Here is a 72089-nt window from a genome sequence, read left to right as displayed (position 1 = left end):
CAGTGCGAGAGGTAAGTTAAGGCAAAAGGAATAAACCAAGAAAGATTACATCGAATATTGATATGAGAATGGGCCAACGACTAGTTAGCAGTTGATTTAGGAAGAGCCTAGTTATAGCTAGACAGAAGGTTATAGACGAATCAGCACATCGTGTAAGATAAGCATAGTAAAACCCAATATAGTGAATTTAACCTCGCAGTAATGTCATTGTAATACTTGAGATATATTCAAATAGGAGTGGGAGTAGTTAAAGGTACCGTATGAATGTTATAGGAATAAAAGAGAGTGCCACTAGGAAGACAGTCAAAATACTAGTTTAGAGGCAACCCTACAAGCATAAGTCACGAGGATAAGTAACTAAAAATAATTATAGGCAAGGAAGGACATCAAAAGGTCCATAATAAGCTCACAACTTTACAAGAGCCAGAGGATCTTCCCTAAATACTATAATGAAAGACTAGCTGGGAAAGTAAGGAAGAAAGCTTCAACCTAAGCTCAATGACCTAAGGAGGGAATGGTCTTATAACAACAGTCTCACAACAACATTATATGCGCTCCATAAGAAAATGGTACCTACCATGGATAATGAACGGGAAGTAAAATCAGAAGTGATATCCAAGATCATATGAGTTGTATGAAATTCTAATATTCGTGGGCATTAAGATAAACTAAGTATGCACACGAAAAGGGGAAGAAAGACCAGGAAAAGTAAAAGTGAAAAGGGGAAGAAAGACCAGGAAAAGTAAAAGCTTATGCTTGAAGAAAGCTGAGAAGGAACAAAAGGAATTATTGGATCAATGGTTTGGAGTTAGTTATGTTATGGACGCACTTAAGAGTTTGAAGTTTTATACATGTAGCATATACAGCTGTGGAAGATTCCGGTATAAGTCAAAAGAAAGAATTGAGCCCAGGTCATAAATCGAATTGTTAAAGGATTATATCATGGATATTCCATAGCTCCCATGAAAACCTAAACATAATAACTAATACCATGAACTGCAGATCAGGAAATAGCTTAAGCCTACATAAAGGCTGATCAGAAGAAGGAGGAAACTAAAGAGTTACATCAACGAAGTAAATCAAGAATCTGATTATTGGACCCAAAAAATTATAAAAATTGTGATTGAACACATTACAGGGTCACTCTTAATATTAGAGGTACAAGAGGGATAGTACAACAACCATATTATATAATAGCCCTACGATAAAGTCGGTTAGAAAAGTACCAGCCTCATAACAAGACAGTACGAAGCTCCCACCGGGTTGTGATGCACTAGAGGTGCAAGTATTATAATAGAGCTTCAAGTTATGGACATAAACTACACCTAGGAGGAAGGGAGGTCATGAAAGAGATAGAAGATACAATGCGAGATTTTAAGGTAAGTAAGGTTAAGGTGAACAACGTACGAGATACTCAAATGCAGAAGATCGTGAATAGTCCATACTTCGGATAAAAAGCTAGAAGTGCGGGGATTCAGTATCTAGCAATAATAGTGGCATCGTCAGTAGCATATCTTCCAGCCTATGGTCTATGTATCGAAAAGCCTGAATAAGAGAGTAAAGAAAAGTTAGAGACGATGTGATGTCTCGTTTGATGTTCCAAAATGACATAAGGAAATATATGATGCAAGCAAGTTGAAAGGTTGCAATTAATATAAATAGATATGTGCAGGTCACAAACTATCATATGGTGAAGCGACAAGGTTCTAGAAAATAGGAGTAAGGATATGAACGGGCGAGTGAGAAGGTAATGAAAATGGATAAGTCCTCAGGATTAAGCCCATGAAAACAAGAAGAGCAGATGGTTTCTCTAAGTTATACAAAGCTCACTACAGCCTGAATGAACTCAAAGGAGTCTAAGACTAATAGCATTTAGAAGAGATGGAATACTGCCCTGGTAATAGAATAAGGTTGTAATTTTTATAGATAAAGGATGACGTATGAGCCTTCGATTGAGTAATGATCTGACGAAGAAAAGAAAGGGATCTCATGAATTGGATAGGATTAAAATACCCATGTAAGGTGAATCACATTGGGATGCTGTGATATACGGTTATGAAAGCATGGTATTACCCCAGGTGGATCAGTCTAATCATTTCAAATGTTCCTCGATGAAACATGAACCCTAACGGCAGTGTTACATAAAAGTTTAAGTTATCAGGGGTAGATTATAGATCAATATTGAAGTAAATCAACAATGGATAGATAAAAGTTATAAAGTATAAGATGAGATTAGGCCGTCAGCATGGGTCGATACACACAGCGCCTAGTATCCATCATTTACGGCTAGGACTACTGGGGTATCTAATCCCATTCACTCCCCTAGCTTTCGATGAACAGTAATGTGGAAGCATTAAAGGGCATAGATTTATACATATTGGATAAAGCAATGAAAGTAACCTGGAATTTGGTAGCAGTAAAGTCATACGGATGGATAACCGGTTCTATGAATAAGCTATAGTAATATTCGTAAGTTCAACAAAATATCGAGCAAAGAACTTCACTAATAGCTAAAAATCGGAGGAAACAAAAAAGAGGAAAGAAAAGACGCATAAGCGCACTTACAATTTCAAAGTAGTACAAGCTGCATGATAGAAGATAGCAACAGCTACGACACTGTAAGGATTCCTACCATAAGTCGTGGTGTGAGAAAGAGGCCTAAAGGGGGGAATGCCCTGGCCTTTGGATTTATTCACAGAACAGTTGCCTAGATGGCAAGGAGGATAATAAAGTATTCGGAAGACATAGACTATGAAAATGATAAGTGCACCAGTCAACATTCAAGGACGGATGTTCCAAAGGGGGGAATGATGTTACACCCCATATTTTCATATGTGAAAGTATGCCATAAGTAAATTGATGAAAGCTCGGAAATGAGATATTACATCCCGCATTTTCGTACATTAATGTTTCGTCATAAGTTAATCAACGTAAGTTCGGGAATGAGATTATTTTAAGATTATGGGCATTTTATGCTATTTCAAACAAGTAATGAGTAAATTTTTGAAGGTGAGAGGGTAAGCAAATCGAAGAAAATGAATTTTGTAGAAGATTGACATTTTGGGATAAAATACGGCCCGAGCTAAAATACCCGGTATTTATGGACTAGTAACATACAAGGTACCATATGGCCATGATAGTAAGGGGTATAATGTGTGTTAAAAGTAAGTAGTATTTTAAGTAATTTGAGATAATTCTTAATTGTGGGATAATTGGGTAATCATGTATTTTTAAGTGGGAGATTAAATTGTAAATGGAATTTTTAGATAAAGCTTAAGGGGGACAAACTCCCCCTAACGTGGAAGCCTTCTAAGATCAATCATGTGACTCTTAAAATCACATACAATATGGAAAAATATGGAGTAGTCTTTGGCCAACTAAGCCATAAAGTGGGGACCACACCCAAAGCTTAAGAAAACCAATTCTAAATCATTTTTGATTCTCTCCAATGAGAAAGGAACTTCAGTAACTCATTAGCAATGTGACTTTGCAACCAAAAATTATACGAGACTACATAATTTTATAGCAACGGGATTTTGCGATTCTAAGAGAGCAGGTACAATCTTTCTCAAGAATATCATGTGTATTTTTCCCTACTTTGATCTGCCGTTATGTGATTTACTGCAATTTATGCGTCTTAGAGGGATTGTCAAGAGAATCGGCTCAGGTATGTTAAGGCTATCCCTTCTTTCTTTTGGCATGATGTATATGACACAATGAAAATGAGAAAATGCACAACTTCCATAAATAACTCTATTCATAGAAGTATTAGGAGTGCCTATGTTCTTGGATTCCCTTGTATCTTGTTATATTATCATCTGTTTATAGGTCTCAGAAAAATACGTAAGTTGAAAAAAATGTTTACTTCATGATATTACTTAAAGGCATAATGGTCTTATAACATCTAAGAGATTTTATTGACGTACTTATCATGCACTGCATTCAATTACATGGACCCATGACTAGATGGTGTTATATACACATATATATGTATATTATATGTATATGGGATATGGGAAAAGGTTACGGCGTTATATATGCACCACCACCTGATCAGCTGGTATAAGTTGATGATTTGCCCACAGTGGCTGAAATGATATGATGGGATGCCTTCAAAGGCTTGATAATGTTATGAACGCATATACCTATGCATGGTATGACATTTATACGCATATGCATGACATTATAAAAATGAAATGATTCATAAAGCTATGCAAACGTACATGTCGAGTATTTTACTCCATGTATCTCTCATGTCTATTATTTAATGATTTTCATTCCTTACATACCTGATACATTATTTGTACTGACGTCCCTTTTGCCTGGGGACGCTGCATTTCATGCCCGTAGGTCCCAATAGACAGGTCAAGAGCCCTCCAAGTAGACTATCAGCTCAGTGGAAGATGTTGGTGCGCTCCATTTGATTTGGAGTTGCTTGTTTGGTTAGTATGATTTAGACGTGTATTGTTTGGTATGGTAGGACTCTGTCCCGACCTTTATGAAAATTATGTATTCTTAGAGGCTTGTAGACAGATTCATGTACGTAAAAGATTGTATGGCCTTGTCAGCATATGTTCCGTGTACGAGTGGTTATTTTGGTATTATAGGCCCGTATGTCTTCTGTATAAGTTGGTATCACATGTTGTATTCTACTTATCTCATGGCAGCCTTCCGGCTCAATTATCTATGATAGTATGACATGAAAAGATACGTTATGTTAGTATTCAATTGAGTAAGGTATTGGGTGCCCGTCGCGGCCCATCGGTTTGGGTCGTGGCAAAAATAATCATGAGGGTGGACAATTAAGAGACAATCTTCAATGTATACCGAGCCATTTAATTGCTTTGTCATTACGAGGATCTTGCTATGATTTTTATAGCAGAAGTGGATGAACCATTTCTGGGGCTGAGTTCGTTTAAAAATGATGCATTAGAAAAAACATTGATATTATTCAATAATGTCAAACTTGAAGAAGAGTTTGAGGAGGTAATTCACATTCTGGATGCATCATGTGAAAATATTATATATGAACCCTAGTTTGAGCCTTTATATAAGCGAGTGGTCCAACACCTAAGCCTTCTATTGAAGAGGCTCCGATATTGGAACTTAAACCCTTACCCTCTCATCTTCATTTATGCATTTGAGAAGTTCTAACACTTTACATATGATTGTTTCTTCTCATTTGTCTAACATTCTAGAAATGAAGCCATTGAGAGTGCTGAGAGAGTACATAAGTGTGCCATTGGATGGACAATGTCTGATATAAAGAGGATTAGCACTACATTCTACATGTATAAATACTCATAGAGGAATGACATAAGCCTATCACGGAATATCAATGGCGCCTATATACGATCATGAAAGAGGTGGAAATAAAAGAAGTGATTAAGTGGATCGACGCAAGTGTTGTATTTCCCATCTCCAATAGTAAGTGGGGGAGCTCTGTCTAATGTGTACTTGAAAAAGGAGGTGTAATGGTTGTAGTGAATAAAAAAAAATTAATCCCAACTAGGAAGGTAATTAGTTGGTGAATATCCATAGACTACATGAAGTTGAATAATTCTACACGTAAATATCACTTCCCATTATATTTAGTGATCAAATGCTTGGCATATTAGCTGGGTAGGAATACTACTGTTTTCTCGATGGATCTTTGGGATATAATCAAATTTCTTTGCCCAGTGGATAAAGAGAAGACCACTTGTACGTACCCTTGTGGAACTTATACATTTAAAAGAATTTTATTTATGTGTAATGAACCTGCAACTTTTCAATGGTATATGATGATAATTTTCACCAATAGTGTAGAACGATTTGTTGAGGTCTTTATGGATAATGTTTCTTTGTATGATCCCTCGTTTAATGAATGCTTAACCAATATTAGTAAGGTTTTTGCCAGGCGTGGGAGACTAATCTTGTAGTGAATTCGAAGAAGTGTCATTTTATGGTGCGTGAAGGCATAGTGTTAGGGCACAATGTGTCCAACAACGAGTTGGAAGTTAACCCGACTAAGGTGGAAGCAACTAAAAAGTTGCCACGACCAATTTTTGTGAACGGAGTCAGATGTTTTCTAGGGCATGGAAGTTTCTCTAGCCGATTCATTGAGGATTTCTCAAAAATTTCCTCTCTACTATACAAGTTGTTAGAAAAGGATGTGCTATTCAAGTTTGACGATGCTTATTTAAAGACATTTGAGGAGCTGGAAAAAAAATTAGTGAGGGTAGTGGCTCCGTACTGGAAACATTCAAGCTGATGCATGATGCCAACGATGGTGCAATTTGGCCATTTTGCGCCAAAGGAAGAACAAAGTGTTTCACTCCATTTACTATGCAAGCAAGATCCTTACTCCTGCTCAAATAAATTATACCATGACTAAAAAGGAGTTTCTTGTCATAGTATGGGCATTTGATAAATTCAGGCTTACTTAATTATCACCGAAATAGTTGTCTATGCAGGTCATTTAACCACTAGGTATCTATTTAAAAAGAAACATAACAAAATGAGGCTAATTGTTACTTCCCGTACCTTTCTATAGAGGATTTGTAACCATACGACCCCGTAAGTTCAACAACCTTGATTTCGTTAGATACATTTTGATAGGGTATTTATATTGAGTGGAACGTTTTTGTAAAATGTTTGAAAAGTATAATTTTATATAGTTATTAATATTACTACTTTCTAATTGTAACGACTCGATCAGTCATTTTAAGAATTAATGCCCCGATCCACTATTAACTGCATTCCCCGTATTTGTTTATGCTATTGTGAGTTGCCGGGAGGATTTATTTGGAGTTTCGAAGAGTTTTGGGACACTTAGTCCCTAAATGAGAGTTTAAGTTTTAGAATTTGGACCGTAGTTGGAGCAGTGTGAAGACAGCGTCAGAATTAAATTCCGTTGGATCCGTTAGCTCCGTTGGGTGATTTTGGGCTTAGGGGTGTGTTTGGATTGTGTTTTGGAGGTCCGTAGCTTATTTAGGCTTGAAATGCCGAAAGTTGAAATTTTGAAGTTCCCGGTTCGATAGTGAGGTTTTGATCTAAGAGTCGGAATGAAATTTTGAAAGTTGGAGTAGCTCCGTAGTGTATAATGTGACGTGTGTGCAAAATGTTAGGTCATTCGGACGAGGTTTGATAGACTTTTTGATTGAAAGCGTAAATTGGGAGTTTTTGGAGTTCTTAGGCTTGAATCCGATGTTAAATTGGTGTTTTGGTGTTGTTTTAGAGCGTTCTGAAGGTTGGGACAAGTTTGAATAATGTTTTAGGATTGGTTGGCATGTTTGGCTGAGGTCTCAGGGGCCTCGGGTTAGTTTCGGGTGCTTAACGGAAGTTGAATTAGACTTAAAAAAATTTGATGTTGGATGAACCTATCATAACCGCACCTGTGTGAATGGTGCCGCAGAAACGGCTGGGAGACCGTAGATGTGGCCAGATGAAGAAAGTCTAGAAGCCGTAAGTGCGGAAGTGTCTGAGCACATGCGTGACGGCAGATGCGGTAAATTGGTTGCATGTGCGGAAATGGGAAATTAATGAATTATTGCAGGCGCGGTTGAGTTTCCGCAGAAGCGGGAACGCATGTGCGGTCCCTTGCCAGCAGATTACAAAAGCGGGAGCATTTTGAAGAGGAAATTAGTGGGTAATGATTCCTAATCCCTTGCTAGTTGTATTCCTGTAATTTAATCTTAGTTTTGTCATTTAATTTCGGGTTTGGGATAGAAAAATTGAAGAAAAGTTCTTAGGCCTAATTTTAGGGTTTTGATCTAGATTTTGATGTCGGATTTGAATAATTTTGGTATAAATGAACTCATGAGAGTATGAGGATTCTGAATTTATAAATTTTTCTGATTTCGAGACGTGGGCCCGAGGGGCGTTTTGGTCATTTTTCCTAATTTAAAGTATTAGCTTAAAATTAACTAGTGGAATCAGTTACTTGAAGTTATATTTACATTATGCAATTGAATTGAATAGATTTGGGCTATTTGGAGTCGAGTACTTGTGGCAAGAGTGTGGTTTTGGGTTGATTTTGAGTCGTTTCGAAGTAAGTGACTTGCCTAACCTTGTGGGGGGAAACTCCCCTTAGGATTTGGTATTATTGATATTTAAAATGCCTTGTACGTGAGGTGACGAGTGCGTACTTGTGCTAATTGTTAAAAATCCGGTTTTAATTAAGTAACTATAATCGTGTTTCCTTTCCTGTTTATACTACTTGTGATTTAAGCCTGTTGTTAGTTTAGGGAAGCATGTCTAATTGACTTAATTGCTTTACTTGCTCAAACTACCTTATTTGGATGTTGTGCAACATGCTAGGCTAGAAATACCTGTTTTACCTTGGTATGGAATTTGAATTGAATTGTGTATTCTTCGTGTTGTTTCTATGTGTTTACTTTGGGACTACGGGACGGTATCCCGGGAGATCCCCCTGCCTATTTACTTTGGGACTACGAATCGGTATTCTGGGAGATCCCCGTACAGTTTTATATTGGAACTACGGGACTGCTATCGGTAGATTCCCCAGTACTGAGTATTTACATTAGGGACTACAGATCGATATTCCGGGAGATCCCCGCGCATTATGAGTTGGACTACGGGATGGTATCCTGGGAGATCCACTGGATATTTACATTTGGGACTACAAGACGGTATCCTGGGAGATCCCCGGTTGTTATCTCTGTGTTGAGCTGTATTTCTTCTGTGATTATTTGTCTCTATGGTAGCTGTTGTTGTTCTTCCTCTCCTGTGTTACTTCTTACTATTGCACTTAATTATACTATCTTATTCTATATAGTTATACCTTGTATATTATTTAACCTCAATAGGGCCCTGACTTTCCTCATCACTACCCGACCGAGGTTTGGCTTAGCACTTACTATGTACCATTGTGGTGTACTCATGCCCTTTCTGCTCATGTTTTTCATGTGCAGATCCAGGTACTTCGACTCAGTCCTACCACCCTTGAGGCGAGGCGATTTTCCCAGAGACTTCGAGGTATATCTGCCGCGTCCGCAGACTGAGGAGTCCCTTTCTATTCTCTCTTTAAGTATTAACCCTTCTGTATTTTCTTTTGTTAGACATTATAGAGTTAGATACTTGTAGACATTCAAAAACTTGTATTTTCATGAGATTCCGGGTTTTGGGAAATGCAGTTCTAGTTTGAGAGTTGTATTATATATGCCGAGCGGCATCTTAAATGTTTCATTTTGATATTTTTCTACAGTTTTGGCTAGTTTTATTCTGTTATTTTCTGTTTCCGCAATTTGTTAGGCTTACCTAGTAGTAGAGACTAGGTGCCGTCACGTTATGTGCATTGACCCATGACCAGACGGCGTCATATACACGTATATATGTATATGAGATATGGGAAAATGTTATGGAGTTATATACGCACCACCACCTGATTAGCTGGTATACATTGCTGATTTTGTCCACAGTGGCCGAGATGATATGATAGGATGCCTTCAGAGGCTTGATGATGTTATGAACACATGTACCTATGCATTACATGATATTCATACGCATATGAATGACACTATAAGTATTTTATGATTTATAGAGTTATCCAAACTTACAGGTTGAGTCATTTACTCTATATTTCTTCCATGTTTTTTATGTACTTACTTATGTGCATTACACACTTGGTACATTATTCTTACTGACGTTCTTTGGTTGGGGACACTGCATTCATGCCAACAGGTATAGATAATTAGTTTGACGAGCCCTCATCGTAGACGAGATTTGCATTCAGCAAAGGATCGGTAAGATTCCACATCATTCGGAGTGCAGCAAGTCTATGAGTCATCGTGTCAGAGTTTTGCTACTGACTTAAGGGTAGGCCGGTACCCTATCTCGTTTGATGTCAATTAATCTTAGAGGCTTTGTAGACAGAGGTTCAGTTTTTACAGTATTCCAGAGGCCTTGACGGCCCATATGTATTCATGTTTTAAGAACGACAGTTTACTGATACTGTGTTTCCCACTTACAGTTATACATTACAAGTTTTGGCCAGGTTGATCCATCATAGTTACAAAGAAAGAAAGAGTTGCAGAGTGGTTCGCTCGGGCCAGTGCGGCACCGGGTGCCATCCATGCCTCCTCAGGTTTGGGGCGTGACAAAGTGGTATCAGAGCAGGTCGTGTCCTAGGGAGTCTACAAAGCCGTGCATAGTAGAGTCTCACTTATGGGTGTGTTGCGCGCCATATTTATAATTGAGAAGCTATAGGACATTTAGGAAATGTTACCCTTCTTTTGTTTCTATATCGTGCCATAGAGCTAAATCGTAAGAATTCAGTATAAAGTTTTCACCAAATTTTGTATGCACTAGAGGTGCTATAACAATAAAGCTTTAAGGCCTAGATTTAATTTCTACTTATGTGGAAGGGAAGTTATGGAAGAAATAGAAGATATGATGCATGATTGAAAGGTAAGTACGGTCAAAGTGAATAAAATAGAGATACTCAAGTACAAAAGGTTATGAATAGTCCAGAGCTCAGATAGAGGTTGAGTTTTAGTTTACTATACAGACAAAACCCTAGTGAAAATTTTGAAAATCTCAAAGAGTTAACATTCGAGGACGAATGTTTCTAAAGGGGGGAAGGATGTCACATCCCGTACCTTTCTACAGAGGATTTGTGACCATAAGACCCCGTAAGTTCAACAACCTTGATATCGTTAGATACATTTTGATAGGGTATTTATATTGAGTGGAACGTTTTTGTAAAATGTTTGAAAAATATAATTTTATATAGTTATTAATATTGCTACTTTCAAATATATTTTAAATATACACATAATATGAGGAAGTTTATGAGATTTTCTTTATTGTAAAGATAGAAATTATTCTCACAAAAAATGAAAGTTATGTTTTTACCATTTTAAGAATTAAGCATACGAGAATTTGTACTCTTTGTACGAGATTAACAAAATTAAAAGTTGTAACTAAGTACTAATCTTTGATCCAAATTGGATAATCATATTTTATAGAGTATGTCTTAACTGTTATTATAATGAAGTTGACATTTGATCACAATCTAAAAAAAGGGAAATATTCAATTTAGCATTGATGAAGAGTATTGCTTTTCTTGGTATAGTTATGTAAAGATTCAATTTTGCACTATATCACTTTTTTTGGTGTAGTATGTATTGTTGTTTTGAACAAAAGCCAAATGACATTAGCATTTTAAGTTGTTGGACTGTGAGAGTATTAGAAGCGATCCAAAAGTTTATTGACATTTGATTTTCCTTCTATTTGTTGCTTGTCTTGATTTAAGTTGGCATGCTTTAAGAAGAGAGCTAAATTTGGAGTCTGTTCTTTGATTGTGAATGTAAAGGTAGGCTGTGAGATAACCCAAATTATGAATTATTCGGATGTCAATAAGTTTAAAATTAAATCAAAGTAGAGGAGGAAATTACTAAAAAATGCTTTAATATTGTCTTGAGAAGATGGATCCTTATCAAAAATATTGTGTTGAGAAGATGGATGTTTTAACGAAATAATAGTATATGTATTGATTTTATATGATATCACGATTTATTATTTTAAGATTGTAATAGTAGTACTTTAAGATGAGGACAAGACTACTTTTTGAGGTATTAAGTATTTATGATATTTATAACAAGTGATAAGTAAAGTCGTGAAAGTGAGAGGGTAAACAAGTTGAAGAAAATGAGGTTAGCCAAAATTTATTATTTTGGGATAAAATACGGCCCGAGTTGAAATACTTGATATTGATGGACTAGTACCATACAAAGTACCATATGACCATGATAGTAGGATGTATAAAATATATTAAAAATAAGTAGAATTTTAAGTAATTTGAGATAATTCTTAATTATACGGGTAACTGGTTAATTACCAGGTAATGTGACACTACCTAATTACTTAGTAAGCAGATAAAGATTAAAACATTCCCACCCATCCCCAATGTGGCAGCAAGTCAATTTGGTGATAATGACTCTTAATTCATGTACTAGGTGGCTTATTTAGGGAAATTTTGAGGTAAGTATCACCTAAAAATGGGGCCCACTCAATTTGACAATATAAGTGTATCTTGTTGATCCTCCACCAAATTCTAAAGCAGTATGTCATATGTAGTTTTGAACTAAAAGAATCCAAAGCAGTATTAGGGGGTAGTGGGTCTATTAAGATAAGGCAGCTTTCCTACAAGGGTTTATGTTTGCTGGAAGAGTAACACATGTGTTTAGACCTTTATTGAACCTTTGAAAGATTCATATTCGGGTGTCTTACGGTACTTAGTGGTCAATATTTACATACATTGAGAAACAAATTTGCAGACGCCTTTCAAATTAATGATATAAGGAATCCCTCTGTGGAAAATGTGATTTCGTAGAAGCTTGATACTCCTGTTTGCGCAAAGAGGCCCCGGTTTCTCCTCAAAAAGAAAAGAAAATCAAAAAATTAATAAAATAGATTCAAGTTCAATCTTTCTTAACAGAATCTGCTTAGGTATGTTAAGGCTATCCCTTCGTTCATTTGGCATGATCTATACGACACAAACGAAACGAGCACATGCATAATTTCCATAAATGACTTTATTCATAAAAGTATTAGAGATGCCTATGTTCGTGAATTACCATATATCTTATTGTTCTATTGTCTGTTCATGGGTCTTAGAAAATACGTAAGTTGATAAAGTTTGTTTAATGATATTAACCACATATATAATGGTCTTATGACGCTTCGAGAGATTTTATTGACATACTTTTCATGCATTGCATTCATTTTTACATGTGCATTGACCCATGACCATACGGTATTATATACGCGTATATATGTATATTATATGTATATGAGATATGGGAAAAGGTTATGGCGTTATATACGCACCACCACCTGATCAGCTGGTATACGCTGATGATTTTGCCCACAGTGGCCGAGATGATATGATGGGATGCCCTCAGAGGCTTGATGATGTTATGAACATATGTACCTATGCACGACATAACATTCATACACATATGTATGACGCTATAAGTATTTCATGATTTACAGAGTTATTTAGACATAAAGGTTGAGTCATTTACTCTATATTTCTTCCATGTATTTTATGTACTTATTTAGGTGCCTTACATGCTCGGTACATTAATCGTACTGATATTCTTTTGTTGGGGACGCTGCATTCACGCTTGCAGGTATAGATAATCAGTTTGACAAGCCCTCATAGTAGATGAGATTTGCATTCATCGAAGGATCAGTAAGACTCCACCTCATTCGGAGTGCAAACGAGTCTATGAGTCATTGTGTCAGAGTTTTACTACAGACTTACGGGTAGGCCGGTAGCATATCCCGTTTGATGTAAATTAATCTTAGAGGCTTTGTAGACAGAGGTTCAGTTTGTACAGTATGTCCGAGGCCTTGACGGCCCATATGTATTCATGTTTTAAGAACAACAGTTTATTGATACAGTGTTGCCGACTTACAGTTATACATTACGAGTTGTGGCCATGTTGGTCCATAATAGTTACAAAGAAAGAAAGAGTTGTAGAGTGGTTCGCTCGGGCCAGTGCGACACTGGGTGCCAGCCACGCCTCCCCAAGTTTGAGGCGTGACACTAATCCGTTGGGTTTTACTCTTACAAAAATTTGACTTGGAGATCCGAGACCATAAAGGAATAGATAATCAAGTGGGTGATCACTTATACAAGATGGAAACTCGGAATCATGTGGTTGATGGAGGTGTGATCAAGAAGACCTTTCCTGATGAGTAGTTATTGGCTATTACTAGCGGCAAAATGTCATGGTACACAGATTATATGAATTATGTACTTAGCGAGTGGAGAGCTACCACCTGACCTTGAACCTCATGACAAAAAGAAATTCTTGCGGGATATGAGATCCTATGTGTGAGATGAGCCATTCTTATTCAAGTTTTACACTAATGAGTTGATGAGGAGACGTGCCAAAATCTAAATTGAATGATATCTTACATGAATGCCATGCGTCACCCTATTGTGGCCACCGTGCAGGTGACAAAACTATTGCAAATGTGTTACAATCGGGCTTTTATTGGGTTAGGTTGTTCAAGGATGCCCATGAGTTCGTATGAAAGGGTGAGCAGTGTCAGAGAGATTAAACGATTACAAAAAGGCATGATATGCCATTGCAAGGAAATTTGGAGGCTGAAATTTTCGATGTGCGAGGATTAGACTTCTTGGGTCTATTTCCTTCATCAAACGGGTACAAATACATTTTGGTGGCTGTTGAGTTTGTGTCAAAGTATGTGGAGGCCACTGCTCTTGTTACTAATGATGCCAAGGTTGTGGTAAACATTGTGAAAAAATATATTTTTATAAGGTTCTGCACACCGCGTGTAATGACCTTATTCCACCTTAAGGGTTGTGATCGAACCAGTTGTTTAAAACTAGGTAAGACTATCACCTAACAATATAAAACAAAATTTAACAACTTTAAATTCAACAAAAGCAACATAATATGATAAAATCTGCCATACATAGATACAATCAACAACTTTCCAAAACACGGTAATACTGAATCATAAGCTCTATATAGAGTACATAAGATGTCTCAAAAATACATCTCTATATGGGATATAATAAACAATAGCAAATGAAATAAGATCGTGATTTGAGGCCAACGAGCGGAATAACAGGTATACCTTGAAGTCCCCAACAATTCAGCACCACTCTCTAATGACCAACACGATCTGAGCTACCTGGATCTGCACACAGAATGTGCAGAAACGTAGTACGAGTACACCACAGTCAGTACCTATTATGTATCAAGACTAATATAGAAGGATTAGTGACAAGGCTCAAGTCAAGACACTCACTGTTTAAATAACTTGTGCAAAATATCAACATAAAATTGATAATGGTAAGTAGAACCGAACAATATCAACAACCTCGATGAGCACCAGCTCCTTTTTGTGTTCTGAGACACCCTGTAGCTTTATTTGATGATTTATGTCTTGCGTGCGTAGTTTGTGTCAATTTTCTGATAGTTTATGTTTAAAATTTTAAACAAAATGTGATTTTTAACTTAAAATGAAACTTGTTGACCATGGTCATCATTTTTGGTAAATGACCTCGGATCGGTATTTTGACAATTCCGGTAGGTTTGTATGATGATTTTTGACTTGTACGCATGTTTTGTTGGGGCCCTGGGTGACCTAATGGCATTTCGGCGCATTGTGAAAATATGAAAAGTTATTTCAAGTTGAAAATTTTGAGTTTTGATGGTCGATTCTTAATATTTGATGTTAATTTGATGATATGAGTTAGCGACCGAATTTGTATGATGTTAATACACTTTTGTGGATGTTTGGATTGGAGTCCGAGGGGCTCAGGTGAGTTTCAGATGAGTTTTGGTTGATTTTGGAACTGTTGAAGCCTAGTAGTTGCTGATGTGATGTTGCAGGTCTCGCAATTGCAAAGAACTGATCACAATTGCAAGCTATACATTTGCGATATAAAGCTCACAAATGCGAAATATAGGCTGGGCAGGCATGCTTCACAAAGGCAAAGAAATGGTCACATTTGCGAATGGTTGGGTTTCGCTTTTGCTACCAAAGTGTCGTTTTTGCGACAGGGTGCTGGGTTGGTCAAGTTCGAAAATATGAATCTAGGACCGCATTTGCAATGGAGGAAGCTATTGGAAATGCGAGGGGTTTGTCGCATTTGTTACTTCTGAGGAATTGGCACTATTCACATTTGCGGGCATTACAATTGTGAACAATAGCTCGAAGTTGCGATACCTGCAATTGGTAAAAGTGGAGAATTTTGGAACTTAGCTTATTTTACACCATTTTTCAACGCTAGACTCCAGTAAGGCAATTTGTTGAGAGCTTTTTCTTCTCAAATACATTGGTAAGCAACTCTAATTTATTTTCCACCAATTCCCATCACTTTTCATGAATTTCTTCATCAAATCTATAAATTTCAAGGTAGAAATTAGGGGTTTTAAGTAAAATTTAGGAATTTTATAAAATTAAAATTTAGACCTCGAATTGAGATCTGATTTAATAAAAAATTATATAACTGGGATCGGAGATGAATGAGTAAACGTGATTTGGTCCAAATCTTGAATTTCAACCATGTGTGATCGGGGTTGATTTTTGTTGACCTTTTCAATTTGGTTAAAGATTGAACTATTTTTATTCGTGGGTAATTTATAAATCTTGTTGTGGATTGTTTGAATGATATTTGGATAGATTTGGTTGGTTTGGAGGCTTGTTCTAAAAGGATAAGCCGTGGTTGATTATTTAAGAAAGAGGTAAGTGTTGTAGTTAAGTTTTACTTGAGGGAACTAGGACTTGTTTGGTCTATTTGCTACGTGAATTATGTGTGGGGATGATATATATGCAAGGTGACACATGTATAGGCATTGTCATGAGTTCAAGCATGCGGGGTGAGATATTTATCATTATGTCATTCTTTATTCCGTGCTATATCTAGTTACGTGCTTTGATTGCTACATGGCATTACTTGTTACCGGTCATTTATTTGTTACATGTTTCCATTTATTTATTTCTTGATCATTATTTGCCTTACTTGCTATATAATCTCACATGTAATAAATGAAGACTTTACTGTTTCATGCCTTACTTGCCTTTATTTGCCTTTACCCTACATATTGTACATTATAATGTTATACCTTATTGTTTGATCCCTTGTCTATTCTTGCGTTAATGACTTGTCGAGGTTCGTGTATGATTATGATGCGGGATATTTTATGAGTTTGAGTTGTTCGTTGTGCTATGTTTGTTCTCATAGTTCTTTGGTGATTTGTACGCTTTAGTTCCATTTTATGTTGGAATCGCGGAACTTGTTACATTAGCTTGTTATTAGTAATGGAATGATATAGGGAATGGGTTGTGTGCCGCAACATAATGAAAATGAATTGATATTGGGAAAGGGTTGCGCACCGCAATAGATATTAAAATGATATTGGGATCGGGTTGCTCGCCACAACACATGTTTATTTGGATTTGGGATCGGGTTGCACACTGCAATGGGAAATGATGTGTTTTAACTATTTTTAGTTGTGATGTTCTATTTTTGAATTGATGTTATTATAGGGTTGTATGTTAGTTGACCTTCTGGTCCCGTTGTTATGAGTTTATCCATTTTCTCTATATTCTTTCTATCTTCTATTTATTATTTGTACAAGTTTATAGTGAGTGTTCTATCATAAACTCATCACTACTTCGTCTAGGTTAGACTCGGCACTTACGGAGTACATAGGGTCGGTTGTACGCATACTACACTTCTATACTTCTTGTGCAGATCTTGGTGTTGGTCCTAGCGAGGTAGAGATGCATAGCGTCTGCAGTCCCTGAAATCACCTTTCTACTTTATTTTACTATTTACCTTCATTTTAGATAGTTGTATTATTTCATTTCAGACTATATTTGTAGCCTTCTAGTCACTTATGTACTTATAACTCCAAATTTCTGGGATTAATGTGGACAATGTTATATATGGATTTATTTCATGTATTTTAGAGTATTTCAGTCTTTAATTACCAATATTCTTCTTTTAAATTGTTAAACTGGTTAATTCCTTAGCTAATGTTGGCTTGCCTAGCAAGTGGATGTCAGGCGTCATTATGCCCCTGTGGTTGGGATTTTGGATCGTGACAAGTTTGCATGAAAGCAGTAGGTTTCCTAGGCCTCACGAGTCATGAGAAAGCTTAGTAGAGATTTGAAGATCAGTACAGAGACATTTGTACTTATATTTTATATGCTATAAGGCTTTAGGAAATTTCACTCTCTTTCCTTCTCTATCGTGCGACTTTATTCTATTGCTGAGTTTGAATCATTCTTTTCCTAATCCCTCACAGATGGTGAGGACACATACGATATCCATAGATAATTAAGAGCCAAAGCCCAAGGTTGCAACCACCACTAGGGGTAGGGTCCGTGGTCGAGGTAAATCTAGAGGCGGAGGCAAAACTTAGCCTAAAGCACGCCTAGTTGGACAAGCTTAGGTCCCGGAGAGGTTCATCGCCACCCTAGTGCTTTAGGATGCCCTGCCTGGTTGGCCTACTGGAGAGTGTAGCCCAGGCCGGTATGTTCCCTATGGCACTAGCCGTCTCTTAGTTTGGTGGAGGAGACCAGACTCTCGCTACTTACACTCCAGAGCAAATGTCTCTCGGGTATCAGAACCCAGCACTCCTACCAGTTAGGCAGCTCAACTTGTTGTTGCCACACAGCCCGAGGAGAGGCCCGCATTGTTAGTTGAAGGGCTGCAAAGGTTGGACAAGTTTACATTTTTTTTACTCATCGGTTTAGTGGTTCACCTTTTGAGGACCCTAGGATTTCTTAGACCATTTCCATGAGATATTGCGCAACATGGGTATAGTATAAACCAATAGAGTTGATTTCATAGTGTTTCAGATGACAAGTTCTTCCAATAGGTGGAGGTAGGAGTATGTTTGGGGTAGGCCTGTATGTTCACCTCCTCTCACTTGGCCTAGTTCTCATAGTAATTCTTAAAGAAGTTCATTCCCTTCAATTAGAGAGAGGATTTTCGCAGTTAGTTTAAGCTCCTTCAATAAAGCATGACTGTCACTTAGTATGAGACCGCATTCTTGGATTTATCACGCCATGTAATTATCTTGATCCCTACTGAGAGGGAGAGAGTGCAGAGCTTTATAAATCGCCTTATATATGGTATTAGGATACAAATGGCCAGACAGATCGAGGATGGTATTTCTTTTACTCGGGTTATGGAGATAGCTAGGTGGATCGAAAGGATTGGTGGCTAGGGTAGAGAGGCGACATCTGCGAAAAGGCCTTATCATTTTAGTGGTTTCAATGGTTCCTCGTCTGGAGGAAAGGGCTTATTTGGTAGAGGCCATCCTATCAGGATGGTTCAGTCAACACTTCAGGTTCCCATGGTCTTTCAGGTGGTCACGATGCGTATGGGTCTCATTCCGAGCAGCTAGTATTCAATGCACCTTCAGCTCCAATCAGTGCTCCACCACTACAGAGCTACTATAGTGGTTATTCGTGTTATCCGAAATAGTCTCGGACTCAGCAGTCACGCTCGCCGAGGGGTTACTTTGAGTGAGGAGATGTAGGTCATATCAGGAGGCACTGTCCTAGATTGAGGAGCAGTAGGCCACGACAGGGTACTCATGCCATGATACCTACACTGGTTGCTCTACCACTTGCTCAGCCAGCTAGAGACGGGGGTCAGGTAGCTCGAGTTGAAGGTCAGACAGCAAGAGATAGAGGCCAATTAGTGAGAGGTCGTCCGAGATGTGGATGTCAGATTGGTGGGGCTCAACCCCATTGTTATGCATTTCCAACTACACTTGAGGCAAAGACGTCTGATGCGTTCATCACACGTATTGTTCTGGTTTGTCATAGAGATGCATCAATTTTATTTGACCCGGGTTCTACTTATTCATATGTGTCATCCTATTTTGTTTCATATTTGGATGTCCCATGATTCTTTGAGTACTATTGTTTTTGTATCTACGCCTGTTAGGGATTCTATTATGATGGACCGGGTCTATCATTCTTGTTTAGTCACTAGTGGGAGCTATGAGACTAGGGTTGACCTTCTGTTACATAATATGATAGATTTTGATGTGATTTTGGGCATGGATTAGTTGTCACCATATCACGTTATCCTGGATTATCACGCCAAGGCTATGACTTTAGCCATGCCGAGGTTGCCTAGGCTGCAATGAAAAGAGACTTTTGGGTGCTCCGCTAATAGGGTAGTCACACATTTGAAGGCTCGGCATATGGTCGAGAAGGGGTGTTTGGCGTATTTGGCTTATATCTATGTTTCTAGTATGGAATTTCCTTCCATGGATTCAATTCCGATGGTGAGAGAGTTTCCCGAGGTGCCCTACTAACTTGCCGAGTATGCCACCCGATAGAGGTATCGACTTTTACATCAACTTGGTTCCAGGCACTTAGCTTTTCTCTATTTCACCATATCATATGGCTCTAATCCAGATGAAAGAATTGATGTAGTAGTTGCAATATTTGATTGGCAAGGGATTTATTAGACCTAGTGTCTCTCCTCGAGGTGCACTAGGTTGTTTGTGAAGAACAAGGACGGATAGATGAGGATGTGCATAGATTATTGGCAGTTGAACATGGCCACTATCAAAACAAGTATCTGTTGCTGATGATTGCTGACCTATTTGACCAGCTTCAGGGTGCAAAGGTATTTTCAAAGATTGATTTGAGGTTGAGCTACCATGAGGAGAAGATTAGGGCATCGGATGTCCCAAATATAGCTTTTCGAACTCGTTATGGTCATTATGAGTTTTTTGGTGATGTCATTTGGCTTGACTAATTCCCCAACAACCTTTATGGATTTGATGAACCAGGTGTTCATGCCTTATCTGGATTCCTCCATGATTGTCTTCATTGATGATATTTTCGTTTTCTCCCGCAGTCGAGAGGAGCATGAACAACACCTACGGATCATACTTCAGACTCTAAAGGATCATCAACTATATGGCAAGTTTTCGAAATATGAGTTCTGGTTAGACTAGGTTGCCTTTTTGGGCCATGTTGTATCTTCTAAGGGCATCAAAGTGGATCCTAAGAAGAATGAGTTATTTCAAAACTCGCCTAGACCTATTTCATTAAAGAGATTCATAGCTTTTTGGGTTTGGCAATTTATTATTGCCAGTTCGAGGGAGATTTTCATCAATCTCAGCCCCATTGACCAAGTTGGCACTGAAGGGTTTTCTTTTCAGATGGTCCGATGAGTATGAGGTGAGCTTTCAGAGGCTCGGGGCTACCTTGACTACAACCCCAGTGGTTGTATTTCCTACAGGTTCAGGATCTTACATTGTGTATTGTGATACATCAGATATTGGGCTTGGTGCGGTATTGATGCAGGACGGTAGGGTAATTTTCTACGCATCTCGGTACTTGAATTTTCATGAGAATAATTACCCCGCATATGATTAAAGTTGGCAACCAATGTTCACGGGCTAAAGATTTTGAGGCACTATCTATACGACATTCCATGTGAGGTCTATACCGACCATCAAAGTCCTAGGCACCTATTCAAGAAAAAGGACCTTAATTCGTGGTAACAGAGATGGATAGAGTTATTGAAAGACTATGATATCACCTTATTATATCATCTCGAGAAGGCCAATGCATTGAGTAGGAAGGCTGAGAACATGGGAAGTTTGGCATAATTACCGGCAGTGGAGTGGCCACTAGCCATGTATGTTTAGTCATTTGCCAATCGGATCATGCGGTTGGATGTTTCGGAGCCTAGTCTGGTTCTTGCTTATGGTGTGGTAAAGTCATCATTGTTGGAGCGCATCAAGGCTCGCCAGTTTGATGATCCTCACTTGTTGGTGTTGAAAGACATGTGCAGTGGGGTGGTGCTATGGAGGTTGTGATTGGAGATGATGGTGTTATGCGGCTTCCGGGACAGATTTGTGTTCCAAATGTTGATGGATTACGAGATCCGATACTTAAAGAGGCTCACAATTCGCGCTATTCCATCCACCTAGGTATCACGAAGATATACCGTGTTTTAAAATAACATTGTTGGTGGCAGGGAATGAAGAAATATATTATTGATTATGTCTCTCGGTGCTTGAATTATAAATAGGTGAAGTATAAGCATCAGAAACCAGGTGGGTTGACTAAGAGATTGGAGATACCGAAGAGGAAGTGGGAGCGTATCATTATGGATTTTGTGGTAGGCTTACCATAGATCTTGAGGAAATATGATGCAGTTTTGGTTATTGTGGACCAGTTGACTAAGTCCGTGCACTTCATTCCAGTAATGACATCCTATTCTTTAGAATGGTTGACTCAAATTTACATCTAGGAGATTTCTACCTGCATGGCGTGCCCACCATTATTTCTGGTCGGGGAATGTAGTTCACATCGCATTTCTGAAGAGCCATGTAGCGTGACTTAGGCATGCCGGTAGAGCTGAGTAATGCATTTCATCTACAAACAAACGGACAGTCCAAGCATACTATTCAGATTTTGGAGGACGTTTTGCAAGCATGCTCTATAGATTTGGGGGTTAGTAGGACCAATTTTTACCCCTAGTAGAGTTTGCGTCCATTAATAGCTATCAGTCAAGCATCCAGATAGCTCCATACGAGGCCTTATATGAGAGGCAATGTCGTTTGCCGGTTTGTTAGTTTGAGTCCAATGAGGATAGATTATTGGTATGAGTGGCAAACATGCGGGTCGTATTGGATATGGTTCGGGTTGAAAATGGGTAATGAGAAAAAGGATAAATTATCTGATCCGAGCCATATTTAACATGGATAAAAAACTGGTTAACCAGTGGATAATATAGGTAACCATATTATCCATGACTTCTTACATATGATCACTTTTGGGAGAATTCTTAGTCTCACTAACTTGAGGAACCCTCAATTTGAGGCTTTACAAATGTAAAAGTTAGACCCATTGGTTATCCATTGGTTACCCATTGATTATTAATTTTCTAAATGGATAATATAGTTCTTATCCATATTTGACCCATATTTAAAAAATTTATTATCTGAAATTTTTTCGTGGATAATATGGGTGGTTAGCTATTTTTTTTAACCATTTTGCGAATTCTAATTGTTGGGCACTAATTTGGTTCATGATGCTTAAAAAAAGGTTAAGGTGATTTAGAAGCGACTTCGTACAGCTCATTTAGGCAAAAGAGTTATGCAGACAAGAAAATTCGAGATGTATCTTACATGACGGTTGAGAAGGTTCTTCTTCGAGTGTCACCTATGAAGGGCGTGATGCAGGTTTGGGAAGAAGGGCAAGTTGAGCCCATGGCTTATAGACCCATTTGAGATTTTGGAGAGGGTTGGGGAGGTCGCATCCAGGCTTGCATTGCCATCTATCCTGGCAGGGGTACATCCGATATTTCACATTTCCATGCTTCAAAAGCACCATGAAGATAGGTCACATGTTTTAGACTTCAGCACACTGCAGCTTGATGAGAATTTGACCTATAAGGAGGAGTCGATCGCGTTTCTTGATCAGCAGGTTCGTAAGATAAGGTCAAAAAGTTTCCTTCTACGAAAGTGAAATGGAGAGGTTAGCCATCGAGGAGCCTACATAGGATTCCGATTCCGATATGAGGAGTAGATACATGCACCTTTTTTCCAGTCCAAGTACATTTCTATGTTCATTCGAGGAGGAATCTTTCTCTTAGAGGTGGAGAATATGACGACCCGATAGGTTATTTTGAGTATTAGCTCTTTTTTGTGTTCTGAGACCTCCAATAGCTTTATTTGATGATTGATGACTTACGTGTATAGTCTATATTGATTTTCGGATATGTTATGTGTATAATTTTGAAGAACATGTGATTTTTAACTTAAATTCAGCCTTGAGTTGACCATAGTCAACTTTTTTAATAAATGACCTCGTATTGATATTTTAATAATTCCGGTAGGTTTGTATGATTTTTTTGGACTTATATATATGTTTGTTTGGGATCCTGGGTGACATGATTGCGTTTCAGCGTATTATGTGGAATTTTGCAAATGTTAAGTTTCAAGTTGAAAATTTTGAATTTTGGTGGCCGATTCTTGATATTTAATAATAGTTTGATGATTTGAGTTAGTGAGCGAGTTTGTGTGATGCTAATACACTTGTGTAAATGTTCAGATAGGAGCCTGAGGGGTTCAAGTGAGTTTCAGCTGAGTTTTGATTGATTTTGGAACTATTAAAGCCTAGCAGTATTAGGTGAAGTGTTGCAGATCTTGCAATCGCGAAGACCTGATCGCAATTGTGAGCCTCACATTTGCAATGTAAGGCTCGCAAATGCGAAATATGGGTTGGGCAGGCATGCTTCGTAAATGCGAAGAAATTGTCACATTTGTGAATGACTGGGATTGTCTTTGCGACAACAGTGTCCTTTTTGCGACATGGTGCTGGGTTGTTCAAGTTTGCAAATGTGAATCTATGACCGCATTTGCGATCGAGGGAGTTGTCGCAAAATGTGAGGGGTTTGTCACATTTGTGACATCTAATGAACTGGGCCACAATTCGCATTTGTAGTTCGCATTTGCGGGCATCGCAATTGCGAATAAGAGTTTGCAATTGTGATACCTACAGGTAGATAAAAGAAAGGAGTTTCAGGACTTCGCTCATTTTACATCATTTTCAACCCTAAACTCCATTGAGGCGATTTCTTGAGAGCTTTTTATTCCCAAATTCATTGGTAAGCAACTCTAATTTATTTTCCACCAATTTCCATTACTTTTTCATAAATTTCATTATCAAATCTACGAAATTTCAAGGTGGAAATTAGGGATTTTGGATAGAATTTAGAAATTCTTTAAAATTGATATTTAGACCTCGAAGTCGGATTTCAAATAATTCATATAACCGAGCTTAGGGTAAATGAATAAACGGGATTTGGTCTGAATCTTGAATTTTGACCATATGGGCCCCGGGTTGACTTGTCACGACCTAGAATTTCTATTGTCGGAACAATGATGGCACCTAATATTTTCACTTGCTAGGCAAGCCTACGTTAAAACAGTCTATCTATTTTTAAAAGTTTAGATTAAATAAAGAGAAAGAACTGGAATAACTGCAGAAATCCAAAGTAAAATGTGAAAGCTAAAACAACTAAACGTCTTCTAAAATCCTTGGACCTGGTGTCACAAGTGCATGAGCTACAAAAATAGTACATACAATGGTCTAAAATAAATATAAATCTGTCTGAAGTAAAATACATAGCTAAATAAAAGGGAGGGGAACTCCAGGAGCTACTGGCGATGAGCAGTTGTACCTCATGTCTCCGCAAAACTGATCAATCCAAGCACGCTAATAGTTGCTGTTGGGATCGACTCCAAAATCTGCACGAGAAGTGCAGAGTGTAGTATGAGTACAATTGACCCCATGTACTCTATAAGTGTCGAGCCTAACCTCGCCGAAGTAGTGACGAGGCTAAGGCAGGTCACCTATACTACAACCTGTATGCAGTATATAATAAAGGCAGAAAAGGAAGTATGAAACAAAATAAGACAATCAACTGAAGATAATAGCTACAGTCTCAAGAAATAAGCTAGTGACGATCAGAATTACCAATCCTTATAGTTTCAAGTAAAAATACCAAAAACCAACATAGCTTAAGGAAATAGAAACACATAGATTGTTGCGGCACGCAAACCGATCCCACCGTACAACATAAAGTCCTCCCTTATTTCACCGTAATAACATAAAAATAGTAAATAATATATATATATATATATATTGCGGCGCACAACCCGATCCCACCATATAACAATATCAATATCACAATTCACCCTTATTTCACCGTATCAATCCATCGCTATTCCACCTGTTGTAGTGTATAAACCAATCCTACCGTATCAGTACAGATTCACCCTTATTCCACCATATCAATCCATCCTTATTTCGCCTGTTGCGGCGTGCAACCCGATCGTACCATATTAGTACCAAATACTCAATGTGCACAGTCAAATCAATAATTCAAATCACGAGAACCTTTACGATCAATAAATGCCAAACTGAACCAAAAAGGAAACCTTGTACAACACGGGAATTCATATAGGTAATACTACAGAGTAAGTCAAGTCCAGTAAATGACAATTAGAAGGTGCACGTAAGTCAGCTAAAGCAAGTAGCAGCAAATCATGAAAATATGAAAGGATCTAACATTATTAACAGAGGAAAATATTGATTAACAGGTAGCAAATAAGCATGGAAGGCATTTAGAGCATGTAATATTTAGGACAAGCAAGGAGATAATTAAATAAAAGCGGAAAATCGGGGAAAACAAGTAATTCGGTAGCGTATCAACGCTCATCACCTTGCATATATGCTGCAACACATGAAATTCACATAGCACATAGTCCGAGAGTTCCTAATTCCCTCAAGTCAAGGTTAAACTAAACACTTACCTCACTCCAAAGATCAACTCAAAGATCAAGCACAGTTTTGCCTTCCAAACAAGCCTCCGAACCAAAAAAATCTAGCAAATTACAACCAAACGATTCAAAATAAGCCTTCGAAACCACCTACGATTGCAAAAGATTCAATTTAGGTCATTAGTGAAAAATTCAAATAAAGTCAACTCCCAGTTTCGTTTGGTCCAAACCAGAAATTTGGACCAAAACCAGATTACTCATTCACCCCGAGCCCGATTATGTAATTTGTTTTTTAAATCCGACCTTAATTTGAGGTCGAAATCTCAATTTTTATAAAAATCCCTAATTCTACCCAAACCCCCAATTTCCATCATGAAAGCACTAGATTTTAGGTTGAACTCTCATGAAATGTAATGAAAGATTGAAAGAAAATAGGTAAGAATCACTTACCAATGGATTGGGGAAAAAGGGCTCTTGGGAAAATCGCCTCTAGGGTTTCTAGTTTTGAAAATTTGAAAAATGAACAAAAATCCCATCTAACTCATATATGTTCTGTTGCAGATGTTGCAATTGCGAAAAATACCTCGCAATTGTGAAATCTTCGCACCTTCGCTTTCATCGCATTTGCGATGAAATGTTCGCAAATGCGTACTCTGGTCTCCCCGCCAATGCAACCTCCTGATCGCAATTGCGATCCTTGCTGACTCAGGCATTGTTGGAGAATGCGAAGAAGTGGTTCGCGAATACGAACCTGACAGGACTTTGGGTTGTTCGCAAATGCAAACACTAACCTCGCATTTGCGAAATCAGAGACCAGCACCAGAACCAGATGCATCAACTATGTTTTCTAAGTCTAAATTCACTCCGTAGCCTATCCGAAACTCACCCAAGCCCTCGAGGATCTAAACCAAATATGCGCCCAAGTCTAAAAACATCATACAAACTTGCTCGCGCGATCAAATCGCCAAAATAACACTTAGAACAACAAATTGGACACCAAATCAAATGAAATATTCAAGAAAACTCATGAACTTCTATTTTAACAACCGGATGTCCGAATCACGTCAAACCAACTCCGTTTCTCACCAAATTTGACAAACAAGTCATAAATATAGTAATGGACCACCGGGTTCCGAAACTAAAATACGGACCCGATATCAACAAAGTCAAACATTGGTCAAACTTTTAGATTCATTAAGCCTTTAAACCTCATTGTTTTAACAAAATATGATAACTCGAGCTAGGGACCTCTGAATTCGATTCCGGACATACTCCTAAGTCCCAAATCACGAAACAAACCCCCCAAAACCGTCAAAATGCGGATATGGGTCCATTTGCTCAAGACATTGACCGAAGTCAAATCAAATAGATTCTAAGGCAAAATTTTCATATTTATGAATTTTTAACATAAAAGCTTTCCGAAAAAATACCCAGACTATGCATGCAAATCGAGGAAGGCTAAAATGAGATATTTGAGGCTTCGAAACACAAAATTAGGTTCTAAAACTCTAGATGACCTATCGGGTCATCACATTCTCCACCTCTAAAACAACTGTTCGTCCTCGAACGGACATAGAAAAGTACCTGAACTGGTGAAATAGTGTAGATATCTACTCTGTATGTCCGACTCAGACTCCCAAGTAGTTGTCTCGATGGGCTGACCTCTCCACTGCACTCGAACTGAAGGATAACTCTTTGACCTCAACTGATGAACCGGCCGATCTAGAATAGCCACTGGCTCCTCCTCATAAGTCAAATTCTTGTCCAACTAGATAGAGCTGAAATCTAACACATGGGATGGATCACCATGATACTTTCGGAGCATAGACACATGGAACACCAGATGGACTGTTAATAAACTAGGTGGAAATGCGAGCTTGTAAGCCACCTCACCCACTCTCTGAAGAATCTCAAAAGGTTCGATATACCTAGGGCTCAACTTGCCCTTATTTCTGAACCTCATCACACCCTTCATGAGTGAAACCCGAAGCAATACCCTCTCTACAACCATGAATGCAACATCACGAACTCTACGGTCAGCATAACTCTTCTGCCTGGACTGAGCTGTGCGAAGTCGATCCTGAATAATCTTAACCTTATCCAAGGCATCATGTACCAAATCTATACCCAACCGAGCCTCCCCTAGCTCAAACTATCCAACTGGCAATCGACATCGTCTACCCTATAATGCCTCATAGGGAGCCATCTGAATGCTCGACTGGTAGCTGTTGTTGTAGGCAAACTCCGCCAGTGGCAAGAACTGATCCCAAGAACCTCCGAAGTCTATAACACAAGCGCGGAGAATATCCTCTAATATTTGAATAGTATGCTCGGACTATCCGTCCGTCTGAGGATGAAATGTTATGCTCAGCCCAACCTGCGTGCCCAACTTACGATGTAATACCCTCTAGAAATGCAAGGTGAACTGCGTACCTCAATTAGAAATGATAGAAACGGGCATACCGTGAAGACAAACGATGTCGTGGATGTAAATCTCAGCCAACCGCTCTGAAGAATAGGTAAATGCCACAGGAATGAGATGCGCTAACTTGGTTAGTCTGTCCACAGTGACCCAAACTGCATCAAACTTCCTCTGAGTTCATGGGAGTCTAACAACGAAATCCATAGTAATATGCTCCCACTTCCACTCAGGAATCTCTAACTTTTGAAGCAAACCACCAGGTCTCTAATGCTCATACTTTACCTATTGACAATTTAGATACCAAGATACATATGTAACTATGTCTTTCTTCACCCTCCTCCACCAATAATGCTGCCGCAAGTCCTGATACAACTTGACGGCACCCGGATGAATAAAATACCAGGAACTATGGGCCTACTTAAGAATTAATTCTCAAAGTCCATCTATATTAGGCATACAAACACGACCCTGCATCCTTAAAACTCCATCAACTCCAGCAGTAACCTGCTTGGAACCACCTTGTCGCATTATGTCTCTAAGGACAAGCAAATGAGGGTTGTGATAATGCCACTCCCTGATGCACTCAAGCAAGGAAGACTAAGAAACTGTACAAGCTAGAACACGACTGGGCTTTGAAACATCCAACCTCACGAACTGATTGGCCAAAGCCTGAATATTTAAAGCAAGTAGCCTCTCATCGGCTGGAACGTACACAAGGATGCCCATACTCATTGCCTTTCTACTCAAGGCATCAACCACCACATTGGCATTTCCGTGATGATACAACATGGTGATATCATAGTTTTTCAATAGCTCCAACCGCCTCCTCTGCCTCAAATTGAGCTCCTTTTGTTGGAACAAATACTGCAACCTCAGATGATCAATGAATACCTCACACGACACGCCGTAAAGATAGTGCCTCAAAATCTTCAGTCCATGAATAATGGCTGCCAACTCTAAGTCATGAACAGGGTACTCTTCTCGTGAACCTTCAACTACAGCGACGCATATGCAATCACCCTACCTGCATCAATACTGCACCAAGTCCAATACGAGATGCATCACAATATACTGTATAAGATCCTGAACCTATAGGCAATACCAAAACTAGCGCCATAGTCAAAGCAGTCTTGAACTTCTGAAAGCTCACCTCACACTCGCATGACCATATGAACGGGGCACCCTTCTGGGTCAAGTTGGTCAATGGGGATGCTATAGATGAAAACCCATCCATGAACCGACGGTAATGTCCCGCCAAACCTAAGAAACTCAGGATTTCCGTAGGTGATATGGGTCTAGGCCAGTTTTGAATTGCCTCAGTCTTCTTAGGATCCACCTAAATGCCCTCCACCGATATTACGTGCCCAAAGAAAGCGACCGAGTCCAACAAAAACTCGCATTTTGAAAACTTAGCATATAACTGGTTGTCTCTTAGAGTCTGAACTATGATTTAAAGATGCTGCTCATGCTCCTCTCGGCTACGAGAGTAAATCAAGATATCATCAATAAACACAATCCCAAAGGAATCCAAATAAGGCTTGAATACTCGGTTCATCAAATCCATGAATGTTGTTAGGGCATTTGTCAGCCCAAATGACATCAGTAGAAACTCATAATGCCCATACCGAGTCTGAAAAGCTATTTTAGGGACATCAGATGCCCTAATCCTCAACTGATGGTAGCCAGACCTCAAATCAATCTTTGAAAATAACTTCACACCCTGAAGCTGATCAAATAAGTCATCAATTCTCGGCAATGGATACTTGTTCTTGATGGAGACTTTGTTCAATTGTTGTAATCTATTCATATCCTTATCGATCCATCCTTCTTCTTCACAAACAACACAAGCGCACCCCAGGGCGAGACACTAGGTCTAATGAAGCCCTTATCAAGAAAATCCTGCAACTACTCCTTCAATTATTTCAACTCTGGCGGGTCCATACGGTGTGGCAGAATAGAAATGCGTTGAGCGTCCGGAGCCAAGTCAATAAAGAAGTCAACATCGTTGTCGGGTGGCATCCCCGATAGGTCTAAAGGAAATACCTTTGGGAACTCACGAACAACTGGTACTGAATCCATAGAAGGAACCTCTGCACTAGAATCGCGGACAGAAGCCAAATAGGCTAGACACCCCTTCTCAACCATATGTCGAGCCTTCATATAAGAGATAATCCTACTGGTAGAATGGCCAGGAGTCTGTCTCCACTCTAATCGAGAAAACCCCAGCAAGGCTAAGGTCATCGTCCTGGAGTGATAATCCTATATAGCATGATAAGGTGACAGCCAATCCATACGTAAAATGACATCAAAGTTAACCATATCGAAAAGTAGAAGATCTACGCTAGTCTCAAGACCCCCAATAGTAACCACATATGAACGATGGACATAATCTACAACAATAGAATCTTCTACAGGTGTGAACACGTACACATAAGCACTCAAAGAATCACGAGGAACAACCATATATGAAGAAAAATTGAATGACACATAGGAATAAGTAGAGCCTGGATCAAATAGAACTGAAGCATCTCTATGGCAAACTGCAATAATACCTATGATAACCGCGTTTGATGACTCAACCTCAGACCAGGTTGTGAAAGCACAACATCCGAGCTGTGCCCCACCACTCTGAACCACATCCCTAGGGAAACCTATAGATGGATGGCCTCCACCTCTAGTATTCTAACCTCCATCTCTAGCGGCCTTCTGTCACAACCCAAACCGAAGGGCCGCGGCGGGCACTTGATGCCTAACTCAACCGAATACCAACGTACCATATCCTTCTGATCATACTATCATGGGTATATGGGAAAAAAGGGCCATCATGAGATAAATAGAATAAAATATAATGGTATACTAGACATAGGACTACCCTAGTACTTCTAAAAATAGAATTATTTGTGAATGTTGCGTACTTTCTCATTTTGTTGTATCATATGGATCATACCAAAAGGAAAGAAGGAATAGCCTTAACATACCTCAAGTCCATTAAGTCCTTAATACCTTCCAAGGAATTCTTCTAACAACTTAACTAAATCTAGCATAGCATAAGGAGATTCAAAATCAATGTTGAGTAACGGCTACGTCCGCAACTTAAACTAGTAGCTCATTTATTTAAATTTGGGCAGCATCTCCCCTGTAACAAGAGCCTCCTCCAGTACCATATACAAACAATAATGACCAGAGAAATCTAGCAATACATAATTATCAATAACAAGACACCATAAAACAACAACAAGTCATAACTACATTGCGACGAACAACAAGCTCCAATTGGAATTCGTATACCCCATATCACCCCTTATAAACTTCTTACTTTAACTTAATAGTAACTCTCTCTAAGTGTGATAGGAAGGAATTTCTCAAAAAATAGGTGAGAGAATTGGTCCCAAGTAAGAGTAGGCGACCCTGCTGGTCTGGTAGATACATAATCCTTCCACTATCTCTTGGCGAAACTCGTAATATGAAACAGAGCAAAATAGACCTCATTGGTCTCAACTATACCCATGTTCCGCAGCACCTCATAGCAGCGGTCAAGATAATCATATGGGTCTTCAGAAGGTGCTCCACTGAAGTGATCTGTTAAGAGCTTGGTAAACCTGTCCAATCTTAATAACCCCTCAGAAGACATGGCATGTCCATCATCGACCTGTGCCACAACAACTGGATGAACTACCCCAACTAACAGGGTTGCTGGAGTCTAATACTAAGGAACCATCTGATCTAGAGTTTGAGTAGCGGGAGTCTGTGCTCCTCCAGCCTGTGAGACGGCTGGTGCCATAGGAAATGTACTGGCCTAGGCCACACTTTCCATAAGGACCCCCAAATGGACCAAAGCGTCCTGAAACACTGGGGTGGCGATGAGCCCCTTCGAAACATGAGCTGCTCCAACAGGTGCAGTCTGAGCTGGAACCTCCTCATCAAAATCTACTTAAGGCTTCACTGCTGGTGCTGCTGCTTGAGCTCTAGGCTGAGCTCTGCCTCTTCCTAGAGCCTCTGGCGCGAGATCAGCTTTGACCTCTGCCCCTCGTAGGAGCTGCTGCTAGGGGCTCCGGTTGCTGTCCAACTGGAAATGCAGTGCGTGTACTCGCTATCAGCGAGAGATCAAGAATAGAAGAGTTCAATCATTAATGGTAGAATAAACTCGCACGCCAGAGAAGAATAGAAGTGAAATTGTTCCTAACTCCATAGCCTATGGAAGATAAGTACAGAAGTCTCCTTACCGATCCTCCAGACTCTACTAAGTTTGCTCGTGACACGGGAGACCTATGCAACCTAGTTATCTAATACCAACTTGTTGCGGCACACAACCTGATCCCACAATATAACAAAATCAGTATCATATTTCACCCTTATTTCATCGTATCAATCCACCCTTATTCCACCTATTGCGGCGTGCAACACGATCCCACCATATTAGTACAAATTCACCCTTATTCAACCATATCAATCCACCCTTATTTCACATGCTGCAGCGTGCAACCCGATCCCACCATATCAGTACCAAAAACTCAATGTGCATAGTCAAGTCAATAATTCAAATCACGAGAACCTTTACGATTAATAAATGCCAAACTGAACAAAAAAGGAAACCTTGTACAACACGGAAATTCATATAGGTAATACTACACAGTAAGTCAAGTCCGGTAAATGACAATTAGAAGGTGCAAGTAAGACAGCTAAAGTAAGTAGCAGCGAATAAAATATGAAAGGATCTAACATTATTAAAAGAAGAAAATATTGATTAACAAGTAGCAAATAAGCATGGAAGGAATTTAGAGCATGTAACATTTAAGATAGGGAATGAGATAATTAATGAAAAGCGGAAAAGAAGGGAAAACAGGTAATTCAGCGGCATATAAGCACTCGTCACCTCGCATATTCGCTGCAACACATGAAATTCACATAGCACATAGTCCGAGGGTTCCTAATTTCCTCAAGTCAAGATTAAACTCAACACTTACCTCGCTCTAAAGATCAACTCAAAGCTCAATCATGGCTTTGCCTTTCAAACAAGCCTCCAAACCAATAAAATCAAGAAAATTATCAAACCAAACAATTCAAAATAAGTCTTAGAAACCACCCACGATTGCGAAAGATTCAGTTTAGGTCATTATTGAAAAAGTCAACTCCCGAGCCCACTTGGTCCAAACCCGAAATTCAGACCAAAACCCGATTATCCATTCACCCCCGAGCCCGTTAATGTAATTTGTTTTGAAATTCGACCTCAATTTGAGGTCTAAATCCCAATTTTTACAAAAATCCCTAATTCTATAGAAACACCCAATTTCCACCATGAAAACTTTAGATTTTAGGTTGAAATCTCATGAAATATAATGAAAGATTGAAAGAAAATAGGTTAGAATCACTTACCAATGGATTGGGGAAGAAGGGCTCTTGGAAAAATTGACTCTATGGTTTTCTAGTTTTGAAATTTTGAAGAATGAATGAAAATTCCGTCTAACTCATATATGTTCAATGCAGATATCGCAATTGCAACCAGGGGTTCGCAATTGTGAACCCGCAAATGCGAAAAATATCTCGCAATTGCGAAGTCTTCGCACCTTTGGTTTCATCGCATTTGCGATGAAATGTTCGCAAATGCAAACTCTGATTTCCCCGCAAATGCGACCTCCTGATCACAATTGCAATTCCTGCTGACTCAGGCCTTCTTCGCAAATGCGAAGAAGTGGTTTGCAAATGCGAACCTAACAGGACTTTGGGTTGTTCACAAATGCGAATACTGACCTCGCATTTGCGAGATCAGAGACCAGCACCAGAACCAGATGCACCAGCTATGTTTTCTAAGTCCAAATTCACTTCGTAGCCTATTCGAAACTCACCCGAGCCCTCGGAGCTCTAAACAAAATATGCACCCAAGTCGAAAAACATCATACGAACTTGCTCGGGCAATCAAAACGCCAAAATAATACCTAAAACTACAAATTGGACATCAAATAAAATTAAATTTTCAAGACAACTCATGAACTTCTATTTTAACAATCGGACGTCCGAATTATGTCAAACCAACTCCGTTTCTCACCAAATTTGACATACAAGTGATAAATATAGAAATGGACCTATATCGGGTCCGAAACAAAAATACGGACCCGATATTAATAAAGTCAAATATTGGTGAAACTTTTAGATTCATTAAGCCTTTAAACCTGAATTTTTCAACAAAATATGATAACCCAAGCTAGGGACCTCCGAATTTGATTCCGGGCATACGCCCAAATTCCAAATCACGATACGTACCCACTAGGATAGTCAAAATATGGATTTAGGTCTGTCTGTTCAAAACGTTGACTGAAGTCAACTCAAATAGATTTTAAGGCTAAAATTTCATATTTCATCAGATTTTAACATAAAAGCTTTGTGAGAAAACACCCAGACTGTGCACGCAAATCGAGAAAGGCTAAAATAAGATATTTAAGGCTTCGAAACACCAGAATTAGGTTCAAAAACTCTAGATGACCCGTCAGGTCATCACATGACTTTTGTTAACTTTTTCAATTTGTTTAAAGATTGAACCTTTTCATTCGTGGGTAATTTCTAAAACTTGTTTTGGATTGTTTGAATGATATTTGTCTAGATTTGGTTGGTTTTGAGGCATTTTCTAAAGGAAAAACCGTAGTTGGTTGTTGATTTGATTTCGGAAAGAGGTAAGTGGCGTGGTTAAGTTTTACTTGAGGGAACAAGGACTTGGTTGGTCTATTTGGTATGTGAATTAAGTTTGGGGATGACGTATATGCATGGTGAAAATTGTATAGGTGTTATCATGAGTTTAAGCATGCGGAGTGGGCTATTTATCATCATGTCGTTCTTTATTCTATGCTATATTTTGTTATATTCTTTGATTGCTACATGCCATTACTTGTTACCTGTCATTTATTTATTATAGTTTCCATTTATTCATTTCTTGATTATTATTTTCCTTACTTGCTATATGCTCTCACTTGTATTAAATGAACGGCTTTACTATTTCATGCCTTACTTTCCTTTAACCTACCTGTTGTACATTATTATGTTATACCTGATTGTGTGAGCTCTTGACTATTCTTGTGTTAATTACTTGTTGAGGTTCGTATTGGATTACAATGTGAGAATATTTTGTGATTTTAAGTTGTTGGTTGTACTACGTTTGTTCTTGTAGGTCCTTGGTGATATGCACGCTTTACTTCCTTTTTTTGTTGGAATCTAGAACTTGTTGCATTAGGTTGTTATGGCTAATGGAATGATATTTGGAATGGGTTGTGCCGTAATAGATATTGAAATGATATTGAGACCGGGTTTCATGCTGCAATAAATGTTGATTTGGATTTGGGATTAGGTTGCGTAGCCCGACGAGAAATGATGTGTTGTAACTGTTTGTGACTGGGGTGTTCTTTTTTTTATTGATGTTATCTTGGGGCCCTATGTTAGTTGACCTTCTGGTCTCGTTGTTATGAGTTTATCTGTTTTCTCTTTATTCATGTTGTCTTCTATTTATTATTCGTACAGGTTTATAGTGAGTGTCCTGTCATAGTCTTATCACTACTTCGTCTCTAAGTTAGGCTCAGTACTTACGAGTACATGAGGTCGGTTGTACTCATACAATAATTATGTACTTCTAATGCAGATCTCGGTGTTGGTCTTAGTGATGCATAGAGGAGATTGCTTGGGCCAGATCTAACTAGGAAACTTGAGGTAGAGCTGCACAACGTTCGCAGTCCCTGAAGTCCCCTTTCTACCTTGTTTTACTCTTTACTTTGTTTCGGAAAGTTGTATTTCATTTTAGATTATAATTATAGCATTATAGTTGATCAGGTACTTGTGACTCCAAATTTCTTTAATTAATATGGACATCGTTTCTTATGGATTTATTTCATGTATTTTAAAGTATTTCATTCTTTAATTACCAATATTCTTTTTTAAAATTGTTACGACCCAAAATCCCTACCGCTGGGTCGTAATGACACCTAACATCTACTTGCTAGGCAAGCCAACATTAGTACACAGTTACTTATTTTAAAACCAACTTGAAAGGAGTTTAATAAGAAAATAAAGCTGTAGAAATTTAAAATAGATATAATAACTCCAAACGCTGAATAATCAAATCCCGAAATCTAGTGTCACAAGTACATGAGCATACTATAAGAGCTACAACTAAATGTCTGAATGAAAATACAACTGTTTGAAATGAAACGAATAGTAGAACAAGATAAGGAAAGGGACTTCAGGGGCTGTGACCGTTGTACAACTATACCTCAAGTGTCTGTGAAAAGTTAATCTGAGCAAGCCTCTACTAACTGTTGTTGGGTCCAACACCAGAATCTGCACAAGAAATGCAGAACTGTAGCATAAGTACAACTGACCCCATATACTTTGTAAGTACCTACCCTAATATTGACGAAGTAGTGACGAGCCTATAACAAGGTACTCACTATAAACATGTGTGAATATAAATAAAATAATAGCATAAATAGAGGAAAAACAAGAATTTAACATAAAACTGGTACTAAAAACACGTAGCAAAGGGCCCCAGAATAACACATATGCTCAACTCCTCAATTTCAACAAGGATACAATAACAATCAACAATAATAAATATCTTTTCCATTGCGGTGCGCAACCCGATCCACAATTGTATATAAATAGCAAGTCTTCTCCGTTTGACATGCAACCCGATCCCACAGAATAATAATATAGATGAACTATAGCCAACTATGGCGTTTTTCAAATAAAATATAATAAGAGAATTACCTAATTAAAGACATAAAACAGAAAAAAGTGGCTATCTAACAACACACAAAGTTTGATAGCAAATAAAGGCAATAAATAAATAAAGACACATATACATGGAAGTAATTAGCAATTACGGCATATAACGAATAAAGACATGAATTTAACAATTAAAAGCAAGTAACAGTTAAAGTATTTAACAAGTAATAACATGGATTAAATGAAGTCATAAAATAATTGAAAACAATAAATAAATATCCTAACCCGAATGCTTTAACCCGTGAAAGCATATATACACTCGTTACCTTATATATACACTATTTTCCCATATAATTCAAATAACAAATAGACCAACGAGTCCTAAATCCCTCAAGTCAAATTTAGACACGATACTTACCTCTTTGCGCAACCAACTCAACAATCAACCACGTCTTTTCCTTTCGAAGAGGCCTCCAAACCAATCAAATCTAGCCAAATATCATTCAAACAATTCAAAATAAGATTCAGTAACTACCCACGAATGAAAATATCTTTGATGAAAATGAAAAAGTCAACAAAAGTCAACCCAAGCCCACTTGGTCAAAATCTGAGATCCGGACCAAAATTTGATTACCCATTCATCCCCGAGCCCGGTTATGAAATTTATTTCGAAATTCGACCTCAATTTGAGGTGTAACTCTCAATTTTATAAATTCCTATATTCTACCCAAATTCCTAATTTCTACCATAAAAATCAAAGGTTTGATGTTAAAAACTCGTGTAAAGTAATGGGAAATATAAGAAATGAATTAGAATACCTTATCAATGAATTTGGGAAGAAAAGGTTCTTCAAAAATCACCTCTAGAGTATTTGGAGTTGAGAAATAGTGTAAAATGAGCTATGTTCTGATTTTTTCCTCTTTTACCCAGCTGTAGGTATCGCCATTGTGCACTCTTGTTCGTAAATGTGATGCCTGCAAATGTGACACACTGATCGCAAATGCGATTAGTGCATTAGATGCCCAGAAGTTACAAATGCGACATTTTGTTAGCAAATGCAAAAGGTCCCCCATCTCAAATGCGCCCAAATGCTTCGCAAATGTGAAGCTGACAATTGTTACTAGTGGTCGCAAATGCGACCAAGACGTTCGCAAAAGTGACTGCCCACAATGTGCAAAAGAAGATATTTTTCTCGCAAAATACGAGGTCACCCAACCCAGGCCCATGCTCGCAAATGCGAGATCTGCAGTAATGCACCAACAGTTGCAAAATATCCCAAACTCATCTGATATTCCCCCGAAACTCATCTGAGCCTCTCGGTCTCCAAATCAAACATTCACACAAGTGTAATAATATCATACAAACTTGCTCGCTACCTCAAATCTTCAAAATAACATCAAATAACAAGTATCGATCACCCCGGATCCCAACCAAACGTGCGTACAAGTCCAAAACATTATATGAACCTACCGAAATCGTCAAAATACCGATCCGATGTTGTTTACCAAGAATATTGACTGTGGTCAACTCAAGCCACATTTCAAATCTAAAATCACTTTTTGTTCAAATTTTTATGCAAAAACTTTCCAAAAAACGAGACGGACCACGCACACAAATAAAGAAAAACCTAATGGAGCTAATCGAGGTCTCGGAACACGAAAATAATGTCTAGTACTTAAAATGACCTATCAGATCATTACAATGTCGTATATGCTAATGCAAATTGGTGCTCGCATTTGTGATAACTCCAGCACAACAAACTAGCAACTATGAACAAAGTCCAAAACATTCTCCGAAACTCACCCAAGCCTCTCCATACTAAACATCCATATAAGTCTAGAAACATTAAACGAACTCGCTCGCGAGTTCAAAACACCAAAATAACATTCGGAACCATGAATCGAACACCAAAACACATAGAGTTCACAATGAAACTCAATTATCACTAAAACCACAACCAATCATCTAGTTCCTACCAAACCAACTCGTAATGACACCAAACTTTGCGCACAAGTTTCAAATGACAAAACGGACATATTCCAAGTCCCGAAACCAAAATCCGAACTCGATATCCAAAAAGTCAACTCATGGTCAAACTTAGAAAATTTCTAAACCTCTAAATTGCCAACTTCCTGTGAAAAGAGCCAAATCAACCTAGGAACTTCCGAATTCAATTTCAAGTATACACCTAAGTCCAAAATCACCATACGAATATATTTAGACCACTAAAATACCGTTCCGGGATTTTTTCCACATAAGTCAAACCTCGGACAACACTTCCAACCTAAGCTTCCAAACTAAGAACCAAGCATTCCAAATCAATAGAAAACCTCTCTGAAACCCAATCAATCATCGCCTCAAGTCGCACAACCACAAATACACATACAGAGAGCTTCGAATGGGGAAACGAGACACAAATACATAAAACGACCGATCATGTTGTTACACCGCATATATTAATAAGTGATGAAGGCACACATTTTTTTAACAGGTTGTTGGATAATCTCTTAGAAAAATATAGGGTCAAATACAAGGTTGCAACCGTCTATTATTCTCAAACTAGTGGTCAAGTTGAGGTGTCAAATAGACAGGTAAAGCAGATTCTCAAGAAGATGGTTAGTGTGAATAGAAAGGACTTAGCTGCAAAGTTTTATGATGCTCTATGGACGTATCGGACCACTTACAAAACTCCAATCAGGGCCTCTGCATACAAGCTGATTTATGCAAAGCCGTGTCACTTGTTGGTGGAACTCGATCCGTGGCTACAACAGATGTATATACATACAGTCCTTTCTTGTTTTGTAGAATGGAATAATGAATCTAATTTTCTTATTAATTCTGCAAGTTGATGTTTTTGTATTCATGCACTAGACATTAGAATTCTGTGTTCCGCTAAAGCAGACAAAACAATCCTGATAGACAATTGCTTCAAATGACAGTAATTAAACAAGTATGATAAATGGACAGCCTAACCATTTTGGAATAGGCCCAAAAGAAGAAAAAAAAATGGGGATCCTGTTAAGACTAGAAAAAAAAATAAAGGACCACTCTACCATGATATTCTTGATCTTTATTGTTGACGATTATATTCCAAGCACCAGCGTGAGGAAAAGATACATCAAGCAACCAGGAACCACTGTATATATTATCTCATGGTTCTCTCCCAATATATATTGCTCCCTTCGTTTCACTTTATTTGTCATACTTTGGCTTAACACAATATTTAAGAAAGAAAAAAGATCCTTGAAATTTGGTGTCTTTAATATGCCATAATATTTATATAGCTATAAAACTTTTAAAATTTGTGATTTTAAACATATTATAGTATTTTGTGTGAGTATAAAAACTTCTCTCGAAAGAAATATTAAAATGTCACTACAAGAATAATGCGAATTACCTGGGGATTTTCTGGGAGAATTTTTCTCGGATTTTCATGCAGAAATCTAAAATTCTTAATTTCTAGAATATTTTACCTTCGAAAAATATTTTCCCAGGAAAATTCGCATGTAAATTTGGCGCCACTTTGCACCAAAATATTATTCGGGGAATTATTTGCAGAAATTATTTGCAAGTACTAAGGAATGGAATTATTTACTTGGAGAATTACCTAAAGGTTGTCGGTGATTTTCTTGCTTCTTGGAGAATCACTTGGGGATTTTATTGTTCCATATTTAGATGCAATTCTTTCTGGAGATTTTCTTGGGGATTTGCATACTTGGGTGTACCTATGGATTTCGTTGTTATAATTTTTGCTGAATTCTTTTCTTGAGGATTGACCTGGAATTTTCTTACTTGAAAAGTTACTTGGGGATGTTTGCTATGCAGATTCCTCCTTCGATTCAAATAAACCATTATGCAATAATCTCACACTAATATGTTCTTGAAAAGAAAAGGTTTAAAGTAATAAACTTGACACAATTATTAATGAAATCATCATATTTAGTTAATCTATTTATTGATGATAATGTCATGTCATATTTATCAACATTTAAAGCTAAATGTACTTATATAATTTATATGATATAAAAGTTAATAATGTGATACTTTTCTGAATTGAATATTACAAACTATTAAGAATGATATGGCCAGTTAGGCAGTTACTAATCCAATAATAAAATAGTTGTTATAAATATATTGAAAGTCAACAAAAGAATTAAATATGAAGAAATTAAATAAAAAACAAAATTTTTTAAAATAACTAATCTTTCTACCCAATTTATTAGGAATTGAGGCATAATAATTAATATTATTTAAATCTAATTAGTGTTTAGCTAATATCATTAGAATATAAACTAAATTCTGTATTGTTGATTAACGTAAGTATAGTTTTTAAGTAGAAAAAATATTGAGCTACCTATTATTAACGTGATTAAATTATAAGTGATACTTAAATATTGAGTGATCTTCTCATTTAGGTATAATAAATATTGGTAATAGGCTATATTCATGTAGTTTAGTGACTATTTACGCCCCAACTTAGCTATACTTTATTGCTATATGAAGGTTAAATGACAACAAATGACTCTAACAATGAATTTTGTGCTTTGCAGGAGCAAGTCCTGATGATGAGGACATTAAACAGTGTTTGGAGTTAATTTGGAGCAGGGAAGGCCAATCGGAGGTGAGTGCGCGTGAAAGAAGAAGGAAAAAATGGAAGACAGTTGAGTTCCATGAGCGCGGGCCAACCGCGGCTGCTCCCAGGTCACGCTCGTCAGGCAGAAAGGAATGCAATATGCGTGGTCTGACTGCAGTCCGAGCGCGATCGCGCTCGTCACTCCGAGGAAATTTATTTCAGGGGTAAATTCATAAGTTCGAGGCAACTCTCCTTAACCTATAAGAAGCACAGCTCGCCCAAAAAGAAAGTATCAAGGTTTTCGAAGGGTTATTGAAGGCAAGAAGAGGCAAGAGGCAAGGCAGAAGATTCGGCATAGAGTTTTACCTTTCTTCCTCTTGTTTTGATTCTACTGTTATGATTGTAAAAATAATTATGCGTAGCTAAACTCTTAATCTGGGGTTTTGATGGAACCTCTTGGAGGATGAATTTCTTGATATGTTAATATAGATTTGCTTTAATATTTTTTTATGTTTGTTCAGCTATATTGTGATTGATATTGATTGAAGGGCCATCAATCGGCTATACCTATTTAGTATGCATTACCCAGGGGAGAGTGCATATTTAGGTAGTTGTTGAACAGCACCACTCCTAACATATATATGGATCAATACGAAGAGTTTAAAGGTGGGATTAGGAATAATAAAACCTTGGGTGTGATCAAAGTGAGCTGTAACTAAGTCCAGCAAGCGTAATTCAGGAGAATATATCTAGTATATTGTTGTAATTACTCGGGAGAGAGTTACGAAGTCAGAGTGCTCATGATTGATAGAGAAGACTTAGGCAAATTTATAGTAAATATAGCGAAAAGGATTTCGACAAGAGGGGAAATCAGAACCTTAGACAATTCTCATTCTTGCTTACAAACAGTTTATAGCTAGTTCTTAATTAATGCATTTTTATTACGTAATATTTAGTTAATAAACACCCAATTTGTTACTCAAAAATCTCTGAAGATTGAATACGTGAATTTCTGTGAGTCCAATAGTTGTGATCGATAGGTTAATTCCTTGTGGGATTCGACTCTGGACTTGTTAACTGGAATATATTTGCAGCGACCGCTTTGTCCTTTTTATAAGGCATAGTTGGGCGTGATAAAATTTTAGCGCTGTTACCGGGGACTTAACGGTGTTATTGGTTGCAGTTAAAAAGAAGTGCAAGAATTCTTAGTGTAGTCAATTTTCTTCAATTTAAACTAACCATTGAAATACTAATGTTTGTAGTCGTGGTTGTTGCAGGTGCATGCCTAGAAACTCCTCAAGAACTGGTGAATTATTCGAAGCATTATTAGATCCTGAAAAGGTGTTCCAGGCATTGAACCGTGCAAACAGAAAAGGCAAACAACAACAGAACTCAACCGAAAAAATTGAACTAGACATGGAAGACGATAATCTAAACAACAGAGACAACACGAATGACCCAAACAATAGAGACAACGCAAATGACCCAAATGATAAGGGTGTGGCACCTCTTGTGCCAAAAACAACACTATATGATTGGGCACAACCCATCGTTGACAACTTAGCAAATGCCATTATAGTCCTTCAGATACAAGCAGATTCATTCCAGATCACAAATAACATGCTACATTTGTTGCAGAACAATGGACTATTCTCTAGGTCATACGTTGAAGATCCTCAGTAGCATCTAAAGAATATACTGTCAATCTGTGCCACGCAGAGGCAGCACAACGTGACACCGAAAGCAATACGTTTGTTGTTGTTTCCATTCTCAGTGACAGGAGCAGCTCAGACTTGGATTAATTCACTCCCTATCAACTCCATCACTACTTGGGAGAAATTAGTCAAGCAATATTTGAGCAAATTTCATCCACCCAATAAGACTGCTCAGCAAATTGATGAGATATTGAGCTTCAAACAGAAACCAACTGAGATACTACATGAAACGTGTGAGAGATTCAAGGGTCTGCTGGTTACGTCCACATCATGGTATTCTTGAGCAGATGTTGGGGCAGATATTTTACTTGGGTTTGGCAGATAGTTTGAAAGCCAATGTTGATGCTTCAGCAGGTGGAGCATTTTTGAGCAAAACATTCAGAGAGAGCAACATCCTACTTGATAAGATGGCACAAACATGGATAACAAGGAACTCTCCAATCACTCATGTGGTTCACTCAGTAGCTCTAGACCCAGCTAACTCTATAGCTGAAAATATGGCCACTCTAATGATACAAATGAGCATCCTCACCAAGAAGGTTGAAGAATCAGGCCAGAAGCAGCAGGTACACATAGTTGATGCAACCAATAGGGGTCTATGTACATCATGCATTAATCAACCATATGTCTGCTCATGGAGTGCTGAAGGTGATAATCAACAATATCAGGAGAACATGAATTATGTGGCCAACTATGGGGGACCGAGATCAGGTGTTCAGAATTGGGGTCAGCAGAATCAACAATATAGACCAGCTCAGCAGCAGTACAATAACAACAATATCATGGGGCTATGCAACCATAGGGGCAAATGGTGCCTTACCAAAGGCAACAAGGGTACAACCAGTAAAATCAGCATCAGGCTTACCAACAACCTCCACAACAACAGCTTGTGAGGCATGAAGATGGGTTTGCTAAACTTGAGGGGATGATGCAACAAGTGATTGGGTCCATTAGAAAACTAGCTGACAGAGTAGACTCACATGAGTCAGCAATTAAGAATATTGAGATCTAGTTAGGATAGATTTCCATGGCCTTAAATAATCGTCCTCATGTGACGTTGCCTGCAGGCACCCAAATCAATCTAAAAGAGCAGGGCCCGAAGCAACTGAAGGCAGTGAGTCTCCAAAATGGTAGAGACTTAGATATGGAGCAAGAAATTGCTCGCAAAAGCAGACCGACTGAGATACTGGTGCTAGTACCCATTGGGATAGATGATTCAACAGGTTTAACTGAGGTGACGGTTCAAAATGCGCAAGAGAACGCCAACAAAGAAGAAGAGGTTATGAAAGAGACTGAGGCTACACCGGAACTGACAGTAGAAGCAGTGGCTAAACAAGATAAAAACCAAATCAAAGGGAAGAAGCGACCTCCAGCACCATTCCCACAGAGATTGGCCAAGTATTAGAATATGAGTATTACAAGAAATTTTTGGAGATGTTGAAGCAAATTCAGGTAAACATTCCATTAATTGATGTTTTAAAGGAGATGCCTAGTTATGCAAAGATGATGAAGGACCTGATGTCCCACAATTTTGACTTTCAAGACTTGGCCATGGTTACGCTAACTCGGACTTGCAGTGGTGTTGTGACGAGACCCATAGCTGAGAAGTTGTCTGACACACGGAGTTTCACAATCCCTTGCACAATAGGCAACTTTACTTTTGCTAAGGCACTGTGTGATCTGGGAGCAAACATAAACCTTATGCCCCTAGATATCTGCAAAACGCTAGGCATTGGAAGAGCTAAACCCACGTCTATGCTGCTACAGCTGGCTGACCGAACAATGAAGAGGCCCTCTGGGATTCTAGATGATTTATTGGTGCAGGTTGGGAAGTTTGTGTTCCTAGCAGATTTTGTCATCCTTAACTGTCGGGTTGACGAGGAAATTCCCATAATTTTGGGAAGACCATTCTTGGCCACTGGGAGAGCTTTAATTGATTGTGAAACTGGAGAGCTCAAGATGAGATTAAATGATGAAGAGATAACATTCAATGTGCAGAAATCTATGCGGAGACCAAGTGAATTTGTTAATTGCTCTCTGATAGATGCGGTGAATATAGTGTTGGAGGAGGACGATGAAGCATTGAACATTAAAGATCCTCTAGCAGCTTGTTGCATGAACTTAGACGAAGCTAATGGTGAATACTTGGCAGAGTGGGTACTGGCTCTTGAAGGCCAAGGTTTTTGGAAAAGGGAGCTTGAATTTGAGCCTTTGCACTTGAAGGGAAGAAAAACTCCTCTAGCTAAGTCGTCAATAGAAGAGCCACCAAAGATGGAACTGAAGTCACTGCCATCCCATCTCGGGTATGCATTCTTAGGACCTGACTCAACTTTACCTATTATTATCTCAGCTAATTTGTTAGATGTGTAGGCACAACAACTGTTGCAGGTACAAACTGAGTGCAAGACTGCAATTGGGTGGACCATTGTAGACATTAAGGGGATTAGCCTGGCCTTTTGTATGCATAAGATTCTACTAGAAGATGGCACAAACCTTCCAGAGAACAACAAAGAAGGCTGAACCCCAACATGAAAGAAATGGTGAAAAAGGAAGTGATTAAATGGTTAGATACAGGAATCATATTCCCTATCTCTGATAGTAACAGGGTTAGTGCAGTGCAGTGTGTACCAAAAAAGGGTGGTATGACGGTAGTAAAAAATGAGAAGAATGAGTTGATCTCTACATGAACAGTCACAGGTTGGCGAATCTGTATGGATTATAGGAAGTTGAACTTGGCTACCAGGAAGGACCATTTCCCACTGTCATTCATCGATCAGATGCTAGATAGTATGGTAGGGAGGTCTCACTTTTTTCTTCCTGGATGGTACTCGGGGTATAATCAGATTTCCATTGCCCTAGAGGATAGAGAGAAAACATTGTTCACCTGCCCTTATGGTATCTATGCTTTTCGGCGAATGCCCTTGGGCCTATGCAACCCACCCGTCACATTCCAAAGGTGCATGATGGACATCTTCACAGATATGGTAGAGGAGATAATTAAGGTTTTCATGGATGACTTCTCAGTGATGGGGAATTCATTCGATGATTGCCTTGTGAACTTGAGACGAGTTTTCAAAAGGGGTATCCAGACTAATCTGGTACTCAACTGGGAAAAGTCCCATTTCATGGTACAAGAAGGTATAGTCTTGGGAACCTAGTGTCAAGTAAAGGTAGTGAGGTGGATCGTGCAAAGGTTGATGTGATAAAAAAGCTTCCACCACCCACCTCTGTCAAAGCAATCAAAAGTTTTCTAGGGCACGCCGATTTCTATAGGAGATTTATAAAAGATTTTTCCAAAATTGCTAACCCCTTGTGTAAATTGCTTGAAAAAGATCACCCTTTTGTGTTTTCAGATGACTATAGGGTGCCTTTTGAGGAATTAAAGAAGAGATTGGTAACAATACCTATCATAGTTGCCCCCAACTGGGAGCAACCGTTTGAGCTGATGTGTGTTGCTAGTGACTATGCTGGGGGAGCGGTTCTTGGGCAGCGAAAAGATAAAATCATGTATCCAATATTACTACGCAAGTAGAACATTGAGTGGAGCCCATCTAAATTATACTATGACCAAGAAAGAGATGCTAGCTATGATGTTCACATTTGACAAGTTCAGGTCTTACCTGATAGGCTCAAAGGTAATTATTTATACTGACCATGCTGCTCTCAGGTACTTAATTAAAAAGAAGGAGTCAAAACCGTGCCTGATTCGATGGGTGCTACTGCTGCAAGAGTTTGATTTGGAGATCCGTGACCGAAAGGGAAAGGAAAACCAAGTAGCTGACCATTTAACCAGACTGGAAGGAGCTGCAAAGAAGGTTGAGGTAGAAGAGATTCTGGAAACTTTTCCAGATGAAAACTACTAACCATGAGTCTCGAGGAAGCGCCATAGTATGCAGACATTGCAAACTACCTGGCGAGCGGTATTGTTCCTTATGACTTTTTCTCTGTTCAAAATAAAAAGTTCTTTAGTGATTGTTGTAGACATGTGATTTTTGATCCTCTACAAGATTTTTAGATTTTAGCATGTAAATATTTAATTTTGGCCTAATATCGTTATTTCAACTAATTTTGACTCTTTTACTTTATTTTCATACAAAAAACAAAAATTACAAAAAAATAGTTTCATTATGGTTTTGTAGTCATTTTTAATCTTGAAAAATACCAAAAATATAGTTTTATTTTAACGGTCAGTCTTATTTTAATAATTATTTTTAGTCAAGTAGGGTTAATTAATATTTTTGGTAATATTTGTATATGGGTAGATTTTTAGTTAATTAAGCTAATTTTTAAGTAAAGCTAGTCATAAAGGCCCAAGTTTCTAGCCCATTCCCTGAGCCCAATACCCTAAAACCTTTCTTAAAACCTAGGGATCTAATACACAAAAAGATATAGGACTAATCAGCAAAAAGACAAAAATATAAGCCAAAGGCCGAAGATCTAAAAAGGGCGAACCAGGAGATACACAAAAGATGAGCGCCGCAATACACAAAACTCCCAACCCCCCCCCCCAACCTTATCGATCGTCTTCTTCATGAAGACTTAAGGGAAGCAGCCATTTTCAAACATAAAAACACACCATAATCAGCTCCTTGTTCAAGCTAACACACAAAAGAGAAGGAACCATCTCCCCCTCAACCCAGAGCCATCACACACGCGAACCCCATATCCAGCCTACCCTACACCACCTTCCTCTATGTCTGCCATCTCTGGCGAGCTCCATCGATGCACGCAAAAGGAAAACGTGGACGGGAACAACGCGAAAATAGATAGGAAAGGAACAGGTTTGTAACACCTTAAACTCGGCGCAAAAATGACTGAAGACAACCCCCTAAACAATCCAAAACATTCAAATACAGTCAATGTTAAGTGAGGTCTCCGTTTAAACTTCGGCGAGGTTTTTCCGGTGAGGTTTTTGTCTCAGACTATAGCTATTGCCATTTTCATTTTCTCCCAGTTTGCTGCATGAGTTTAGTAGGTTTGAGTCTCTTAAGGAGCTCGTTTGTTGAATCTGTCCAAAGCTCCGTTCGTTTGTCGCTAGTTCCGAGGTTGGAGATTTCTGGCGAGGCTTTCCTTTTGAGGACAAGTTGCCGGTCCTATTCGAATTTTCTTTTCCGGTGTGGTTGTGGCTATTGAAGTTACGGGAGGCCTTGATATCCCATTTCACCCAGGGAGACAAGTCAGTAACTTTGATTATGTTTTCTTACTTTGCCAGGAAGTTTGGCTATATAATAAAAGTGTGTTAAAATATCAGTCAATCTCTTGCTTGGTAGCTAATTTGAGAATGCAATGCATGGTTCCATCTTTCTTCTTGAGTTGGTAGCTTACTATTAATTAAGTTATTTTTATATTAGTGTAAATGGAATGTGATCATATATCCATTTGTCTGTAGACCATGCAACTGTGCCATTTTTCGTAGACTATTTTTAGTTTGTTGCCATTTATTTGAGAAAACGATGCCTCAGATTCGTTTGGCTAGTAATCACTTCTTTGGATTAAAGTTATTTCTCTCTTTAAATGATTCACTGTCTTCTCAATATATAGACATGAAAATTGTCTTTGAGGGTTGCGTGTGCAATCTTCAATCATGCCAAGAAATGGTTTATTAAATTATCATAACTACGGGTACAGTTCCCGTGACGTAGTTGTGATTTGTAATTTCTAAAATCCGGGTGTGCATTTCATATGACCCGACTTCAATTTCCAACAAGGTTAAATAGAATGTGTCATGAACCACGGGTGCATTTCATGTAGCATGGCTTACGATGTGTTTTAAATAACCTTGAAATTTTCCTGAAATATTAAAAGCGACTAAAAAGTTAAAAATGCACAATAGGTTTAAAAGTTGTAAAAAATCAGATAACTAGACCAATAATAATAGTTGAGCAATCGTGCTAAATCCACGGAATCCGGGAATGCCTAACACCTTCTCCCGAGTTAACAGAATTCCTTACCCGGATTTCTGTGTTCGCGGACTATAAAATAGAGTCGATCTTTCCTCAATTCGGGATTTAAACCGGTGACTTGGGACACCATAATTATCCCAAGTGGCGACTCTGAATTTTAAATAAATAATCACGTTTCGATTGTCACTTAAATTGGAAAATACTCCCTTATACCCTTTCGAGGTAAGAAAAAAGAGGTGTGACAGCTCTGGCAACTCTGCTGGGGAAAAGAACCCAGAATCTCTGGTTCAAGGTTCAGAATTCGAGCTTAGAATAATTGTTATAATTGGATTTGTTTATTACTTGCTTTATTACATGTTTGGGCCTAATGTGCTAAATGTTGCTTTTTACCGCTTTGATACTATTTGGATTATATATAAATTGCTACGAAACCCTCCTCTCTCTAAGTCTTCTAAATCATCTGGGAAGTTTGCACTTCGTGTGACTTCTCTTCTGTTAGAGTCATATCCCAATTTTAGAATGAGGTTCAGACAAGTTGCAAAGCCGGTGAAGCTTCTGTATTCTCGGTACGCTGCCCCCCTCCCAGCTCGAGCTGTCCGCTCGGGTAAGCCAGGTCTAGAACAAATAAACCCAGGTTTTTAAACCTAGAATAACATTGCCTCATGCCTGATCCCTAGTAGGAATTCTTGTTTGCGTCACGTGCATCTGACTTTGGGGACTCAACACAGGGGTTGGGTCCGTCTAGGACAAGTATACCCCAAAACATTAAAAGACCATCCTGATGCATCCTAATGTGCTACATGTTGCAATCTTCAAGGGTAAAAGGGTCACTTGGCGGACCAATGATAATTGAGGGCGAATGAAAAACGAAAAAAAAGAGGGTGAAGTGTGAGGATAAAGCGAGTAGGGCCCAATTATGTTTTCTACCACATTTTTGTTAAGAAAAAAAGAGCTTGAAAATTCAAAAAAAAAAAAAAAGATTTTGCACTTTTTCATCATTTTCTGAAAATCAGAAAATCAAAAAGAAAAGGAAAAGAAAAAAAATCCAAAAAGAGTTTACACGTTTCATCATTTTTTTCCAAAAAAGAAGACAAAAGAAAAAATATTTTCTCTAAATTAGTTGTTTTTTTATTATTTATTTCTCGCCCGTATTCATTCTACCCAAACTACGCATACCTGATTCTCGTCTTTGGAGGCGTGATACGTAGGCAACCCATATAGGGTCCGGTCTTTCTAGAAAATCTTAGGTTCTTGTCTTCGCGGGGTCTTAGCCAAATATTGCATTTTTAGCCACTCTAGCCACATAGGTTAAGTTTAGAAGAATAGTCACAATCATGTCTTGCATGTATCTAGTAGGGAATGTTATTGTCTCACGTAGTGTTGGTTTTAGTTTTTTCATACAGGTGTGGATCTACTTACCGGAGTTTGAGCATGACAGAAAACTCAGGATCGCTTATTTTTAATTTTTATGCTTTGAGTCTGTTTTTCTTTTTGTGTCGTCTTTTACCTACTAGTTTTGTACAGTAATGTCGAGTTTTTTGTTATTGTACTTTCTACTTTATATTTGAAAATGTGTGATGTAACTCAAAAATCCAAAAAAAAGGGTTTCACGTTTTATATTTTTGTTAGAAGTTTTCCTTAGAATACTAATTCTTTTAAGGTGGTTTTCCTTTAGGAAATTAATATCTAGAAATAAATAAAAATTCCTTTTATATTTCCCTTAGTATATTAAGACTAAAAATTCAAAAAAAAAGAAGGAATTTTCTTTTAGATATTGATTCCAAAAATTAAAAAAAAAATTCTTTTGAGGTTCTTGTTTGGGAAATTGATGAAAAATGAATAGAAAAAAACTCTTTTTATTTTACTAGAACTTTAGGACATTGTACATAGAAAAAAAAACAACATACTTCATTTTGTGTTTATCTTCAGAGTTTATTCCTTAGGTAGTCAAAAACTGAAATCCTGAAATATTTTCTTTTTATCTTGTTCATTTCTCGTTTCGCAATCTTTCTTCAGGGATATCAAATGAAAATTTAAAATATTTTTCTTTGGTTTATTCTTTAGATTTACTTCTTAAACAAAAAACAAAAATCAAAAAATATTTTTCTCTTCTAGGATTTTTCATTAATAGAGTATTTGTTTCCAAAAGAAAAAAGGAAAAACAAATCCGTTAAGCTTGAGTTTAGAATAGGTTATAGAACATTAAGTCTAGAAAATTAAAAAAAAAAGGATTTGCTTCTTTTATTTCTCTTTTCTCATCTGAGTAGTCATTAAGGTAGTAAGAAAAGAAAAAAATAAAAAGAAAAAGAGAACGTTAGTTTGTTTACTTTATTTCCTATCTTCCCGAACTACGCAAAGATCTGATTCACGCGGCGTCATGATACATAGGCAACCTACATCGGATTCGATCGAATTATTTTTTTATTTTTTAAAAAAAAAAGGAAAAAAGAGAAAAGAAAGAAAAAAGGGGGTGAAATTATGGGATGTGAGAAATGAGAGGAAAGAAAAGAGTGATGATTAGAAAAGAGTGATAAGAGGAAAGCCTGGATTAGTAGGCATCCTCCACCATCAGTTCCTATTAACCACACTGAAATCCTTGTCACCAATCTGCCACTGTCACGAGTCCAGGATATCTCCCCACAACCTTTTCACACTCCACCCCCCAAAACCACCTCATATCCCGCTCCTTTGACCACTCATGCTTTTGTAGCTCACCCACCTGATATATTTCCTCGATCCTCTAGCAAGACTGTGTTCAAAATCCCCGATGCCCAACACTATGCTCTAAAACCAATTTTCAAGATCTCTGGTCCATACTTTTACGCTCCTCATTTTGAGCCTCCTGGTGAGACTGCAAATCCTGTTAAGATAGTGGAGCAAGATGAGATATCCAGAAAGCTTAAAGGGTTTAAGATGCACAAGTTTAATTTGTATGATGGGCGTGGAGATCTAGTAGCCCATCTGAGGGGTTATTGCAGTGAAATGAAAAGTGCTGGTGGGAAAGATGATCTGTTGATGACATATTTCAGTGAGAGCCTGACTGAGATAGCTTTGGAATGGCATACTCGTCAAGATGTCAGTAAGTGGCATACATGAGATGACATGGCTCAAGATTTTGTGCGACACTTTTAAGTACAATATAGACATTGTCCCAGACCGCTCTTCCCTATCTCAGATGGAAAAGAAACCCTAGGAAAGTTTTAGGGAATTTTGGTTCAGATGGAACGAACAAGTTGCTCGAGATAGTCCTCCCATTGATAGAAAAGATGTTGTTACACCCCGCCAACAACAAGATCCAGTGAGCATTGCTGCTAAACACTTTCAGCCTCAAACCGACCCCATGAACATCCCCAAACTCCACATAATCCACCCCAATATTATCCTTCGAACAACATTCGGCCATCTGTCCAATCACTGGGTCACTCCAAAAGGCGAGCACGAGCACCGCAGAATCCTCACTAGCCTCCACCAAAATTTCCAAGTGCCATATAACCCACATTCAAGCCAATGGTGTATAAGGGAACAAAGGCTGAAAGATAATTTTACACCAATATGAGGGTCCTATGCAAGTTTGTTTGAGAGATTAAAGCATTGCGACATGATTGCACCTATTCCTATAAATTATATAGACCCACATGAAAGAAGCTTTGACCCTACTAAAAGGTGTAAATACCATTCCAATGCCCAGGGACACAATGTTGAAGATTGTCGTGCTTTGAAAAGGGAAATAGAAAGAATGATTCAAGAAGGAATAATTGTGGTTCAAGGCAGTAATATCGCAAGTGTCACACATAATCCTCTACAGGTGCATGACAATACACAAATTGTTGGGATGGTTTGCAATGACGAAGGGTTGCTCAAAGGAGTCAATGAGCCACTTGGTGAAGGCATTGTGATTGAAGTTGGTGAAGGTCCTAGTGATATTGATGTGGAACTCAGTGGCTAAGATGCCGAGCTTGGTAATTGGAAAGACGCTCCTCTCTTGGCTAGCCAGGGAGGAGTCTTGGTGGTTTATTTTGTTGTCATTTCTTTTGTCCGGGTTATTTCAGTGTTGTAATCCGGATATTGTCTTGTGACTCAAACCCTTCTATCCTTTTATTTTGCCTAGTTTCTTTAGTCGTAGTAACTCATTCAGTGTTATCTAGGTTTGTTCTAGGGTTGTAACCCCAATGTGTTTTGTTTGTTTTGTTGTTCAAACCCTTTTGCCGTCTATCTAATGCAATTTTATGTTTTCTGTTATTTCTAGTCATTTTTGTTTAGTTCTCTTTTCCTTTTATAGTTCTTTTCCTGCTGACTCTAGTGACATGGCATGTACGCATAATTCTTAGCCTGGTCTTAAAAGTTAGTCTAATCATGAAGCAATGAAACAAGTTTTGAAGATGAACATCTGAGGGAAGTAAGTAAAGGGAGTTTGAGATCATTTGAAGCCTGAACCATGTGAAACTGGGGCAGATAGTTTGGAAAGTTAATAGGGTGACAAGAATTCATTAAGGGAGAGTGCATCCCGGACGATCTTAAGCGAGTAACTTTGAGTTCAAGTGTATCTCAAGTTACAAGATAAAGTGAAGGAAGTTTTCTCCGAATTGACGGAGGATATCCATTGTGCAGAGGGAATCACCCAACGAGGGTTTTGTACTTGACAAGGCGCTAAAGAAAAGTGGAAGGCATATTAGTGATATCAATGCCGAAGCTGCAAAAGAAATATTATGCACGATCATCAATTTTCATTTCAAGTTGCATGTGTTGTACTTGGCATTTTTATGGATTGGGAGGCCCTCTTTCAGCTAACCAAACACTTATACCATTCGATACCCTTTTGAGCCTGTACTGATTTCTTTGACTTCCCCTCTTTTGGAATCAAGTTATAGTCATACGAAAAAAGAAGAAAAAAAAAGAGAAGAGTTCATATCCCCATAGGTTTATTTTAGAAAGTTCACTTCAAAAGGAAAATTCAAAAAAAAAGAAGGAAAAAATAGAGATAAAGAAAAAAAGGGTAAAAAAGAGAAAGAGAAAAAGAAGGAAACAGAAAAAAAGAAAAAGGCAAATAGTAACAAAAGTAGTCTTGTGAACTACGTTTGACCTGATTCTTGTCACCACAAGATACGTAGGCAGCCTTACGGTTCGGTCATACCAAATAAAATATTTCATAATCCCACGAAGTCGAGAGCGGGGCAGTCTTTCTTAGAAATTCCATCTCACAAAGAAAATGAAAAAAAAAAGAATCAAATTCCCTTGTTGTAGAAATTGGGGCAAAATTGTTAGAATGGATTCCAAAAGTTGTAAATAAATTAACCGTGTTGTCTTTGTTATTTTGAGCCTTTATGATATCCTTTCTTTCTAACCCTGTCCAAAAGCCATATTACAGACCAAAAAAGACCTCCCAGATAATCTATCAGAGTGCTGAGTTTAGACATGCCAAGAGTACATGATGTTTTTACCATGGTTAATGCCTTGTCATCTGCAGAATTAGAGGAAATGAGAAGAAAAGAACAAAATAAGAGAGTCTTATCGGTGAAAACCTTCACAGGCACCATAAGGCGATGGTGAGTTGAGAGAAAGAACAAAATGAGATAGGCTTGATGGTGAAAACTCTTCGGACACTACAAGTCGAATGAGGATCGTGAATCAGATTAGATAATCGGAACATTAAAGCCCAATTTCACGGTTTAGGGGTATAACAAGAGTTAGCATTAGACTTGCTTGACAGATTAGGCCATTTAATCCAAAAGTGCATGTCATGGTCATTAGAGTTGGTATCCACATCTGATAAGTTTCTTCTTTGTAGTTTTCTTGTTAGGAATCATCTCTTTCCATTGTCCTTTACTCTGTTCCTTTTGTCCTGTATACTTCCTTTTCCTGAGTCGGTTTGGGCAAAACAAGTGAGAAATGACTTTAAAATTTGCCACCAACTTTCCAATTGCACAAAATGGGATATGTTTATCACATCAAAGTTGCATAAGTCAGGAAAGAACAGCATGCACACTGAGTTGGTAACAATCAACGTGCTTTGGGATTCATGTAAAATACAAAGGTTTGGTATGTGTCAATTCATGAACAATGCAACATATCAAGGATGTTGGGTGAACGAATCAAAGGTATTTTTTGTGATAAGGTTGACAGACAAAGTGGTTAACCAATGACAAGCAAGGTCTTCCAAAGGGAAACCAATGTTATCATGGCGAGTGAAGGAGCAATAGACCTCAAGGCCAAGGCTAGTGGCATACGTAGGAAAGAATAGTACACGCACTGAGCTGGTAACAATTAACATGCTTTGGGATTCATGTGGAATACAAAGGTTCGGTAAACGTCAATTCATGAGCAAAATGCAACAGATAGAGGATGTTGGGTTTGAACGGATCAGAGGTATTTTCTGTGAAAAGGGTGGTAGAGAAAGTGGTTAGTCAATAAATAAGCAAGGTCTTTCGAGTTGAAATCAAAGTCATCATGGGAAGTGAAGGAGCAATTGCCCTCAAATTCAAGGCCACAAACCAACCACATATTTACAAACTCAAAAGTTTTCTTTGTTTGAAACAGGGACGAAAATTGTGTCCAAATCAAACCTTAGAAGTTTGAATTTTTTTCAAGTGTCGTGCCCAAATTTTGTCAGCATAAAGGCGGTTTGAGAAGGGGAAAGAAAAATTTGTTCGATCTACAGGAACCCTCCATGAGGAAAAGCATGGTTCATGGGCAAGAAATTTTGTTCGTTCTGCAGAGATCCTCCAGGAAGAAAGCATGGCCAAGGTAAGTTTATTCTCGCTTTTCAAGACTCTCCTGGTTAATGGGATTTAATTTAAAATTTACAGGACCCTCCTGGATAATGGGATTTAATCTTAAAAGTTCTCAATACCCTCCTAGACAATGGGACTTAGTTAGAAATTCAAAACATTCATGAGTAGCAAGATCTTGCATAGGCTCTACCTTGAGGATATATAAGTTGGCTTTGAAGTTTTCTTGCTTAGGATGATATTCAATTTGAAATTTTCAGGAGCTTCCTGAATAATGGGACTTAGTTTAAGACCTCCATTAGATGATGAGATTTAGCATAGTTTCACCGTTAGGAAGTTGAATTTAGCTCTGAAGTTTTCACCCTTAGGATGAGATTCGATTTTAATTTTTAGGACCCTTCTGGATAATGGGATTTAGTTTTTAGTGTTCAGGACCCTCCTGGATAATGAGATTTAATTTAAAGTTCTTAGGACCCTCCTGGATAATGGTCTTTAGTTAAATTTTAAGACCTTCATAGTTAACAAGATTTAGTGTAAGTTCTACCTTTAGGAAACATAGTTTAACATTAAAGTTTTCACTCTTAAGATGAGATTTAATTGGAAATTTTCAGGGCCCTCCTGGATAATGGTATTTAATTTCTTTAAAGAAGAAAAAAGGGGGTTCTCAGGACCCTCCAAGATAATGGAATCTAGTTAAATTTCAAGACCTTCACAGATAACAAGATTTAGCGTAAGTTTTACTTTGGAAAGTATAATTCAGCATTTAATGTTTTTCATTTTTGATATGAGATTTTGTTTGAAATTTTTAGGATAAGGGAATTTAGTTAGAATTTATTTTGATAACAAGAATCGGTTAACACTCACAGATGTTCCCAATACCAAACTGGGGCAAGAAAATTTCTTTTGTTTTATCTGTTTTGTTGAAATCAGGTGCCCACCTGAAGAGCAAGGAAGAACAACACGAGTTTCAAGAATAGAAAGTAGTTCAAGTTCAAGCAATCAGGAAACTACCCGGAGAAACAAGGGAAGCCAGTTCAAATAAAAACAGTTCAAGTGTTGGAAATCAGGAGCACACCTGGAGAACAAAGGGAAATCAGTTCAAGTGTTGGAAATGAGGAGCCCACTTGGAGAACAAAGGGAAAGCAGTTCAAGTGTTGGAAATCAGGAGCCCACCTGGAGAACAAAGGGAAACCAATCCAAGTGTTGGAAATCAGGAGCCCACCTAGAGAACAAAGGGAACCAATTCAAGTGTTGGAAATCAGGAACCCACCTGGAGAACAAAGGGAAAGCAGTTCAAGTGTTGGAAATCAGGAGCCCACCTGGAGAACAAAGGGAAAGCAGTTCAAGTGTTGGAAATCAGGAGCCCACCTGGAGAACAAAGGCAAAGCAATTCAAGTGTTGGAAATCAGGAGCACACCTGGAGAACAAAGGGAAAGCAGTTCAAGTGTTGGAAATTAGGAGCCCACCTGGAGAACAAAGGTAAAGCAGTTAAAGTGTTGGAAATCAGGATCCCACTTGGAGAACAAAGGGAAAGCAGTTCAAGTGTTGGAAATCAGGAGCCCACCTGCAGAACGAAGGGAAAAGCATTTCAAGTGTTATAAGTCAGTAGCCCACCTGGAGAACAAAAGGAAAGCAGTTGAAGTGTTGGTAATCAGGAGCACACCTGGAGAACAAAGGGAATGTAATTCAAGTTTTGGTAATCAGGAGCCCACCCGGAGAACAAAGGGAAAAACAATTTAAGTGTTGGTAGTCAGGAGCCCACCTGGAGAACATAGGGAAAGCAATTCAAGTGTTGGTAATCAGGAGCCCACCTGGAGAGCAAAGGGAAACAGTTCAAGTCTCGAGGAAAAACTGTGCAAGTGTTGGAAATCAGGAGCCCAGGTGGAGAACAAAGGGAAAGCAATTCAAGTATTGGTAATCAGGAGCTCACCTGGAGAACAAAGGGAAAGCAATTCAAGTATTGGCAACCAAGAGCCCACCTAGAGAACAAAGGGAAACAGTTCAAGTCTCAAGGAAAAACAATGCAAATGTTGGTAATCAGGCACCCACATGGAGAACAAAGGGAAAGCAACAATGTTCAATGGAAGACAGCAATCAGGAGCCCACCTGGAGAACAAAGGGAAATAGTTCAAGTCTCAAGGAAAAACAGTGCAAATATTGGTAATCAGGCACCCACCTAGAGAACAAAGGGAAAGCAGCAATGTTCAAAAGAAGACGGTTCAAGTTCAGCAATCAGGCGCCACCTGGAGAATAAGTGAATTCACTTCAGAATGTAATTCAAGTCAGCAACAAAAGAAGCTCGTGGTAAGAATACGAGTCAACAGTCCGAGATGATCAACAAAAGTTAGTCACAATCCAGAATTAAAAAAAAAGAAGGAAAAGAAAGAAAGAAGTAAATCCAAATGTAGAAGTAGAGAAAGATGTGAGCTGCTCAAGACATGACTGAAGTCACAAGCATGGTGTGTCCGGTTTTGATCCGATAAGCTGAAGAAGAGTGAACTAGCACCTGCAGCTAACAAGCATCAAGGTTCAAATCTAAAGTCTGCATGAAGAACCATTCAAGACTCAAGATCAAGCTTCAGAAGACTTATAGATAGGTATATTGTAACTCATAGTTGACAGGCCTAGTTAGTCTTTTTCATTTTTTGATTTTGATGTAATAACAGGATCGCGGACCGGAACCTCGACGGAACGGCACCTCGATCGGCTCTCCACCTCGGTATACTCCATCACTGTTCTTACTTCTGAACTACACATGGCCTGATTCCTTTATAGCCAAGGTTATGTAGGCAGATCAGATACCAGGGCTCGGTCACATTCCCCTTTCTCTTAGTTTTGGTCTCCCTAAATAAGAGTCGAGTCAAAAAACCTGTCCAGTCATTCTTTGTCTGGAAATACATTGTATTTCCAGTCAAAGAGGGGCAGCTGTAGACATGTGATTTTTGACCCTCCCTAAGAGTTTTTAGATTTTAGCATGTAAATATTTAATTTAGGCCTAATATCGTTATTTCAACTAATTTTGACTTTTTTACATTATTTTATTACAAAAAAAATGAAAATTACAAAAAAATAGTTTCGTTATGGTTTTGTAGCCATTTTTAATCTTGAAAAATACCAAAATAATAGTTTTATTTTAATGGTAAGTCTTATTTTAATAATTATTTTTACTTAAGTAGGGCTAATTAATATACTTGGTAATATTTCTATATGGCTAGATTTTTAGTTAATTAAGCTAATTTTTAAGCAAAGCCAGTCATAAAGGCCCAAGTTTCTAGCCTATTCCCTGAACCCAATACCCTAAAACCTTTTTTAAAAACCTAGGGACCTATTACACAAAAAGACCTAGGACTAATCAGCAAAAAGATAAAAATATAAACCTAAGGCCGAAGATCTAAAAAGGGCGAACCTAGAGATACACAAAAGATGAGCGTCGCAATACACAAAACCCCTAACTACCCCGAACCTTATCGATCGTTTTCTTCATGAAGACTTAAGGGAAGTAGCCATTTCAAACATAAAAACACGCCATAATGATCCCCTTCTTCAAGCTAACACAGAAAAGAGAAGGAACCATCTCCCCCTCAACCCAGAGCCATCACACACGCGCACCCCATATCCAGCCGACCCTACACCACCTTCCTCCACGTCTGCCATCTCCGGTGAGCTCCATCGACGCACATAAAATTAAAACGGGGACGAGAACAAAGTGGAAACAGAGGGGAAAGGAACGGGTTTGTAACACCTTAAACTCGGCGCAAAAATGACTGAAGGCCACCCCCTAAACAGTCCAAAACATTCAAATACAGTCAATGTTAAGTGAGGTCTCCGTTCAAACTTCGGCGAGGTTTTTCCGGCGAGGTTTTTGTCTCAGACTACAGCTATTGCCATTTTCATTTTCCCCCAGTTCGCCGCGTGAGTTTAGTAAGTTTGAGTCTCTTAAGGAGCTCATTTGTTAAATCTGTCCAAAGCTCTGTTCGTTTGTCGCTCGTTCCGAGGTTGGATATTTCTGGAAAGGCTTTCCGTTTGAGGACAAGTCGTCGGTCCTATTCGAATTTTCTTTTTCGGTGTGGTTGTGTCTATTGAAGTTACGGGAATCCTTGATATCCCATTTCACCCAGGGAGACAGGTCAGTAACTTTGATTCTGTTTTCTTACTTTGCCAGGAAGTTTGGCTATATAATAAAAGTGTGTTAAAATATCAGTCAATCTCTTGCTTGGTAGCCAATTTGAGAATGCAATGCATGGTTCCATCTTTCTCCTTGAGTTTGTAGCTTACTATTAATTAAGTTATTTTTTATATTAGTGTAAATGGAATGTGACCATATATCTATTTGTTTGTAGACCATGCAAATGTGCCATTTTTCGTAGACTATTTTTAGTTTGTTCCCATTTATTTGAGAAAATGATGCCTCAGATTCGTTTGGCTAGTAATCACTTCTTTGGATTAAAGTTATTTTTCTCTTTAAATTATTCATTGTCTTCTCAATATATAGACGTGAAAATCATCTTTGAGGGTTGCGTGTGTAATCTTCAATCATGCCAATAAATGATTTACTAAATTATCATAGCTACGGGTATGGTCCCGTGACCAACTTGTGATTTGTAATTTCTAAAATCCGAGTATGCATTTCATGTGACCCGACTTCAATTTCCAACAAGGTTAAATAGAACTTGTCGTGAACCACGGGTGCATTTCATGTAGCGTGGCTTATGATATGTTTTATATAACCTTGAATTTTTCCCGAAATATTAAAAGCGGCTAAAAAGTTAAAAATGCACAATAGGTTTAAAACATGTAAAAAATCAGATAATTAGACCAATAATAATAGTTGAGCGACCGTGCTAAAACCACGGAACCCGGGAATTCCTAACACCTTCTCCCGAGTTAACAGAACTCCTTACCCGAATTTCTGTGTTCGCGGACTATAAAACAGAGTCAATTGTTCCTCGATTCGGGATTTAAACTGGTGACTTGGGACACCATAAATTATCCCAAGTGGTGACTCTAAATTTTAAATAAATAATCCCGTTTCGATTGTCACTTAAATTGGAAAAAACTCCCTTATACCCTTTCGGGGTAGAAAAAAGGAGGTGTGACAATTGTCGCATGTATTATTGCGATGAGCCTTATCTGTTCAGGATTTAACATGATCCGGAGATGTATCTCTGAGATAGACCAATCTTCTATTTTGCAGGCTTGTCATGCGTCACTATATGGTGGGCACTTCGTGGGAGTGAGGACAGCTGCGAAAGTCTTGGAGTCAGGGTCTTATTGGACAACACTGTTCAAAGATGCACATCTATGGATAAAAGGATGTGATGAATGCCAACAAACCGGGAACATTTCCCGCAAACATGAGATGTCCATGAACCTAGTTCAGGAGGTAGAAGTGTTTGATTTATGGGGAATCGACTTCATAGGGCCGTTCGTCAGCTCATATGGCAACAAGTACATACTCGTCGTTGTGGACTGTATGTCCAAATGGGTAGAAGCTGCAGCACTCCCTACAAATGATGTAAAGGGGGTAATTGGTTTTCTCAGAATGAACATTTTCACCTGATTTGGCACCCCAAGGGCAATAATCAGTGACAGAGGCACTCACTTTTGTAGTCAAGCCTTTACAAAGTTGTTGGAAAAGTATGATGTACGCCACAAGGTGGCCACCCCATATCATCCACAAACAAGCGGGAAAGTGGAAGTCTCGAAGAGAGAAATAAAGAGTTTGCTGGCTAAAATTGTGAATGCAACTAGAACAAATTGGGCAAGGAAGTTAGATGATGCACATTGGGCGTATCGAACTGCTTTCAAAACTCCAATTAGCATGTCGCCATACAAGTTGGTGTTTGGAAAGTTGTGTCATTTACCCGTAGAGTTGGAGCATCGAGCTTGGTGGGCATTAAGGCAGTTGAATCTTGATAGTGAAGTGGCAGGAACAAGTAGATTAAAGGAATTACACGAGCTTGAGGAGTTTATATATCACGCTTTTGAGAGCACAAGATTATACAGGGAGAGAATGAAGATAATACATTATAAGAATATTATTGAGTGGAATTTTAAACCTGGAGATATGGTATTGCTATACAACTCCTGCCTGATGTTGTTCCCGAGCAAATTGAAATCACGATGGTCAGGGCCTTTTGGTGTGGTTGAAATTCACCCCACAAGTGTTGTAGAGATTGCTTGGAGTAATGACTCTCGCACATTTAAAGTCAATGGGCAGAGGTTGAAACATTATATGGGCATGGAGGAAGCAAAGAAAGTGCCAGTGACCTATTTAATCGATCCTCAAAAGTTGAGCGTACTTTAAATGTGCTTATCTGTGTCATGCCGCGACGTTAAATCAGGCACTTCATGGGAGGCAACCCATTGATTTGTTTTATTTGTCATGCCACGACATAAACTAAGGCGTTATTTGGGAGGTAACCCAATGTGTAGTGATTTTTAGTGTAGTTAGAATTTGTTATTTTGATTTTTGTAAGTACTAACAAGTGCAGGTGAGCTTGGGCGAGTGATAAGTCCATCAGGCGCTGAAGGGATAGGAAAAAATTGAGAAATCTCGAAGCCCAGGTGCGCGGCCGTGCAAAACGCCAACTATTCTGCCTCAAGTTTGCCTCCTCATGCGCGGCCGCGCTCAGACCGCACAAAATGCCAAACATTCTTCCTCACGTGCGTGGCCGCGCTCGAACCACGCAAAATGCCAAACATTTTGCCTCACGTGCGTGGCCGCACTCGGACCGCGGTAAGACCGTGCACGTAGCTCCACCTGCCACTTTAGTTAAAGTTATTTTTTTATTTTATTTATTTGTTTTGTTCTTTTAATTCTAATATTTTAACATCCCCCCCCCTCCCAACCTGATATCCCTACCTCTTTCTCTCTTTATCTATTCACGCCTAACACCTAATCCCTCCCTTACAAATCAAAACTCATAACCCTTCCCCTTCTTCCCAACGAACCCCAACCCTCATACTCCCCATTCACGATCAAATCACACCCACTCCACCCTTTTTTCTCTTCTAACAGTCCCCTCACCTACCCTAACTACAACTTTACCAGGTAAGGTCACTTGTTTCAATTATTGTTAGGATATTTGAGTTCTTGGTTATGTACCAGTTTTCTTTTTTTTTCTTTAGTAGATTTCTTTTGTAGTGTGCTCTTGTCTTGTAGTGGGTTTGTTGAGGTTGATGTAGATATGTCTCTTGACATGTGTGGTTTATATTGGGGCAATTATGGTTGAGTTTGGCTTATAACTTTGTTAATTGGGGACTCCGGTGAATGGTGCATATAAAGTGTTTGTTAAAATTCCACAGTGAGTTGTTAAAGTAAATCGTGACCAATTGTGCGGATGAAGTCTGAGTAACCACCTTTGGTTCACATCTCTTGTGTTTCGCTGCTGATGTTCTTTATTTCAGGTAGTATGGCTCCCTCTAAGAAACACCAGACCACCGGTGCTTTATCCAGCGGCCAAGCTGGATCCTCCAGAGCACGCGCTTCAATTCCTGCTCGTCCGTATGATAGTTACAGGTTCGTATCCAGCGCAGCTCAGGACCGTTTTGGTGTCAAAGCATCCAAGAATCCCATACCGGAGAGGGGTATTGATATAGGGCTATCCCAACTTGTACAATGAGTTGGTCCAGCGTAGGCTGGATATTTTCTTTAAAGAACCGGATGAAGCAAATTTGATGGTTGTGCGCGGATTTTACACCAACATTAAAGAACATGTGAACGGTGTGTGTACAGTTCACAAGAAGAATGTGGACGCCTCTGTTGAGGCCATTCGGAGAGCATATCAGCTACCCGCACCTGTGGTAGAGGTGGAGGGCTACTATGAAGCCCTTGGAACACGATACACCACGTGGGATTTGTTCTTTGAAACAATATGTGTGCCTGGAAAGGAAATTGTGTGGATGATACGTGGGTATAAGTTCCATTCGGTGGAACTAACCTTTGAAGGGAAGTGTTGGATGTATGTCATCAATAATCGTTTTCTCCCATCCTCCAACACCACTGAAATGAATGGTCCTCGAGCTGCATTGATTTGGTGTTTCATGAATAGCCACAATTTTGACGTGGCCAAGATTATTCATGAGGAGATGTTTACTCATTGTCGGGTAAAGCTGTATGGTTTCTTCTTCACTTCCCTAGTCACTAGGCTATGCAAGGCAGCACGGGTGCCGGAGAACTTGAGCGTGGATGGAAAAGTGCAAAAAGAGGCTAAGTTTCAAGTGGATAAGGTGACTATTGGGAAGGACCCTGTGGCACCTGGAGGTGCTAATAAAGATTACTCGGATGCACCTGAGGAGGGAGATGATGAGCAGGAGGAAGTGGGAGCTGAGTCGCCCATGCATGAGCATGTTGCGGAAGCTGCAGGGCTGTCTAAGGTCGCTCGGGTTACTTGGTTAGCGGCCTTAGAGCAAGAAATGGCAGGGTTGCTTACCACTGTCACAGGCTTGGGGACTAGAGTTGATGCCTTGGCCTCCCAAAATGCTAAATTAGAGAAGAAAATCATGGGTTGACTGTGTGCATTGGGGCAGGCATGTCACCTTGTCCCTGGCTCTGTCTCCGATCAGGACTGATCTATTAGGGAAGCTCCTTTACCTCGCATTGGTTTATTTTGTATGACATGGGGACATGCCATCTTTTTAAGTGTGGAGTAGGGGATACTTCATTTGTATGTTGTATGTATATAGGAACATAGCTTGATTTTGATTTTAGTTAGTTGTCTAACTGTATGGTTCGACTTTGCCCGACGATGGAGAAGAAAAGATTTTCTTTTGTAGGTAGTGTATCAATTCCCCCTTGGTTTTTCTTTGGACCGTGGTTCTTTTCCAAGGGTTTTATTTGAACCGGGTGTAGGTAGTTTTTATTTATTTGTTTTTTATTTTTTTAGATACTTATGGGTTATGAGCTTAGATGGAAAAAGGATCTCTTAACGTTGTTACGCCTTGAATACAGTAGACACTTTAGTGTGACGCTTAGTCTCAGTCGTTGATTCTTGTTAGAGTGCCTAAAATTGTATGTTCTTAACTTGACTTAAGTACTCAGGCGAGAGTGTTTTGATAATCCAATTTGGAGTGTGTCATGTGCCATGTGTGTGTGAGATTTACTATATTATGTGGAGTGCATTTGAAGCCTAAAACTTACCCTGTGTGTTTAAAAACTAAAATAGTAGTTTTGTTCCGTCTTGTAAGTGATATAAGCGTTTCTTTGTTGAACCAGATATGTATATGTTACTCGCCTAATTGTTATGTACCATAATTAACCCCTTTGAGCCTGTAATCCTGATTCCTTGGCAACCACATTACAAGCCTTACCCAATTGTTTGAATGAACCACCTGTTTGAAACTTTTCACCTCCCATAAGCACTTGAATTGTGATGAACTAGTAAAAGTTAAAGTGTGGGGTGGTTGGTTTGTCTTTTGACTGGAACTAATGAAATCAGGATAAAGGTGCACGGTTTTGAATAAGTAAGAGCCACTTGATTGAAAAAATAGTTATATTATTGTGAAAAATATTTTTTGATAAGTAGTGGCTCTTGATTAAGTGTGCCTAAAGAAGCAGGGAGTTAATATATGTATATATATTGATGTAAAGGTGGAGTCATGGTTCGACATAAGTGTGGGGTTCTGAATATGAAAGTATATGTATTAAAGTGCTTAGGGAGGTGTAGTCACTCTTATATCCAAATGTATCATACCCGTCCCTTAGCCTACATTACAACCAAATAAAGTTATATTTGGTCCTAGACTGAACGAGCTCAATTAGTAGAGTAGTACACTACAAGCAAGCCTATGGTGCATTTTTTGTGGCATATGAATGTTCTTTCTGATAGTGGCTGATTTGTCTCTTTGAGTTCCTAATTGTTTTGAATGTTTATTGCTTGCGGAACTACTCTCGGATGTGATGTGAGGACACTTGATTCATGAAGGAAAGACACATCTTGACCTCTACGTAGAGTAAGCGAGTAAGTTAGGAATATTGCGGGCATGTGAGAGTCAACTCTTGAGGCAAAAATGTTATACTACAGGACCCATTCCTTGTGATATGTTCTTGGTGTGATGAGTTAGAGAAGTTGCTTAGCGAAGGAACCTCTGTAGAGTATGGTTGATTGCTCGAGGACGAGCAATGGTTTAAGTGTGGGATGTTGATAATAGGCTATATTCATGTAGTCTAGTGACTATTTACGCCCCAACTTAGCTATACTTTATTGCTATATGAAGGTTAAATGACAACAAGTGACTCTAATTATGAATTTTGTGCTTTGCAGGAGCAAGTCCTGATGATGAGGACATTAAACAGTGTTTAGAGTTAATTTGGAGCATGGAAGGCCAATCGGAGGTGAGTGCGCGTGAAAGAAGAAGGAAAAAATGGAAGACAGTTGAGCTCCATGAGTGCGGGCCAACCGCGGCCGCGCTCGTCAGGCCAAAAAGAATACAATATGCGCGGTCTGACCGCGGTCCGAGCAAGGGCTCGTCACTTCGAGGAACTTTATTTCAGAGGTAAATTCGTAAGTTTGGGGACAACTCTCCTTAACCTACAAGAAGCCTAGCCCACCTAAAAAGAAGGTATCAAGGTTTTTGAAGGATTATTGAAGGCAAGAATAGGCAAGAGGCAAAGCAGAAGATTCGGCATAGAGTTTTACCTTTCTTCCTCTTGTTTTGATCATTAATGATAAATTCTACTGTTATGATTGTGAAAATGATTATGCATAGCTAAACTCTTAATCTAGGGTTTTGATAGAACCTCTTGGAGGATGAATTTCTTGATATGTTAATATAGATTTGCCTTAATATTTTCTCTGTTTGTTCAACTATATTGTGATTGTTGTTGATTGAAGGGCCCTCAATCGGTTGTGCCTATTTAGTATGCATTACTCGGGAGAGAATGTATATTTAGGTAGTTGTTGAACAACATCACTCCTAACGTATATAGGGATCAATACGGAGGGTTTAAAGGTAAGATTAGGGATAACGAAACCTTGGGTGCGATCTAAGTGAGCTGTAACTAAGGACAACTAGCGTAATTCGGGAGAATACATCTAGTATATTGTTGTCATTACTCGGGAGAGAGTTGCGACAGTCAGAGTGCTCATGATCGATAGAGAAGACTTAGGCAAATTTATAGCAAACATAGCGGAAAGGATTCCGACAAAAGGGAAAATCAGAACCTTAGACCATTCTGATTCTTGCTTACAACCAGTTTATAGCTACTTCTTAATTACTGCATTTTTATTACATAATGTTTAGTTAACAAACACCTAATTTGTTACTCAAATATCTCTGAAGATTGAATACGTGAATTTTTGTGAGTCCAATAGTTGTGATCGATAGATTAATTTCTTTTGGGATTCGACTCCGGACTTGTTAACTAGAATATATTTACAGCGACCGCTTTGTTATTTTTATTAGGCATAGTTAGGCGTCAAATATTATAAGTGAGACTCAAAGTGTTGAGTGGTCTTTCAAATGTACACTTGTTTAACTTATAATATGATTAAAATAATTGAATATTTTGTTCGTGGTTAAAGTTGGCAAAATAAATTTTACCTGCTTAATTATGCAAAGTGTGTTTCCTTCTTGTTTAGAAGAATTATTAGATAAAACTTTAATGCATTATTCAAGGTATGTAAATGTCTATTATCAATATTTTTCTTATTTAAGACTTCTAATTCCCAAAATTGTATTCTCATTTTTTTTTTCTTGAAAGAAAAGAGAACACATTTATGAACAGTCGATTAATCCTTGAAGAAATGATTGTAATTCTATCCACTTGGTTATACACTTATACTTAGAAGAAAAATTAGTTTGTGGCCTTTTGAATTCATGCTCACCGTATCTTTCTTCAAACAAAAAATTGTGACAAAATAAATAAACTTAAAATTTTTCAATTCACTAAATCAAGATGTAAGTTTATTTATTTTCAATTCCAGCTGCGAATTAACAAAAGAAGTTGTTATTCTTTATTTACTTGTGGATTTCCCCATAAAAATAGCACTTGCGGATAATTTCTCCAAATAATTCCCCAGATAATATTTGGTAGAATGTGGCGCAAAATTTACATGCAAATTTTCATAGGAAAATATTTTTCGCTGGTAAAATATTCTAGATATTAGAAATTTTAGATTTTTTATTAAAATCCGAAGAAAATTCCTGCGGAAATAATCCCAGGTAATTCACACTTTTCTTGTAGTGATTCTATAGAGAGATAAACAGATCTTATGCAAAGTTGTAATATAGAGCAATATTAAATTAATTCGGAAGATCATGTACCTGTTAACAGAAGCTGCAGTACATGAACAAGTGCTACTAACAACATAACTGAGCTTCTAGCTATAATAGGGACATAAAATTGAACTGGAGAACAATCTACGGCCATTAGAAGTATCCACAGATTCTACTAAGGTAATAAAATTGATTAACAATATTGGGACCCTAACCGTACTCGTCTATTATCTTTGAATGCAGGGTGCTTCTAAGAAAGCCTGGGAATCCAACTGCCAGGCATAGTTACCCGGAGCAAAACGGGGCGGCTGATCTTCTCGAAGAAGATGCTTTTTGAAAAGCTCAGAATTTTGCTAGTTCCTCTATATTTGCCAATATTAAAGCAGTATGAGTAAACATTTTAGGAACTTCTGAAATACAAATTATTGCTTGTCATAGTAATTTGCTAGATATTTCATAACTACCCGGAAGCTCTATTGCTTCTCTTAATAAACAAATGTGGTTTTGGTATATATATATAGTGATCGAATAAATCAATCTTCACAGTGAATAATCAGAACATTCTTTTTTTTTTTAATTTCCTTCCATATTAATATTTTTGGACGAAATTAAGTTAGATACACTGACAATATTGAATTTTTTACACGATCAATATAATTTAAACAATTAATCATTAATTCAAGATTACTAATTACAGTAAATAGAATTACGTCAATTACGTAACCTAATTATATAAATAATTCTTATAACGTTTATGCGCATGCGTACGCATATATCGAACATTTTGTGACAGCTGAGAAGGCCAATCAACGAGACAACCCAAACTTGGCTGCTCTTGCTAAAAGGATACTAGTACAAGATTAAGCATCCAACACAACGTTCCCTACTCTGCCTTTTCTGCCAGGGATTTTCACACGTATCGACCATTTCTGGGGTTAAAATAAAATTAACCTGAGTACACGACGCAATCAAATTATTGTCGCATCCGAATTTTTTATCGTCGGGATTGTGATGGCGACTACTCTTGAAAGCTAGGCAAGCCAACCGATACAACTTTACCACACTTATTATTAACCAAAACAGAACTAAGTAATAGTTAAAACTAAACAAATATAAGGTGCGGAAGTGTTATAACAGTTCAACAATTCTAATACATGACTACCCCAATGATCTGGTGTCACAATTCACGAACGCCTAAGAAATTCTACAAACATTGGTTTAAAAGAAGTACATCTATTCTCAAAATAGAAAGAGACAAGAAAAACTAAAATAGAGGAAAGGGGGACTCCAGGGTCTGCGAACACCGGCAGATCTACCTCGGGTCTCCCTTGGACTGAAGGCAGCAACCTCAACTCTACTCATGAGGTCCGGCACCGAAATCTGCACAGAAAGTGCAGAGTGCAATATCAGTACAACCGACCCCATGTACTGGTAAGTGTCGAGCCTAACCTCGGCGAAGTAGAGACGAGGCTAGGACACGACAATCATATAAACCTGTGCAGTTAAATCATATACGAGAAACAATAATAACAAAAATTTAACAGGTAAAGACGGGAAAGGGAAACATGCTGAGGGGAATATCAAATTCTAACAGTAATAAAGTAAAGAAACAAGGTAAATATCAAACTTTTAACCAACAGAAATAACAACACAGTAACACGTGCACGACATCACCCTCCGTGCTTTTACTCTCGTCCTCACCATAAAAATCAATAGAAACAGCACGGCATCAGCCTTTGTGCATTAACTCTCTCATAATCATGGCATAGCATCACCCTTCATGCATTATTACTCACAGAAATATGGCGCAGCATCACCCTTCGTGCATTAACACTCACTGAATATGGCATGGCATCACCCTTCGTGTATTAACACTCTCTCACAATATCGTGCACGACATCACCCTTCGTGTTTTACACTCTTCCTCACCCAAACAATAGAAAAAAATAATATCCCGGCAAGGTAATCAGCTATAACGAATCTCGTTTCAACAATTAAATTCACAATGTAAGTCTCAACTTGAGTCAACACTACACAATTTCCCAATAACAAGAAAATATAACCAAACTTGTTTAACATGAAGAGTAACCGGCTTAAGCATAAACAATACGTGATAGGAGACATAATGATTACAAGTATAAGACTCATTTGCATGCTATGACCCAACAACAACATATAGATACTCGTCACCACACCTATACGCCGTACTCAGAAATTAAACACGTAGCAAATAAGATAACAACACCTATTCCCTCAACCTAAGGTTAAACCAAACACTTACCTCGATTCCATGACCAAAAATCAAGCCTTAATTACTGCTTTACCTCTTGGTTCCACTTCCAAACTACTTGTATCTAGCCATAATTAACTTAATAACATGAATAAATGCTAAAGAACTCAATTCCCATGCTTAATTATAGATTTCCCAATATTTTCCCCCAAAAAGGTCAAAAACCGACCCCGAGCCTGCTTGGTCAAAACTCGAAGTTTGGACCAAAACTCAATTACCCATTCACCCATGAGCCCAAATATGCAATTGGTTTTGAAATCCGACCTCAATTTGAGGTTCAAATCCCCAAATTTTGAAATTCCTAAATTCTACCCCAAAACACCAAATTTCCCATGAAAACCCCTAGAGTTTGTGATAAAATCTTATATAAAGATGAAATAGATTGGAAGAAATAAGTTAAGAATAATTTAACTATGATTTGGGGAAGAACTTGCTCTAGGAAAATCGCCCCTTGGAGTTTAGATTTTGAAAAATTGAAGAATGAATGAAAAATCTCGTCCAAGACTCTTTTACTCAGTTGCAGATGTCGCAATTGCGACTTGAGCTTCGCAAATGTGAAGCTCACAAATACGAGGGTACCATCGCAAATGCGAGGACCTTCACACCTCTGTTGCCTTCGCAATTGCGAAGAAAGGTTCGCAATTGCGAACTCAATTTCTCCGCAAAAGTAACCAAAAGATCGTATTTGTGATCACTGCCTTCCCACATTACTTCGCAAATGCGAAGATTTCCTCATTGCAAGGTCTGTCTGGCCCAGCTTCTCTTCGCATTTGCGATGAGGAGCTCGCAAATGCAGAACCTGTAGGGTTCGCAACTGCGATGCCTGATCTCGCAAATGCGAGATTAGAGGCCTGCAACAAGTTAAGCTATACCGGCAAAATTTTCTAAGTCCAAAACACTCAGTGGCCTATCCAAAACTCTACCAAGCCCTCGGGGCTCCAAACCAAACATGCACACAAGTCTAAAAACATCATACGAACTTACTCGTACGATCAAATCGCCAAAATAACATTTTAAACAACGAATTTAACACCAAAACTCATGAAATTCTCAAGATTGTTCAAAATTTCTATTTTCTCAACCAAGGATCCGAATTACATCAAATCTCTTCCGTTTTTCATAAAATTTCAAAAGTAAGGTCTAAATACCATAACGGACCTGTACCGGACTTCGGAACCAAAGTTTGGGCCCGATACCAATGAGATCACATACTATTCCATTTCTAAAATTGTCACGACCCGAATTTTCCACCCTCGGGAGTCGTGATGGTGCCTACTAGAGAAATCTAGGCAAGCCAATTATTCCAATTATTTTACTTTTTTCATTTTAAATCCCTTAATAATTGTGATGTAACATTGTATAAATAACGGAAATAATAAAGCGGAATGATGAAATGTAACAATTTAAAATAATACCGATACAAATCCAAAAACATAAACCACACAGAATAGGTGTCACAATCTCACAGACTATCTAAGAATACTACAAATACGGTCCGAACAAAATAGATACATGTCTGTCTCTGAAATAGTAAAGAATAGAAGAAAAACTAGATAGGAAGGGGACACCAAGGCCTGCGGACGCCTGCAAGACTACCTCGGGTCTCCTGATGGACTGAAGGCAACAACCTCACTGTGGTCCAAAAGCTCCAGAACCGGGATCTGCACATAGTGCAGAGTGTAGTATCAGCACAACCGACCCCAT

General features: G+C 38.4%; 1 protein-coding gene and 1 long non-coding RNA gene across 2 annotated transcripts; one reads left to right on the top strand and one right to left on the bottom strand.

Moving 5' to 3' along the window:
• Positions 1-36488: 36488 nt before the first annotated feature.
• Positions 36489-37941, bottom strand: LOC138886865 (uncharacterized). Its single transcript, XR_011405794.1, has 3 exons — positions 37779-37941; positions 37379-37448; positions 36489-36573 (listed from the first exon to the last, which is right to left on the bottom strand). It is a non-coding gene; the product is annotated as an uncharacterized lncRNA (long non-coding RNA).
• A 6741-nt stretch (positions 37942-44682) lies between these two features.
• Positions 44683-45618, top strand: LOC138887329 (uncharacterized). The gene has a single exon (XM_070169064.1). It carries the CDS (start codon positions 44683-44685, stop codon positions 45616-45618), a length of 936 nt encoding a protein of 311 aa, XP_070025165.1.
• The last annotated feature ends 26471 nt before the right edge of the window (positions 45619-72089 follow it).

Source organism: Nicotiana sylvestris, chromosome 3, assembly GCF_000393655.2.
Source record: "Nicotiana sylvestris chromosome 3, ASM39365v2, whole genome shotgun sequence".
In the NCBI taxonomy this organism is placed as follows: Eukaryota; Viridiplantae; Streptophyta; class Magnoliopsida; order Solanales; family Solanaceae; genus Nicotiana; species Nicotiana sylvestris.
The sequence above is the reverse complement of the archived record's forward strand: the minus strand, read 5'-3'. Positions and strand labels throughout refer to the sequence as shown.

Bases quoted from the DNA above. Each gene is read 5' to 3' on its own strand.
- LOC138887329 (XM_070169064.1), top strand. From the start codon at position 44,683: ATGTTGAAGCAAATTCAGGTAAACATTCCATTAATTGATGTTTTAAAG.